Source organism: Apodemus sylvaticus, chromosome 2 (assembly GCF_947179515.1).
Source record: "Apodemus sylvaticus chromosome 2, mApoSyl1.1, whole genome shotgun sequence".
Classification (NCBI taxonomy): Eukaryota; Metazoa; Chordata; class Mammalia; order Rodentia; family Muridae; genus Apodemus; species Apodemus sylvaticus.
In genome coordinates, this window is record NC_067473.1 from 67,005,294 (window position 1) to 67,077,382 (window position 72,089).

A 72,089-nucleotide genomic window follows, 5' to 3' on the forward strand; every position below is an offset into this window, starting at 1 on the left:
GCACTCCCCTCAGACAGACCTGTACCTGCAGCAAGAGATATGACGCTTGTTCCAGGAGGGAGGAGCGGCAAGGAAGAGGAGGGCAGAGGGCAGAGGGCAGAAAAAAAATCAGAAGAAAATTACAATTGGGAGATGGAAAATTTTGATTATGATTTTCAATGTAAGCAAGAAGATTAATTTCAGGAGATGTGACTCATGTTGATTTCTACCCCGTTTTTCCTCCAAAAGACTATGAAAACACACACTTGGAAGATTTTAGTGACGTTATGATAGTTAGGTGACTTTGATTCTTATTCATGGAGGACAAAGTCCAAAAGTTAACTGAAAGAAGAAAATGAATTTTTACTTTTAGGAGGTACCACCATTGGTAAGCATCATAAGAATATAATTTGAGCTCTTACTCTCTTGTCTCTCTCTCTCTCTTACCCCTTGCCCTCTTGGGCTCTCCTCTCTCCCCATTCCTCCCCACATGTGGTCATGGCTGGCCTCTACTTCTCGACTCTCTTCCTCTCTCTGCCTTTCTCTGCCTCTACTACCCCTTAACTCTCCTCCCCATGCCCTGAATAAACTCTATAATAATGATAATAATAATGATAATAAAAATGAAGAACATAATTTGGCTATTTGTGTGTATGTGTGTGTGTGTGTGTGTGTGTGTGTGTGTGTGAGTGTGTGTGTGTGTGTGTGTGTGTAGCCCTCACTCCAGTTGCTGCTGCCTTTTCCCATTTTCCCCCAGAGATTTTTGTCAAAATTACATTTGCATCTGTTCCAAGCAGTCAGATATTTGTACCAGATCTATTTTGAAAAATCAAAACAAAAGGGAAAAAAAAACAAAACCTCTGAGAACCTTGATTCTTGCTCTCACCCTCTTTCCCTTCCCCCTTTTTAGAAGAAGCTGTTTGAATGTTTTATAACCTGTGTGGATATGCATATGTGTGTGTATGTGTGTGTATGTATGTACATGTGTAGGTGCATCTGTGTGTGGGTGTGCATTTGTGTGTATGTAAATTACATACTTGTGCTATTTTTGATTTTTCAGTTATGAGCAAGCTTTCCACTGCAGAAAATGAAACTAGTTTTTCTTCACCTCCAGTCGACTCTTCCTATATCCCACTACTCACCATAGTTCTAATGCTTTTAAAATATGTATGCAATGTTGAGCTCTGACAGTAGAAATGCTCTTTATATTGAAAACATGTATTAAACTAGGACTCCTTCTCTCTTTCTGTACACAATGTTTTCCAGCTTAACAATTGATTGTGTTTCACTCTTAAACCCGTGTCATTGGTGTAAATCTTTCTCAACAATTGTGTATGCACTAGTGTTCTGGTTGGTTTTTATTGCCAGCTTGACAGAATAAGAGACAAAGGGAAGAAAGTCTCAACTGAGCTATTTCTCAGATTAGACTGGCCCATGGCCATGTGTGCAGGGAATTGTCTTGGCTATGTACTGATGTGGGAGGGCCTATCCTGCTGTGAGCATTGCCACCTGTGGGCTGGTGGTCCCAGGTTTTGTAAGGCAAGGGGCTGAGCATGAGCCAGAGGAGAACTAGCCTGTCAGGAGTGTTCATCCATGGTTTCAGCTTGAGTTCCTGTTCTGACTTTCCTTGGCAATGAACTCAAAATGTGCACTGAAATAAACCCTTTCCTCCTTAAGTTACTCTTGGTCAGAGTGTTTCATCACGGCAACAGGGGAAAAGAAAAAAACTAGAATAAGCAGGAACAACAGAATTTTATTTGCCTGGGATCATTCTCCCAGAACCTCTTGGTCTGCTCCAGCATGGATTTGTCATACTCAACACCCTCCTCCCTCCCTTCTTTCCCTCCCTCCCTCTCTCTCTCTCCCTCCTTCCCTCCCTCCCTGCCTCCCTTAGCATCAACCTTTTCCTCTGTCTCATCCCCATGGTGTCTAAGATGGTCCCTATCTTAGAGCATGAGTTGCTTACCCACATTTTCCTTTTCATTAGGAGATGCTCTAACATTGGAGAATATGTTCTCTACTGGCTCTCAGGAAAAGTGGACATAGAATAAACTTTTTCTTGATTTTAATTTTTACCTTCCCATAAAGCACAATGGATTTTGTCAGAGTATTTTCATATATGTATAATTTGCATGCCAGTATACTATATATTTTTGATCTTCTTCCTTCCTTTCTGTCCTTCTCCATCCCTGCTTTCCTTCTCAATTGTTCCCTTTCTACCTTCATGTCTCTTGAACTTCAGCTGTCTGTTTCTTCCCCATTCCCTCTAGATTCTCCCTCTAGATCTCTTCAATCTCTTTTCAGTTTTTTTGCACACACACACACACACACACACACACACACACACACACACTCACACACATACCACATGAGTCTAGAATCTCTTTATGAGAGAAATCATGCAGTATTTGCCTTTGTGAGGCTGTCTCTTTCAAACGATTTTCAATTGCATCCATTTTTCATCAACCTTACTGATTTCATTATCACTACAGCTGAGTGATTGCATTTTGTGTATTTACCTTGTATGAACTTCTTTCTTTGAGAATTTTTCTGGAAAGCCTGTAAAGGTGCTCCTTGACCTGCATGTGGCCTCATCCCAGGAAGGCCATTGTCAGCGGAGAACAGTGTTAGTCAAAAGTGTGGTTAAAGCATCTAACCCAAGCAGTAACACAGCTTGACAGCCCAGCAAGCTGCAGAGGATTGGATGCTCCCCTGGAAACTGCATTGTTGCCTATGAACTGCCCAGCATCTTAATAGCATATCATCAGCCTGGGAAAAGCTTAACACATAAAATGCGGAAGTATGATTTTAACCAAATTTGCATAGCTTTTGCATGCATAGATGTGATGTCAGAAAAATAGTGGGTTTAACCTTGTAAAGTCAGGAATAATTTACCTTTGCACTGAGTAGGGTAGAAAGTTCTAGGCTAGTGCTAATTTTCCTTCAATAGGAAAACAGATTTCTTCATCTAATTGAACTGTTTTAAGTATGTTCCCTTGCTTGTATAGTGCCTCTCAGAGAACCTCCTTACTTCTGCAGAGAGTACACCTAAATCCTTTCCTAGGATAAGGGGTGGGTGGTAGCTCTAGTTATGCAAAATGGGGGAATGATCTGGGAATTAAGAGTTCTTTCCTCTGCACTCCTTTCCTTCTTTCTTTTCTGCCATTTTGAGGGTCAAACTGTGGGCCTTATGCATGCCAGGCCAAAGCTTTGCTTCTGAGCCCAGCTGGTGCAATCCTCATCCTACACTTACTCTACACTTTCCTCCAGTGGTGGCCAGTGCAGTTTTCCCCAAGTTCAGGTCAGGTTCATGACCTGACTGACTCTCCCTGATGCTCATGAAGGATTCAGTCCTCAAGGAGAGGCCGTGTCTTTGACTGCTTGTCCGTCTACCTTTTAGCTTTCTGAGTGTTTTGTTTTCCATTCTCTTTGTCATCATGACATGATGCCCTTAAATAATTGATAACAACCTTTGTGCTGCTATTTTAGAAGAGTTTTGAGAAATGAATCAATGAACAATAAAGTCCCAGGTTCTATCTGTCTTCATCCATTGGGTTGAATTTTGGTCAAGGACAATAGTTTGGGATTTGTTCTTTGCAGGGGAGTGAAGTCCTGATTTTACAATCTCCTGTGGGAAGTCAGGATATAAAATAATTATCAAGAGATCAGCTCTGTTGGATGAGAACTCCAAGTTTTTCTTTCTCTATTTCTTCCTAGTCGTGGCCCATAAGAACACCCTGGAAACTGTAGTCTGCAAACCACTGAGTCAGAGGCTCTGAACATTGTTCCATATACATGACATTAAGAGAGGAGCATTGATTTCCTCCTTTAAAGCTTCCTGGTATTGTTCCTGCTTATTTAAATGGTGTAAGAAAGTGAGAAAGAGGGCTCAGGAGATGGCTCATAGGTTAAGAGTCTATACTGCCCTCGCAGAAGACCTGAGTTTGTGTCCCATCACCCATGCTGGGCAGCTTACAACTGTCTGTGACTTCAGTTCCAGATACCTTTGACCTACTTAGTGTGCACACTCTCACCTTCAATGTACAATGAGTTAAAAACACTTAAAAAATAAAGATTAAAAACAAAATGCAAAGGTACCATTTTAATGATTAAAATAAAATTGTAGGAAGAATTTCTTTACATGATAATGTTGAAATTGTAAAAATAACCTGAAGGTTCTATTTTTCAGTGGAAAGCAAAGTGTAGAGATTTATTTGAGTATTAATAATATTAGCCATCTTTAGATATTTGTGTGTGTGTGTGCTGTGTTAGGATTTTTGATAAATAAAAACTGCTGTCTTTTGCTTGTTTAGTGATTTATTTTTATGTATATGTCCTTGTACGTGGATGTCAACATGCGTGTAGGTGCTCACAGAGGCCAGGAGAGAGAATGTCCGATCCCCTGCAGCTGGACTTATGAACAGTTGTGAGCAAGGAATCGAACTCTGTTCCTCTGCAAGAGCACTAGTCACTTTAACCTCTGAGTCATGTCTCTGGCCCTATTCTTTCTGTGAGACAGGATTCCATCGTATAAATAGTATGAGCGGGCTTTGCACTTGGAACCCTCCTTCCTCTTGGCTGCTGGGATTAGAGCCTGAAGTCCACATTTGCATATATATTTTGGTGAATGTGGTTAAGGGAATTTTTCAAATTTATTCTCAGAGAGCTAAAATTTTATTTTATAGTGGCATTTTATCAGAATCAACATTACAACCTTAAATTATTTACCTAAAGAGAGTGATGAAAAGTTTGCAGGGCCTGACAGAGATATTCAGAATATTTTTAAGGAAGACAGTTCTTAACTTTATATGTGGTTTGGCCTAAACTGTATATGTGGTTTAGACATTAAAAGAGTATTTCTTTCTTGGTCCCCCCTTTCCAGGTACAGCTACCTGCAGAAATCATGTAAGAATATGGAAGTGTTTATTCACTCACCACAGAGCATATGAAGGTCCCACAGGAGAATGATCTAAAAGATTAGGAAAGCTTGTCACATGTAGCGCATTTTTATATGTCTCAAAGATGACACAGTGCTTTACAAGTAATAAGGAAAAAGCAAAACAAAATGAAAAATTAATGAACAGAAATGAACCAACAGAAACCAGATAGTTAAAAAGAAGGAAATATGGATAGCTTTTTACAGAATTTTCCATCTGGAACCTGAGATCCTACTGGGATTTATTTGACACTAGCCCTCTCATAGAGGACCCAGGCATCATCCTGTAAAACATAACCAACTGTGTCACAGAAAAGAAGTTATTAGTTTACCTGGAGGCACCAGACACCTTTAGGGGAGAGAAACAGCACTTAAAGATATATGAGAAGATTTGATGTTTTGATTACTGTTCTACATTTGAAGGACTGCTGAAAACAGCTAAGCTGGTGGGGCTGCTTACACTGCCACTTGCTTGTAGACTGTGAATGTGGTGGATCTCTGAGACTTGTCAGGTGAACCACTGTGACACAGAGCAGGTGTTTGGAGAATCCTCCTAATCCTCTTTCTCCTCTTCTTCCTCTTTGCTTTCCTGAGACTAACTCTGTAGCCCAAGTTGGCCTCAAATTCACTACATATAATGATGCTCTTACCTCCAGTTCCCACGTGCTGGGATTGCAGGCAAGTACCACCATGTGCAGCTGCTAAGGACTGAACTCAGCACATAAGGTGAGCATTCAACCAACTGAGCTGCATCCTGGATCCGAGTTCAGCTTTCTCATGGAAGGGAATTGAGACACGAGATTGTGTAGCTGTCAACTGAAGAGAAGGTAAAGTCTTGGGGAAAAGCGACTGCTTCTGGCCAGGGATGAGCTTTGGTGGTAGAACAAATAGCTTGGAAGATGCCTGTGAGCACACAACGTACACTTGGTTGCACATGGTTACAACAGGGCATGTGTGTCATGGCCTCAACTTGCTTGATGATGACATCAGGAAGTTGGCTGCTGGCCCAGGAATTTTGAGAAGAGCCAAAACATTGTGAAATGCTCAGAGGCTGCTCACTGCTGCTATCTTCAAGGAGAAGCAGAGGAAAGCCTGCAGAGGGCTCGGCCTAGACCCTGGAGCCGCCTGCTGAGTCAATCCATTTGGCTTATTGTTCATTTAATAACTTTGTGCAAGTTTACTAAAAGACAAGGCAATTCTCCACTCGAATGCTGTTCTTCTGTATGTCTTTTCCCTGTAGTTTCCACTATATATATCTGTAAATGCTTGTACCAGTTTTCATCTCTCTTTGATATTTCCTCTCACTTGTGTCATCCTGACTGGGGAGTGGGGACGGGAATGTCATATAAAGTCAGCAGCGAGGCCATTTTCTGTGAGCCATCCTAGTAGACCGTGACTTTAAGATTCTGGGCATCTCAAGAGGGAATTGCTGCTTTGACTTTGCCCAGCATCTCCGCCTTATGCTTTCTCTTCACTCCCCTTCCCCCTTTTCCTTGGTGTTTCTCCCGCTGTTCACGCGCATAGGTTCTTTCCGTTTTTTCACGTGGTGGCTGTGGTTAGAACCTTCCACTCCTCCTTGAGTTGGGCTGGCTGATCTGGACAGGCTTACGTTGTGTGGTTAGTGGTGAAGGCAAGATGTAACCTGTGTGACATAAATCACCTGGTGAAGGGCAAGCCTTCTGGCAGGCTGGTTATTATGATCTTAGGCATTGTTGTAGAATGGGACTCACTCCACGGGAGGAAGGCAGCTTCTTGTGGGCCCAGATTTGTCTTGAGCTCGCCCCGATGGGGTTTGGATTCTCAGCCCCTGCTGTGATGCACACTCTGGGCCACTTTTCCTCCTCTGTTGTCTGTTCCTCCCCATTGCTTCTCATCTCCTCTTTTATTTTCTCAGAGCCATTTCAGGAACAAATACATTTTGTTTTTCAAAATGTCAATGTTATGATGCGAATAGATAGCATATCTGAGCACAGTACATGAGGGAAGTTTATATTTTAGCTAGAGATTATGCTTCGGAGTCTGATATGAAGTTTGGAAGGTCAGTGGGTAGGGAGATTGTCTAAGCCTTGGTCATACCCCCATGCCACTGACCTAGTGGGTAAATGTCAATATAGTGTCAAAAGGGCACTTAATGAAATATTTACTCAGAGCATAATGGTCCTGGGTAGGTTCTGTTTTATAAAAGGAAATATGAATAGCACATCTTTTAATAAGATCTTTTAGATGGGGGCGGGAGAGATGTCTCAGTGTTTAGGAACATTGACTGCTCTTGCAGAGGTCCTGAGTTCAATTCCCAGCAACCATATGGTGGCTCACAACCATCTGTAATGACATTCTAATGTAATCTAATGCCCTCTTCTGGGGTGTCTGAAGAAAGCTACACTGTACTCATATAAATAAAATAAATGTTAACAAAAAAAAAAGAAGTACTTTAGAAGGAAATAGTATACCGAAGCAATGTGTTAGGCAGTCAAGACATGGCCGCTAGTGTGTTAGTGATGTGCCTTTTATAGGATTAACCACTGTTTTCTGCCTAGATTTGAAGCTTGCTGTGCAGGAGGGATTTCTTGCCTGCTCCTGTGAACCTGGACAGCAGTCCATGGCTGGGGAGGTCACAGACTCTATCAGGGAATATCTGACTGCTTTCTGAATATTCGTGCTTTATACCCAGATTTGTGCTGCTCTCAACATAAGGCAAAGACATTTCTTTTGGAAGCGGCTTTAATTAACGCAGAGACTTTAACACCAAAGGGCCGAGGATAAAAGACTGTGTGAGGCTCAGCTCTAAACTGGGCATTTACATCTCCCCTCCCGACCCACGGCTCAGAGGGAACATCCTGGAGGAAGTGATGGAAAGAATATAAGGGCTGGATGTGGAGGACCGAGGTCTCTGGGAAAGCTTAGTAAAACAAGGATGGGATTGTAGGAGAAGTGTGGCCAAACTTGTGGATTCAAGGGCATTGCTTGGTTCTTGCAGCTATTTCTCTTTTACTTTTTCCGCTGGTTATCAGGAGCCATATCATAGTATGATCAAAACACATTGTACTAATTTATGACATTCTAAACAACAACAACAACAACAACAAAAAGCAAAAAAAAGGGAAGCCGCTCAACATTTCAACATGGATGGGGGAGGGGCTTATGAAGCCCCACCCCTTACCGAGGGGCTGGTTTCATCTGAAAGATGTTGGGGGATGAAGAATCATTGTTCTTAATGTATGTATGTGAGTGTGTGTGTGTGTGTGTGTGTGTGAGTGAATGTTTGTGTGTAAGTACGTGTGTGAATGTGTGTGTATGTGAATGTGTGTATTTAAGTATATGTGTGTGAATGTGTGTGTAAGTGTGTGTGTGTGTGTGTGTGTGTGTAGGTGGCCTGTACTCTATTGGGTGGCCCTATATCCAGGCATATCCAGGCAATGCTAATTGGCTGCAGTAGGTTACTAAAAATAGGAGATATGAAGAGGGAGGATGTATATGTGGGTGCTGAAGGAATGGAAGGGAGATTTATGGATATATATATATGTATGTATGATCAAAATACATTGTATATATGTGTGGAATTGTTAAAAATAAATAAAAACATTGTAAAGAAAAAGAAAGAGAGAGGGAGAAACTGTCTTCAAAATAGGGGTCTTCCCAAGCACTCCATAGTATCTCCTGCTAACATTTGCCTGCACCTGGCTGTGGCAGAGTAGGCAAATACAGGCTATACAAATTGGGACGGTGTCATTGAACTGGGAGTGCTTTACATGTCTAGGGAGACTAATTCTTATCATCCAAGTCCTAGGTACTGGAGTTTTGCTGCCAGGTGGTCTTTATGCATGAATCCAGGGGGAGAGTTTCAATGTTTTTGATCCCAATAGTGGTTTGGCTGTAGATTCTGTTTTTCCCTGTAGCCGTGTCTCAGCGCTCTGGAGCCTGTCTGAGCAGATCCTCCCTCAACAAGATGCCCTCCACACCCACATTGATCTTCATTATCATCTTTTACCTGCTGTCATTGGCCTCTATGTTGCAGAATGGCTTCATGATGATTGTGCTGGGCAGAGAGTGGATGAGGACTCGGGCACTGCCGGCAGCTGACATGATTGTGGCCTGCCTTGCTTCCTCCCGGTTCTGCTTACATGGGATATCCATCCTGACCAACCTCCTGGCCTCCTTTGATCTTTGTTACCAAGCAAACCTTGCTGGCATCCTCTGGGACTTCACTAACACTCTCATTTTTTGGCTTACTGCCTGGCTTGCCATCTTCTACTGTGTGAAGATCTCCTCTTTCTCCCATCCTGTCCTCTTTTGGCTCAAGTGGAGGATTTCCCAGTTAGTTCCCAGGCTGCTGCTGGTATCTCTCATCATAGGTGGCCTGTCAGCCGTCATTTCAGCCACTGGGAACATCATGGCCAATCAGATCATCAGCTCCCAAGGTTTCCATGGAAACTGCACTTTTGGTCACATGTCACTGGACTTCTATCGGCACTATTACCTCTCTCATGCTGTACTCATGTGGTCCACTCCTTTCTTCCTGTTTCTAGTGTCCATTATCTTGCTCATGTTCTCACTGTACCGGCATGTGGAGAAGATGAGGGGCCACAGGCCTGGGTCTTGGGATCCCCATATTCAGGCACATACCATGGCTCTGAAATCCCTTACTTTCTTCTTTATTTTCTATATATTTTCTTTCCTGGCCCTGGTAATTTCTAGTACAAAAAGTAAAACCATGCAGAATTACTGGTACTGGGCCAGAGAAGTCATCATCTACACAGGTATCTTTTTGAACTCCATCATCCTGGTGCTTAGCAACCCCAAGCTGAGAAAGGCACTGAAGATGAGATTTTAGGATATATATGCGCCTGATCATAAGCTTCAAAGGCCTTGGACCAAAGGCATCTCTACTCTCAAGTGATCAGCTGTGCCAAGTGAGCTCATTTTCTTCCTTTTAATTTCATCCATGTACCACATGTCCTTTTTCTAACTTTCTGTGTTCCTGTGGTCCCCTTTATTTATCTTGGTCTGAGCCCCAAATCACCAAGGTGTTTCTTAGCCAAAGACCTTAGTTCCTTGGAGGCTCCAGTGACTCTCTGTGAAGGCAACACAAATTATATTCTTTAAGCCTCATTTCTGTCTGTATTCCATTTATGAAGACACATGACCATTATCAGTGGTTTTGGGGGCATGGATTACTGCAGCCCCCCACCTTGTACCCCAGCTGTTCTCCTCAGCTAAGTCCTGACTCTTTTCAGTAGCTTTCTTCTACCTTTCTCTTTTTTCCTCCTCTTTCTTTCTTTCTTTCTTTCTTTCTTTCTTTCTTTCTTTCTTTCTTTCTTTCTTTCTTTCTTTCTTTCTTTCTTTCTTTCTTTCACCAATCTTCACCACCCTTATAATGTGTACCCTGACTAAAGCTGATTCTACTACAAGGCCTCTTTCAGATTGATCTAGGAAACTGAGGGCAGGAAGAACTTGTGCTACTATAGATCTTGCCCACAACTTCATGTCCAATGGATGAAAGTGATGTGCAAAGATTTTTAGGTTTTGGCCAATGAAGACAGATGGAAAACAAAGGAAATTCTTAGATTTTGTTTTGTTTTGTGGTTGTGCTGGATATCTAGCCCAGGGTACTGCCCTTGCTAGATGAGGACTTTAAGATGGAACTATATCCTAGTACCTTGGGTTTTTGAGATAAATTCTTATAAAGCTCAGGCTGGTCAGAATCTTCCTGCCTCAGCCTTCTGAACACGTTGATTATAGGCAAAGGCTAAACTACACAGTAACTGTTAATTTTGATAGTCTTCATCCTCCTGTCTGTGCTTGCTCAGGGTATTTCCTGGATGCTGTTCCTCATGTTCGCCTTCTCCAGACTGGAACTTGTGAAAAGTGATATATTGCAAATGCAAAGGAAAATGTGGCAATTATAATGCCCATTAATTTTTATCTTAAATTACCATCTTTTTTTTGTGTGTGTTTACTATGTACATAACACAATAATGAAGCAGGGCAAGAATATGTTTAATAAATACGCAATGACTGTCTGTGTCTTCACTGGTTTAGGCTCTGTATAAGAATATCATAAGCCGTGTGACTATTTCTCATGGGGATAGAATGTTTGGTGCCAGCATGGTTGGGCTCTGGTGATTGCCTTCTTTCTAGTTGCAGTCATTTATCTGTACACTCATATAGCAGAGGAGAATCTAGGATTCTTTTATAGCCCAACTTTTTAACTAGAGACTTCATCATGACCCTACATGAATCCCTGATGGAACGTCTGTGTGCGTGCATGTGTGGATGTCCACAAAGGCCAGGAGGCTACAGTTATCGGCTATGTGAAGCTGCTGATGTGGGTGATAAGAACCAAACTCAGGTTCTCTGAAAGAGTAGCAAGCACTAAGTAAGCTCTCCTCAACCATAACTCTGTCTTTCTGGTACAGATGATTGTGTTTTTATTGCCCTTACTCTTATGACATACAACATATACTTCATTCATTCCGAAGTTGCTGAACTACATGTGTGGGGAGAGAGGCCACATGATACAGCAGGCTTTCAGAAGACAGCTTTCAGAAAGATTCTCTCTTCCATCATATGGGTCGTGGGCATGGGACTCAGGTCGTTAGGCTTGTCAGCAAGTGCCTTTCCTTACTAAATTATGTCACTAACCCCTCTGAAGCTGTCTAAGCGTTCTTGGGATGAACAGGGCAATACATATCATTTAAAAAACAGCCCACAGGGCACTGTTTTCTTTTTGAATCTCTTCAATTCAAAGTACTGAGTTGAGCCTTTCTAGCTAGAACAGCTATTCTAGATTCCTATCAAGCTATTTTCATATTTACACTTATTAAAAAAGTATGAAAAACTGAAATTATTAGTTTTGTGTCAACCTGAAAGCTAAATCTAAAGAGGAGAAAGCAAAATGCTGCAAATGCAAGCAGTGATGAAAATCCCCATAGATTATGAGGCAGAAGAGATGACTCAGTGAGTAAGAGCATATACTGCTCTTGCGGAGGACCCAGGTTTGGTTCCTAGCACCTACACAGTAGCTCACAACCATCTGAAACTCCACTTCCAAGGCATCTGATGCCCTCTTCTGATCTTTATGGGCAGCAGACACGCACATGGCACATAATGCACAAAATAAAGTAAATATTAAAAATACACCATAAAACAATTATGCATTTAAATGAAGATGACTACTCATCTTTTAAATGAATTTAATTTACACATAATATATGCACAGTAGATGTTTGTGGTTTATGATTTCTGCTTGAAAGCACTTTTACAGCAACTAATTCCCTGTTAGAGCCCAATACCTTTCATAGCATTATTATCTAATAGGAGAGGCTTACAAATAGTTGTTAAATCAATTGAGGTTAATTATATATCTTTAATCACATGAGGCTTCAATGGTCTAGGAGGTAGAAGGAAGAGAGAAATTTTACATACTGCAAGGTCTGTGGCTGCCCAAATTCCAGAATTCAAAGACTCAAGTTTGCCTCATTTCTATAGGTTCAAGTAGAAAATGGTCAAAATTTAGCCAAAGAAACTAGGACCCAAAGAAGGAACCTGAAGTTTATCTGATACCTCCCCAAACCCCCGCAGCCAGGCTGGTGGTCAGCGCTAAGGTAACAGATTGTCAGTCATGCTTGGACTTTTCCATGATTGCTGGGGAGAAACTAAGACCTTCATACTTGTGTGGCAAGCACTTACTGAGCCATTTCTCTAGTCATAGTAATTGTTTTTAAAATTTTAAAATATTTCTGTGTGTGTGTGTGTGTGTGTGTGTGTATGTGTGTGTGTGTGTGTGTATGTGTGTGTCTGTTTCTATGCTCTCAAAAAGGTGTTCATGTAGAGGCCTGAGGGCAACTTTGTGGAGTTGGTCCTTTGTGTGGTTTCCAGGGAAGGAAGTCAAATCTTCAGGCTTGTTGGCAAGTGTTTGAGCCACTGTGCCATTTAGAGGCCCCCATGACTTTAAAGAAAGAGGGATCTAGCTGGAATCCATAGTTGCTAAGGTTGAAGCAGATAGAAATGCTAATTATGTTGCTAACTATGGTGCGAGAGGCTGTTCTTGGCATTAGTGTAGCTCTTCCTCTTCTGCTGTGCCTTAACTGTGATTTACATGTCGGTCTTCATCTGTAAAGAGATACAAGAAAACCGCTTCTGTTATCCACGAAGTGCATCTGATTTCTTCACGCAGCCAAATCCAGACTTCAAGAAAAGTCTGTGCATTAGAACAAATACTTTCCATATTATAGAGGTGGGCATGAGAAAACAGAGGTTCTTCCTGGCATGCTCAAATGCTCACAGCAAGGGGGTGGGACTTGGGTTGAAGCCAGGCTCTTGGCCAAGGCTCTCATTGCCTATCCCATTGGTTTCTAGCTATCTTGGTGAGATGCCATGGCAAAACTCACTGCTAACCAAATATCATCTATATTTTTGTTTGAAATTCTCTCCTCCATTTTATGTAATCGGTTCTTCTGCTCTAGTGTGTTATGCTGAATCCTTAACTGATTAGAACTTGAGCTAAACTTCCTCAGGAGGGGTTTGGTTCTGTTTCTGTCTCTCTGTCAAAGGGATGTTCTTATTGTTCCTCTTTCATAGGATTTCTGTCAGAACTAAATATTTTGAGGGGACCCAGAACAATGTCTAGAACCTAACAATCACTTCTCACCCCCACCATGGACATGAGCTCTGATATTCAGTAGGGTGCATGCTCTGTGGATTTCATTACCATGCAGCCCCAGGTGTGTGGTCTTAAGTAACAGTCTAGGGAAGCGTAACTGCCTATGTAAAAGACACCATATGCAAGGGCCTGATACATTATTCATACTGGTGTTGACAATGGGTAGGGGATAGCAAATAGGGCAGGCAAATTCACAGGCATGCAGGGGGAGACTTTGGAAACTTAGCCTTGGCAATATTTGCATCTGTTCTGAAGAGAAGAAACCTTTCTATCCTTCTCAGAAAGCCTATATCCTCAACTCTGGCGTTACCTCTCTACTTAGAGCTCGTGGAGAGACAAACACATTGGAGAGACTTCTTAGAGCAACAAACCACCCTTCATGGGATTCATCATGTCCACAGGAGAAATGAGCACAGGCCATACAGTTCTGGGATGTCAGACTACTGATAAGACAGTTATCACTCTATTTATCATTTTAATCCTTCTGTGCCTGGTGGCAGTGGTAGGCAATGGATTTATCATTATAACATTGGGCATGAAATGGTTGCTTCGGAGAACACTGTCAGCTCATAATAAGTTACTGATCAGTTTAGCAGCCTCTCGCTTCTGTCTCCAATGTGTGGTGATAGGTAAGAATATTTATGTTTTCTTGAATCCAACAAGCTTCCCGTACAACCCTGTAATGCAGCTCTTAAATTTAATGTGGGACTTCTTGACTGCTGCAACCATCTGGTTCTGCTCCTTGCTAGGTTTTTTCTATTGTGTGAAAATTGCAACCTTAACCCATTCTGTCTTTGTCTGGCTAAAGTACAGGTTGCCTGGGTGGGTACCGTGGATGTTGCTCAGTGCTGTGGGGATGTCGAGCTTAACTAGTATCCTATGTTTCATAGGCAATTATATGATATATCAGAACTATGCAAGGAGTGGCCATCAACCTTGGAATGCCACTGGGAATAGCTTAAGACATTCATTTGAGAAATTCTACTTCCTTTCTATAAAAATAATTATGTGGACAATTCCTACTGTTATCTTTAGTGTCTTCATGAGTTTGCTCCTTGTATCTTTGGTAAGACACATGAGGAAGACTTTCTTGGCCCTTTCAGAGCTTCGGGATGTTTGGGCACAGGCCCACTTCAAAGCTCTTCTTCCTCTGCTCTCCTTCATCGTCCTTTTTATCTCCTGTTTTCTGACACTAGTACTCAGTTCTGCCAGCAGCACACCGTATCAGGAATTCAGGTATTGGATGTGGCAGGTGGTGATTCATCTGTGTTCAGTGATACACCCCATTGTTATACTCTTCAGCAACCCTGTGTTGAGAGTGGTGATGAAGAGGGGCTGCTGCTGAAGCTATGGAGCAACCTGAATGGCAATTGATGCTAAGCCTTGGACTATGGAACAGAAGTCCGAGAGCAAAGGACGCAGTCGCTTTCATTTATTCTTTTTGTTGTTATATTTGATATCGGTTCCAACTTTCTTACATGATATATGAATAACATTAGTGCATACGATTCAAGGTGGGCTCCAAGATCCTGAAAATGAGCTAGTGTCACCATGTTATCTGGGAGACTTGATGTCATCAAAGGACCTGAAAGCTATGACATTCCCGTGATATATGTATCCCTTGGATATTAAAATTAGTGGCTGGGAACTGGATGAAGAGACCCTGACACACCACATGATAGTTCCTGTACTGAGTGAGGCTGGTGAAGATGTTTAGAACTTCCTTTTGCCTCTGGATGCATCCTGTGGACCACCCTTTCCTTACCACTACTTCTCAGAACTTTAGCCATTTGCCATGGAGGTTTCTTTCTGCCTTCAGAGACAATGTTAAGACACTCCCTGATTTGAATTCAGTAGACAGACCTCAGGGTGTAGTTTGTATTTGGGTACAGCAGTATGTGCCATCCTGAATGCTTATATTCTCAAATTACCTTCTGAGACCCATCTGAACGCCCAGGGTCTTGGATCTGTTTGTTGTTGAAATTCTCTACAATGGCCTGGTTTGTGACTCTTTTCTATAAATGTCAAGGTTGTGGGTCATATTTGCCTTTTGTATTGATACAGAAATGTACTGAAGTTTTTGATATGGGCAAGATCTCCTTTATTGTTCAGAAACATATGTTTTAGAGCAGAAAGACTCTTGGTTTGATGAGGGACTGCACACTGCATCTCTGCTTTTAATTCCTTTCAAGTCTTCACTACAGTCAGTCCTCCACTGAGCAGGTCAAACTGACATCTCTCAATTTCAGGTCCCGTTAGCATCCCTCAGACAGCATTACTTTCTGTTCGTGAGAGGAGCTCCTCTCAGTTCCTCTGCGTTAGAAGATAAATCTCTGCTTTTGGGTTTTCCAGACTAACATTGTGCACCTAGCCACATTTCTCCTTCCCAGTCCTTCAACTAAGACAACACACAAAGTTTCAGCCAGTCCTTCTTTATTATTCTTTTCTTCAACAAATACTCTTCTAACACTTCCTTTCTGATAAACAAAACCATCCCTTCCCATAACTTCCCCATGACGGGGCATCTGCCAATCAGCCCTTTGCCAAGCATCCTCTGTGGTCTTTCATGGTGTGCCTCTGTTACTCACTTTGAAGTGTGTTTCTATAAGGACGCGTGGTTGCCTATTCATCTCATATTATCTCAGCCCTCACCCTCCTATAGGTTTTGGTATATGACTCTCTTGATAGCAAATGGTTTCTTAAGAAAGTTGACTTTTTTTTTTTTTAAAGAAAAGTTCTAAGTAATCTTTGTAAAGGGTTAAAACAAGATTGTAAATATGGTTAGCTTGTTATTATCTAGGCCCTTTATTTTCTGAAATCCAATCAATCCTTCTCCCTACAGCTGTCACCACTCCCACAACTTCATGTTTGCCCCCAGGCAGAGAATTACCACATTCTAAGCCTGTATTTTCTCCCACTTGCTGAACATTATTGCCTGACACTTCACTAGCACTTCATACATAACAAAGTTAGAGTTCTTCTTCCTCTGTTCTGTGTCCTTTTCTTATTTCTCTGCTAGCTTCTTCCATTGTCTTGGTGCCTTTATTAAGCTACCAGATTTTTTGGGGAAAGTCAGGCTTCTGACTTTTCATTCCCCATTTGCTCTCTGAACAAAACCAGTATAAGGACAGCATTGTTGACATGCTGATGTGGGTCCACCTCGTTCCATCTCTAGGTGAAGAACTACAAGTGGTTAATGAGTACTGAGAGAGGGAGACTCAGTTGTCTCCAGGGATGACAACTGTGTAATCCTAAAGTGTCAGTCCCGGACATGTACACATATGAGCAAAACTGAATGGACTGTAAGTTTAATATATAAACATGTGGTGTGTGTGTGTGTGTGTGTGTGTGTGTGTGTGTGTATGTGTGTGTGTATGTGTGTGTGCACATGTGCATAAGCATGCATACATACACAGAAATAACTAAGGAAAAGATCAAGAAATTGGGATTGGGGACAAAGGTAGAATTGGAGGTAAAAGATGAAGGGACAGGAGTGAAGTAATTGCATTGTTCACAGCCTTTTCTAGTTTTATGTTGGTTTGATTCAAACTAGAGTCATCTGAGTCATCAATTTTTTCAATTGAGAAATGCCTCTCTAATACCTGGTTGTACCCAGGCCTACAGGGCACTTTCTTAATTAGTGAGAGGGCCTGACCCATTATGAATGGTTCCATCCCTGGGTTCCCGGTCCTAGGTTCAATAAGAAAACATGCTGAGTAAGCAATGAGGAGCCAGCCAGTAAGCAGCAATCTTCCTCCATCATCAGGTCCTGCCTCCAGCACCCACCCCCCCTTGAAGTCCTGTCCGGACTTCCTTCATTGCAAATCAGTGATATGAACATGTAAGCAAAATAAACTTTTTCTTCCTCTAGTTGTTTTAGGTCATGCTATTTCATACCAGCAATAGTAAGACACTCATTTGTGAAGATTTCAAAAGATAAAAAGGTAAAACTCTTAAAGAAAACAGAATCCTCCTGTGATCCCAAGCTGCACAAGGCAGTCCACCCATGGAATAATGGAGAATGAGCCCAAGATGAAACTGGTGAGGTTATCAGTGAAACCAGTTCCTGAAGTGGGAAATGATTAAGTCTTAAAAGGAAAAGTGTAAGCAAAAGGGAAAAGGAGCAGTTGGGGCGTAGGTTTACCAGGTAAAAGTCCTTGCTTCAAAGGCATGAAGAGCTGAGTTCAAATTCCCTGTACCCACATAAGAATTTAGGTGTGGCCTCTTCTGTTTCTGTGGCCCCAGTACCCTGTAGGGCCAGATAAGGACTTGCTGGGGCTTGCTAGCTGCCATCTTAAGCCCAGGTTCAGTGAGAGAACTGTCCCATGGGAGTAAGATGGAGAGCAATAGAGTGGGACACCTGACACCCCTTCCATCTTCTGTGAGCACATACACATGTGAAAACACACACACACACACACACACACACACACACACACACACACACTCATTGTTTTCCTATTAGCTCCATAGCACCATTAATATATATATATATATACCCCCATATATATATATATGGGATATATATGTATATATATATATATCCCTAACCCTAATATGGTATGATATTAAATTATATATATATATGATATATGTATATATATGATATAACATATATATATTAAATTGCTACTTGGTGGACTTAAGAAATAGCTCATCAGTATTTAAGCTATTAATAAGTTATCTTAAAATTCCTTCACATACACACTTTCAAAAGATTTATTTATGTGTTGGAGTGTTTTGCCTTCATGTATGTGTGTACCATGTGTGTACAGTGCCTGCAGATGCCAGAAGATGGCATAAGACCCTCCCTCAGAGAACTGGAGTTTCAAACAATTTTGAGTTGCCATGTAGGTTCTGGGAATCAAATCTGTGTCCTCTTCAAGAGCAGCAAGGGCTCTTAACATTGAGCCATCTCTCCAGAATGCTATATACTTTTTTGAGGTAGGGTCTCATGGAGCTCAGCTAGGCAGACCTGACACTCCCTCCGTTATCTCTGAGCTGAAAATAACCTCTTGTCTTTACCTCCAAATGCTGAATTTTTCTTGTATTGCAAACTGGAAAGTTGTTAAGAAACATTGATTAAAAAGAAATAATACAATACATGGCTTCTTAGATTGTTTCCAGTATCTGTGTTTATAATTGTGTATGAACTGAAATGTTTCTCAATACGGCCAATAAATTATCAATTATGAAAGGAAACAACGTAGCCTCAGGCATTTTATTATTGCAACACTAACTGGACTAAGATGACTACCATTGCCAAAGTAATCTCTGGAAGGCATAGCTCTGATCTATTTCAAGAATACCTAACCATATCTTAGTACCTATCAGACAAAACCCAGACCTTTGAACTTGACATTCAAGTACCTCTACAGTCTGGTAAAGCTTCCAAGAGAATCCTGTGTTTCAATGGATTTGGATTGTCATTATGATGAGTGAACCTGACGTTTCCTCTCTGATGCTGTCTTGTATTCCTTATCACATGTGCCTGTCAGAATCCTATTCATCACTTTGCACTTTTCTTTGACTTTTAAAGGTTGGCCCACCTGCTTCTTCCCCAACTGAAGCCTTTTTGGATGCTCCACAAGCTTTGATCTTTCCCACTTTTGAGGATACCTAAGTTGGTATTCCCCAGTTGTGACCTGAATTCTACCTCATGGCCCTGCTATTTGTTTGCTGTGTCCTCCCAAGGAGATATTAACTTCTTGAAGGAATGGGTGATTCATGCTCTAGTATGTGTACTCCGCAGTGCTTATAAGCACTTGTTACCTTAAACAGATGGACTACTGCACCAAAAAACTAGGTATGACACACATACGTATGCCTGCACACTTGTATGGGGGCTGTCGGTGACTCAATGCCTAGGTTTAAACTATAACCCTTTTATTAAGTCACTGGCTTGCTTTCTAAACCTTTGTTTAATTTTCTATTTGAAGTGCATACTGTAGAGGAATAATAAATGTAGAAGCGAGAGTGAACATACCATTTTCTGATGTCTTTCCATCCTTCTTTATTATATATTAGGTGTTGCTAAGCAACTGTGCACCATAGGGCTATTAGGTACTTCATATCACATCTACATGAGAAACCAGTTCTTGCCTTTGTTACTGACCCAGACTTTTGCAAAGTGCCCTACTTTAGCTTTTCTTTGTTTCTTTTAGTTTTCCCATCATTAGCTAAGAGAAACTCAGAATCCAAATGACCTCCTCACAGGGACAAGTTCCTATAAAGCTTGAACATATAGGAAAATACACAGAATCAAAGTTTATTGCATTTAAGGATGCCTAATGATAATTTATTATCATCAACTTTTGTTCACAGACCAATTTTTGCACATATTATACTGGTAACATTAATCATGCTCACTTACTATATAGTGTAAGCTTACTGAGTATATAGTTTGTATAAGACATAATATTAACTTAGATCTTTTATATGCTTGAATATTTGTTCGTTTATTTATTTATTTGAATGGCTTGCCTAAATGTATGTAAAGTCCAGAAAAAGGCACCAGATTCCCTGGAAATGGACTTAGAGATGATTGTGAGCTATCAGGTAGGTGCTGTGAAGAGGACCCAGGTCCTCCTCAAGATCAACAAGAGCTTTAAACCACTGGACCATCTCTCCAGTCCCTACACACTTGACTTTTAAATGTCATAACAAAGTGGAAATTGCAACCTACAGGTATTAGTGTTATGGATAGTCAGTAGTAAAAATGGAACTATTTACTGCTATCACACAACAGTGCTGACTGGAGATGTGACTCAATTAGAGTAATACGTGCTATGCATAAGGATTTGAGTTTGATTTTTTTTGAGGACTGAATGGCCATCACTATCAGTACATAAGTGAAAAACCTTGAAAAGCAAAGCATTGTAAGCCCTGGGAAAAAGAACTGTTTAACAGAACATCAGCAAATTAATGTTCCAACCTGGAAGAACAAAAATGAAGTCATTTTAGTATAACTTCAAAGTATATGATATTTAATATAAATGTTGCCTAAAAATTTAAATGATTTAATTTGTTCCTTATATTTTATTCTATAAAATAATATCTCTGAATTTAAGGAGCCTAATGTGACTTGTAATCCTCAGGAGCCTGAGGCAGTAGGCTGCTATTAGCTAAAGGACAACCTGGGTTCTATAGTGAGTTCCGCGTCAGCCTGGGCTACAGTGAGATACTGTTTGAAGATAACAAAGCAACAAATCAATAAATAAAAAGAATTGAACAATTTAAGGAAATGTTTCTATACATTCCCCATTGCATTGATGCTGCTACACAGTCTGCATAAATTCTGCTTTCTTAAGACAAAGACCAGAAATGTCAATCATAATGAAAATGTTTTCAGGACAGTCATTACTACAGCTTACTTATGAATAAAAACTAAGAAAATTTGTGTGATCATTGCCAAATATCCTAGAATACTTGAAAAACTTTTAATACTAATTTTTGATAAACACAATACATTTAGTAATATAAACATATTTATATTATCTAAAAACTCTCAGCATGTTTATTGAATCTAGAGACAGTCTTAAAAGTTCAAAAAGATATAAGAATGACCATAACTGCTACAGTTTTCATTTTAGAAAATTCCTATATTAGAGAAAGAAATTAGGTAATAGGCAATAGAAATATGAAGGAGAAAATTTAAAAATATTTATTTATTTGTTTATTTATTTTATGCATGTGAGTGTTTTGCCCGTGTATATATGGGTCCATCACATGGATGGTTGGTGCTCAAGAGGTCAGAAGGTCATCAGATTTCCTGTAAGTGGAGTTAAAGATGGCTATGAATTACCATGTAGGTGTGGAGGACTAAAACCAGGTGTTCTTAGCTGCTGAGCCATCTTTCCAGCCCAGAAAAAAATTGTGCAATTATGTATATAAAATTGCATAAATATATATGGACAAAGTCATATGGGCAAAAACATATGGACAAAGTCAAAGATTATCATCAAAGTTGAATGAAACCTAGAGGCAGATTGAAACTAGACAGGCTCTTTCCTATCTTATAAGATATTGTATAGTTTCACTATTTAAAATATATGCGTAAATATAAACCCATAGCAAAGTCAGTCCAGGACAGAAAATCTATATAAAAATAGTAGTTTAGTGTAAGTTCAGTGTGGCCTAAACTACAATTTCAAATCAGAGAAATTGTCACTGATATTTTGAAAACAAGATAGCTCTCTGAAAAGAAATATTACCTTCCTTATCTCAAACTGTAAACAGGATAAACTCCAAATGTATCAGAGATTTTATCATCAGAAATGACACATGGTTGCCAGATGAAAATGGGACAGCAAACATATTTGAAAAGCCAGGGGTGTGGAATGCCTCTTAAATTCACAGAAGAAATGTAGTAAGGCTGGAGACATGGCCCAGCAATTAAGAACACTAGCTGATCTTCTAAAGGACCCCAATTCAATTCCCAGGACCCACATGGCGGCTCACTTCTGTCTTTAATTCCAGTTCCATGGGATCTGACAGTCTCACACAGACATACATTCAGGCAGAAAAACAATGTATATAAAGTAATAAATAAATAAACAAATCATTAAAAATATTTGTATGGCAAACTGTATACAAAACATCAAGTTGGGAGAATCTCTTTCATCTGTATTATAAAAACAATAGCCTTCAATCTTTAGTATATAAACAGGTCTTAGAAGTAAAAGGAAAATAAAAATAAGAAAAAAGAGATCAAAGAATGGATATGAAATTCACAGAAAGAAACAAAAGAAATATTTATTATATGGGAAATGGAAACTTAAGATTGTAGTCATACGACTTAAAAACTGTCAAACATCATAAACATTCACCAGATTTTCTTTTGCTAAGTTGTCAAGGAAACACTGCTTGTATACATTGCTGATGAGTGTATAAATTGGTCCGATATGTACAGAGGGTAATTTGGCAAGAAGAAATTACACCCTTTGATTCAGCAGTCCTTCTTGGGAATTTGGTGTGGAGAACGCCTCTTCATATAGTTCATACCTCGCCCTCTCAGACCTGCTGTGACTGGAATTAGCAATGAAAGGAGGTGGGGCCTGGTTGTTAGCAGGCTTGCCAGGGCTTTGTAAGGAGTCCATTGTAGGATCTGTAGAGAAAGAGTGGTCTGTCTTCTAGGATTGGCAGGAAGAGCTGACTCTGGTGCTTAAGGAAACCTGGTACAGCATCCAGGTCTATAGTGCTAGTTTTATTGGAATACACTCATGTATGTCCATCTCAGCTTTCTGGATCCTGTTATGCCCAGATTGGTGTCCTGAGTTTTTCAGAGCATTAACATAACACCAAAACTCAGCCATTCACTGTGTGGATTCATGTTTTGTGTCTCAGAAATCTCAGATTTACAATCACATGTGAAAAGAGATTTTTTTTTCAGTATGACAGACATAGAAGCTTTTTGGCCCTTTATCTGGATTTTGTACTGGACTTTAGAAGCCCTACATGAATTGTTTTCTCTTTGGCTCATTTACTAATACAGTCAGAGTCACAACCTTGCCATCCATCTATCCTAAGAGCACAAGAGTGACTTGCATAGGCTGTAGATGTACTGGTTTTGAGCTGACTTTAAGGGGTTGGTAGGCTGCTTCCCTTAAAATAGGAGAAGACACCCTCAAGTAACAGCCATTCATTTTTGCACACTATCATAGAACACACAGGATCAGGAAGTTCCTGGGAGTGATCTTGCTGAGCATTATTTTCAAGAAATCCACACAGAGAATCTATGCCTCCCATCCATGTAGCTCTAGAGTGTGTGGGCATGGAAGTCTTGCTTTCCAAGAACAATGACACCCAGAAAGTGACACAAAAAGAGTCTTAAACATTTTACGGCTTCCACCTAGTTATTTTATGGTTTGGGTCCCAGAAGGCCAGGAGGTAAGGAAAAAGATGCCTTTTGGTAGGAATAATTGGCCAAGGTCATCATGTGGAAAAAGGGCTATGAGGAATATGTACCACATTTATGGTACCATGGAGTCATCTCTTGGGACTTTTGATGCTGTATCTATTCTCCATGGGCAAGCACAATTGACATTGCTTATAGAAGAATCTAATTAAACTCTTGGATCTCTGAGAGATAAACATCCGAGAATGGCTTATACTAGTTTTGGTCTTATATCCAACATCATAGTAGATGTCCATAGCTGGTTTCACTAAAACCCTCTTTGTTTCTGTAGAAATTCCAGCAAGCCAGAGTTGTGGGAGAAGCTATGAGGAGATGGAGTGAACCCATTGTGTCAGTCAAAACTGAACAGTACTAGGGGTAGGTTATCCTTTGAGCATCCTCTTCCTTTCCTAGGGGCCTACTCAAAGTTGATGCACTCATCATCTCCAGTTCACTGCTGGACTTTGCGGTTGAGTTGTGAGAGGTGCTTTATCCAAAGGAGTTGTCGAGGAGATTTTCCCATACACTTCTTTGTGAGGAACTTGTGTAATGTCTATCTGATGCAGGATAATATTAGTACAGTTTCTACATTTTTGGGTGAGACAAGCTTTGTGGATCAGTCTATACCAAACAGCATCAAAGAGAATGCTTGTTGATTATGTGATCACCTTGAATATTGTTTAGCATCTTTCAGAGTCCTATGCCTCATACTTTTCTGTGGTTTTCATTTGAAAGTAACTCTTTCATAAATTAGCTGTTCAAGCATCTCCATCTTATGCTTTGTATCTGAAAATGGAGCTAAGTGGTTCAGTTTTCATGAGGAATGTCTTTGATACACATGTGAATATCTCTTCTTTACATATCCATATGACTTCCTTCAAACATATATCAAAATCAACATCCTTGCTATCCTATGAATCTATTCCGTAAAATAATTCTTTCACTGTTTTCTGTTTGTTAGCTCTGTGTTGGTATATAGTTCTTCATCCTTCAGCTACTTTGGACAAAAATCTTTTGAAGTCAATATTGAATCACTCAGCAACTGGAGGGCCACATCATTCTACCTAGAGCTAAACCATTTGTAGCTGAACACTTCAAGGTTGTGGTTCTGTAAGAAGTCAAATTGCTCCTGCCACATTCTGAAATCAGATTGTGTGACAAAGGTTTGAAAACAAGTGCTCACAATCAAGAGTGTCTGAAATTCTACTGTAATTCACTATTTTCATGGTTATGGTCTGGTGCAAGCCACTGTTATTACATGGCTGTATTGCTACAGTTGCCTCCTAACTGGTTCTGCAACTCCTAGTGTTCTTTTGCCTTCTGTTTGTTTTCAACACAATAGTCAGTAGAAACTATTAAAAATACAAATTGTATCATGTCATAGCTCTTTCACAACTCTGTTTGCTTTCCACCTCAAGAGGAAAGCTCAAGTCTGAGGGCAAAAGGAAATGCTTAAGTCTGAAGCCATCTTCTTGTAGCCAGCCATCTTCTCAGATTTTGTAGAAGAATATTTTTAATCTGTTCTTTGACAGTTTCATGCATGTGTACACTGTCTTGAGCACATTTAACCCAAATCCTCTTCATACTTTTCTTGACTGTTTGGCTTCCTTGATGTTCCTTGACTACATCAGGTATGTTTTCTTCCTTGCTTTTGGTGTTTGAAATGTTCTCCTGTAGATATTGGCCTAACTTGCAGTACATTTCTTCCAGACATTTTCAGTGTCTCCTTCTCTAAACTGCAGTCCTCCACACTGCCTAGCCCAATTTTTCATACAACTATCACTATCTATTGTATTTATTTGTATTGTCTACTGTTTATTCCCTCACTATCCTATAAATTCCACAAGGATGAAGATTTGTGACTGTCTTGTCTTCTACTGATACATGGTAGATACTCAATATACATTAGTTGAATATATGCATAAATATAGAAAATGAGACTAATTTTATTCACACAAACATTTTTTCTATATCACTGAGAATGACTATTAGAAGCTGGATCATCAACTGACATTATCTTATATATTCAGAAATGTGATTTTTTTTGCTGGTTCCCTCATACAACACCTAACTCTTAAAAATGTCTACAGCCATTTATAAATGTTGATAACATCATTATACATATTACACATTTTAATAAGAATGTATTGGGCCTGGGGAGACAGCTCAGCCGTTCAAGTGCTTGTGTGTGCAGAGCCCTGTGCTCAATTCTTAGCATTGCATGAACGACATGATGCTATATGTCTGTAACTCCCACACTTAGAAGGTGGAGGCAGGAGATCCAGAAGTTCAAGATTATTCTGGGCTTTATAATAAGTTCAAAGTAAATATGAGATATATGAGATCCTTTATAAAAAATACCAGTTGAATTAACTAAAAAAGAATTTATCAAACATCTAGATATGGTGATCTAGATACACATCTGTCTACTGAGAGCAATGGGTACCTGCAGGCAGGGTGCTAACATTCAAGAAACATTCCATGCTGTTTTCTTCCTGTATGCATAAACTAGTTACAGGAATACAAAACAATGAAGAACTAAAGAGACCATAGGTCAGGTTCTAATAGTGTTTATTACTGAGAGAATTCTAAAATGGAAATAGTCCAGTATAGCTATTGTGTAGCATAGTCTATTTATAATATGTTGCATTAAATTTTGTTTGTAAATTCTAATACTGTATCTTGGAGAATTTCCATCCCTTTTTTATGATAATTTATCTGGTTTGACATTTCCTAATGCCATCATGATCTTTTTTGCCTCAAAATTAATGGTTTGCCTCACCGGCTCCTCTTGTGTGAGTCATTCAGGTGAAAACAGGCATTCTGCAGAAGAAGAAAGCCATGTGAGTGGGTCCCTGAGTCGGAGAAGAACTGTGCAACAAGCTGAGCCTTTGAAGTCAGGTCAAAATGGTGAGGCAGAGAGCGAACAGGATGTGTCTTCTGCTACTTCTCCTGGGGTTGCCTTCAGTCATAGGCTTGTAATGAAGCATATTTTTAATGGTCTAGATGGCTGGTCTTAGTGACAGATAAAAGACTTGACAGTGGGTTTTTAGCAGTGAGTGGCTTGAATGTGGTTTTGAACTTCAGTAAGCTAAGCTGACTGATAAAACTTTCACCTACAAATAAGACTTATTCTGTTTGATAATGAGGGAGTCAAGGTCAAGGATGCAGGAACTGTGGTGGTGGCCAGTTCTTTCTTTCTTTCTTTCTTTCTTTCTTTCTTTCTTTCTTTCTTTCTTTCTTTCTTTCTTTCTTTCTTTCTTTCTTTCTTTCTTTCTTCTCTCTCTCTCTCTCTCTCTCTCTCTCTCTCTCTCTCTCTCTCTCTCTCTCTCTTAAAATTTTCTATATTCTTAGTTTACATTCTGGAAGTTTTCCCCTTTCCGGGTTCCCCCCACCCCATCGGTCTCATAAGCTCTCTTCCCTCAGCCCATTTCCCAATCACCTCCTTCCCATTTCTCTGTCTGGGTACTCCCCTTGAGGACATGGGCACAGGGGAAAAGTTCCTGAACAGAACACCAATAGCTTACACTCTAAGATCACGAATTGACAAATGGGACCTCATAAAATTATAAAGTTTCTGTAAGGCAAAGGACACTGTCAAAAGGACAAAATGTCAACCAACAGATTGGGAAAGGATATTCATCAACCTTAAATCTGACAGAGGGCTAATATCTAGTATATGTAATATATACAAAGAACTCAAGAAGGTAGACCCCAGAGAAACAAATAACCCTATTAAAAAGTGGGGTACAGATCTAAACAAAGAATTTTCACATGAAGAACTTCAGATGGCTGAGAAGCACCTTAAGACATGTTCAACATCATTAATCATTAGGGAAATGCAAATCAAAACAACCCTGAGATTTCACCTTACACCAGTCAGAATGGCTAAGGTTAAAAACTCAGGAGACAGCAGGTGTTGGAGAGGATGTGGAGAAAGAGGAACACTCCTCCACTGCTGGTGGGATTGCAAGATGGTACAACCACTTTGGAAATCAGTTGGCGGTTCCTCAGAAATCTGGGCATGACACTTCCAGAGGACCCTGCTTTACCTCTCCTGGGCATATACCCAGAGGATTCCCCGGCATGCAATAAGGACACATGCTCCACTGTGTTCATAGCAGCCTTATTTATAATAGCCAGAAGCTGGAAAGAACCCAGATGTCCCTCAATGGAGGAATGGATACAGAAGATGTGGTATATTTACACAATGGAATACTACTCAGCAATTAAAAACAATGAATTCATGAAATTCTTAGGCAAATGGTTGGAGCTGGAAAATATCATCCTATGTGAGGTAACCCAATCACAAAAGAATACACATGGAATGCAATCACTGATAAGTGAATATTAATTAGCCCAGAAGCTCTGAATTCTCAAGATACAATTAGCATATCAAATGATTCCCAAGAAGAAGGAAAGAAAGAGCAATTCTTTAATTCATCTGGAATAACAAAAAACCCAGGATAGCTAAAACTATTCTCAACAGTAAAAGAACTTCTGGGGGACTCAGTATCCCATACCTCAAATATTACTACAGAGCAATTGTGTTAAAAACTGCATGGTATTGGTACAGTGACAGGAAAGTGGATCAATGGAATAGGATTGAAGACCCAGAAATGAACACACACACCTATGGTCACTTGATCTTTGACAAAGGAGCTGAAAACATCCAGTGGAGAAAAGATAGCCTTTTCAACAAATGGTGCTGGTTCAATTGGAGGTCAGCATGCAGAAGAACTCGAATTGATCCATTCTTATCTCCTTGTACTAAGCTCAAATACAAGTGGATCAAGGACCTCCACATAAAACCTGACACTCTGAAACTAATAAAGAAACTGGCCAGTTATTTCTAAGTACTTTAATTTTTGTTTCTTGTCCTGTGAATGAAATGGTTTTTATAAGTGATTGAATAAACCAGTTAAGTTAGAGTATTTACACACTATCACTAATCACTCTATTTTGCATAAGGTGATGGTTAAAAAATGCAAAATTGTTTTTGTGCTAATAGATTATTGTACCTTTTGTATCAGAGTGAAAACAGGCTCCCTCTCTGTCTCTCTATCTCTGTCTTTCTCATCTGTGTGCATGTTGTCACGTGTGGCACATGTTTATGTGCGTGTGGAGGTCAGAGTCTTATGTTTAATGTCTTCCTTGATCACTGATCTCCTTATATTGAGTCACAGTTTCTTACTTGAACCCAGAGATGACTGATTCATGTAGTTTAATTGCCCAGTTTGGTTGGGGGGATCCCCTATCTCCACTTCCCCAGCGGTAGGATTGCAGGAAGGTCTGCACATCTGCGTGGCACTTATGCAAGTTCAGGAATTTGGATTCAGATCTTCATACTTGTATGACAAAGTACTACACTAAGGCATCTTGGCAGTTCAAGTGAGGGAGAGATCACTTTCTGTCTCCAGGGATAAAGGATTTAGAACTAAAATTTGAGGTTTGTGGCTCTCTGTTCTGCTAACAAACCCTTTGGATTATTATGACTTGGGTCACCTTAAAAGCAGGTTCCACCTAATCCTGATGCAGAAAGACCATATTATATACAACACCACTGCAGTCTCATTAGCAATGGACTATGGATATGATGGAGGTCTCACAATATAAAGAAACTAAAAATCTCATAGAAACATTGTAACACAAAAATTACTCACGTGTCTGTGGGGATGCTGGTATAAACACACCTGGTACATTGCTAGTCATAGAAGTAATCAGCACAATTATTTAAACATGTAATACTTGCTAATGAAAAACCAGTGACTATGCTATTTTATGTTGTTGCCATGCTATATGCTTTACTGTTACTTTAGAGTGTACTCCTGACTATAAGCTGGAAACTTACAGTAACACAGTATGCCCACACCACTGCCATCCCCTCCCCCAGCCTCACACATCTTCATTTGCCATACTTCCTGATTGCATCAGGAGACTATGGGGAGTGATCGCCTGCACCATGCAGATTTGGGTGAGTGTTCTCTGGGAGGTGAATGAGGGATGAAATTGCCAAGTGAGTCATTTCTCAGAAAATCTCCCTGTTGTTAAGCAATGCATGACTGTACCATCCCTAATGGGAAGTTTCAAAGAGAAAGAGAAATAGGCAGTTTAAAGATTTATAGTTAGAAGTCTGGATTCCTAACCTCTCTTTAGTATACTGAAGGAATCTTTAAGAATCTGGGGAAAGAGCTGACTTTCTCAAGTTATATCCAGTGCCTTGTGTGGGGGTGAATCTGTAACATTCCTTATGGTCGCTGAGTTGTTAATCTATTATTGTGATTATTATAATTGCTCTCAAAAAGTCATCCTCAGCTTTCTGAACTGAGACGAAACTTCAGGGTCTCAACAGAAAAGATTGTTTTGTATATGCACATGTGTATGTACACCTGTGCATGTTTATACACACATATATACATGTATGATTATATGTTTATGTGTATGTGTATATGTATGTGTCAGAAAGTCCCACTATTCAACCCATGTTGGTCTTAAACTTGGGATCTGCCTGTCTCTATTTCTTGCATGCTGGTATTATAGGCAATCATGCCATAGAGTTACTTTTCTTCTTATATTTCTAAATTACTCTTCCACTTTATTTATTTAAATTTTACTACACTTACTTATTTTGTGTTTATGCAGAGGCCACCAGGGTGCATATCAGACAATTTTCAAGAGTTAGTTTTCTTCTCCCACTGTATTGGTCCAGCGGATTAAACTCAGATCATCAGACTTGGCAGCGGCAGTCATTACCTGCTGAGCCATCTTATTGGCTTCTTATACTTTTCCTTGTGGGTCAGGATCTTACTGTGTAGCCCAGGCTGACCTACAACTATTGATCGTCCAGCCTTAATCTCTGAAGTAAAACATCTTTACATTGGAGTCATATGCACAGATACCTTAGTAGTATATGGAATATACTCAGAAGTATGTAAAGAAAATGATGAAGATGAAAATATGGCTATCGCCTAGCAAGATGAGGGCTTCTCTGCTTCTGCTGTCATAACTTTATCAGAGGATTTACCAAGCCAGATTCCAGATTACTAGATACTAAAAGCATCTGCTCCAAAAGATATGCTCACAGATCAAGATTTTCTCAAAAAGGAAGAGCAGCCAACTCTCAGCCACAGGATAGCTATTCTTTTGTGTTGCTATGTGGAAGTAGAAGAAAACCATCCTTGTCCATTTGGAGAATGATGTGTTTATTGTAGGACCCAAAGCCACGACTATATTGCAGAATGTATTCAAATGAATCAGATTTTACACTGTATTCAGCAAACATTCTTTGTGCAAATCCCTTTGAGAAAGAGAAGGTGAATGGCGATGCATACTTTTAAAGGAAGGATTGAGAGTCACAGTGAGTAGAATTATGTGTAGGCATTGCTGGTATACAAACATATGCATATAGTTTTAAAATATAATATGTAATAAGTTCTTAGCAAATTTTTAAACCGAAGCTGTGAGGACGGTCACATTGCAGAGTACCTAGGATGTAAGGACTACAAAGTCCTTCAGATGTGGGAGATCTTGGACACTGCTTTGTGGAGCACTTCAAGATTCTGGAAAGTTCCCAAGGTGGTATATGTCTGCACATGCTTCCGAGTCCTGCTTTTCTCTAGCAGGCACCTATGGGTAGCTATGGTTGTCTCATATCAAAAGGGCCCCAAAGTCACTGCGTTTGGGGCACATGGTCCTTGCCCTGACATCAATAGCATTTATTCCTAGGTAAATCTGATTGAAACCTTGAGATGTTTCCCTTACTTCTCCATTCACATTTGCTTGCTTATTTTAAACATTGGGTGGCAGCCTTAACGTTTCCCATAAAGCACACAATCTGGAAGGTCCACTGGCTTCCCAATGAGAAAACTGCTCCTGCCATCTTCCCTCCAGCCTGGGTCAGCCCTGGGGCCACTGGTTTTGACCCACATTGTTAGTCCCTATTGCTTTTGTCCTTGTTTTTGAAGCTGTCATCCTTCAAGGAGTACCTTATTTCCCCTCTGTTTTCCTGATCACCCTGGTAGCAAAACAATCAGTCATGATGTAACCCAGAGAAGTAAAGTTGCCAAACCTCTAAGAGGCCTCCTCACTTCAGACTCCATTTGAAATCTGAATGGCTTTTATGAACTTAGGGAATCCTGTAGAGCCAGAACCAGAGAATTCGTAAGAGGATAGTTAGGGTCACTGGTCACAGTCAGATGTCAACCCAATCTGTCACTCCTAAAGCACAAACAGAGTGAGGCACTCATATGTTCTACAGGCAATGCTTTCAGCAGTCTCAGGGTCTATCTCCCACATCCACAAGCAGAAATTTGCAAAGGGGAAGAGGGAGACAGGGGCATTCAGTCTTTGTTAAATACATGAGACTTGCACTATTCCTACTGCTATGAGAAAATACGGAACACTGAGTAACTGATAGACAACAGACATTTATTTTATTGCCACTGTGGATGCTGAGAAGTCTGAGGGTAAAGTTCTGAGTTCCTCTTTTGAGGAGAGCTTATCTCATTGCTGATTCTTCTGCTTCATGTCATCTTCATAAGATGGAAAATGGAAAAGGATAATCCCTTAACTTAATAAATTCCTCAAAGTTTCGGTGCTATTATACTGGTAATGAAATTTAATATAAATTTTGAATGACAAGTAATGGTCACAGCAACATCACAAATTGTTTAACAATTTAAAAAACGTTGATGTCCTCTTTTGATAATATGATCATGGCAGAAAATTTGAAAAGTTGAATGCTATAAGGATGTTTTAAAATCTCTATGGATCCCTAGAGATAATTACAGTTAGCACTCACTACTCCTTCTAGATATCCCTCAATCAATGGATAAGGAAAATGTGGTAAATTTACATAATGGAGTATGTAACTCAACTGTTAACGAAATGACACCGACAGAAGACACTAAGGGGCCTGCCCTCAGTGTGGCCTGCCTGAAGCGGGAACCTCTACAACATGCAAGAATGTGGTGAAGAAATGGAAGAGAAAGAAAAGCAGAAGGGTTTGAGAGCTATGAGGAAAGGCAGAACTGAGTTCTTTGCCTTGCCACCTGAGGCCATAGTGAAGTCCTGTCCCAAGCTGCTGTTGAGGGCCATGTCTGGGCTCATGGTCATGCAGCAATAGGGGTCTGTGTTGATGTCTATGACTTGTATTATCACCAAAGGCATGAGGATGCCCCTGGTCTGGGCTGCCACCTGGGACCATGTTGATGTCCAAGGGCTGTGCAGAGCTTGTCCTGCACGTAGGAAAGTGGGCCCTACACTTTGCCCAGGCAGTGCAATGGAGCTGACACTGCTGGTGAATGCACAGGTGAGCTGGCCCAAGGGCCCAAGGGCAGGAAATAGACCCTGGCCCTTACCTAGCATTGGGTGAGTTAGCCTGCGCAGTGCTGGAGAGCTCTTCTTGGTGGTGTGGGTATGGAAAAATTCGCAGACTGACCAATTCAGCTATGACACAGGCCCAGGTCCAGATCTCTAAGTTGGCCCACCCCAACATCTACCCCAACTGTGAATTGCTGGATCACATGAAGGGGCAGGTCCTGCAGATCCAAAGCTGCAGGATCTCCATGACACAGGGCAACAACAGGACATCTGAGAGGAGTCCTAGTGAGGATCCAGTATTGATAGTGTAGAAGAAGCCAGAGGCCTCAAACCAGTCCAATGAGTCATTACAATGGACATTTGTAAGTAATGTGTGGGCAAAAGGTTATACTGTGTGTCATATTGTTACAGACACACTGCAGATTGTACAATGAGACTTTTAATGCCAATTTTTTTTATTTTCTTTTTGGGGGGGAGGTTGCAAGAGCAAAGGGTGGATATGAAGGGTTGGGAAATGACTGGGATTGGGGTGTATGATATGAAATTCACAAAGAACCAGTAAAAAGTTATACAAAATGATATCATGAAATTTGTAAGCAAATGGATGAAACTAGAAAACAATCATCCTGAGTGAGTAAGGTAATTAAGATCCAGAAAGACAAATATGATCCGTGCCTTGTCCAGTCATCATCAGAGAGGTTTCCTCTGGCAGCAGATGGGAGTGGATATGGAAACCCACAGCCAGACATTATGCAGACAGAGTCTAAATTGGAGATCGCCATTGGTCCCTTCCCCTCCAAGCTTGGTGAATCCAGTGGAAGAGCAGTTGGAAAGATTGTAGCAGTCAGAGGTGATGGGAGGACACTAGGAAAACACAGCCATAGAATCAAGCAAGTGGGGCATGCATGGGCCACAGACTGATGTAGGAAGCGTGGGACCTGGAGGAGTCCACACTAGGTCCTCTGTATATGAATTTTTTTCTTTTCTTTCTTTTTTTTTCTTTTTTGTGGGACTCTAACCGTGGGAGCATGTGTGTCTTTAACACATTGAAACTCATTTTCTCCTATTCGGTTGCCTTGTTCAACCTCAGTGTGAGGGCTTTTCCTTTGGCTTATTGTATTTTGTTTTGTTGTGTTGGCTTTTTGTCTCTTACAGGGGCTAGTCTTTTCTAAAGGGAGATGGAGGACGAGTGGATCTGGGGAAGAGGGGAGATGGTGAGGGAAGCTGGGAGGAGTGGAGGAAGGGAAAACTGTGGTTGGGATTTATTAGTTAGAGAGGAATCTATTTTCAATAAAAAAGAAAATTTAAATCTCTCAGGATCCCTAGAGATGACAGCTAACAGTGAACAACCCGACTCTTTCTAGACACTTCTCACTGTGAGTTGTGCTAGTCTATTTGTCTTCTACAAAATGTAGTTCCAATATATCAGCCATATAAACATAATTTTACAAAATTGTCAAAATACACTTATATTCTTGCAACATGCTGTGACTTTCTTTTTGTCTGCTGTGACAGCCACAAGAAGGCCCTCCTTTGACTATGAAAAGAGAGATTGAAATATAAAAATAAGTGAGATAATAAAAAATATCAAGCAACGAATAGCAAGCACTGCATTCTTTCCATTCCACAGGAGATATCATCTGTTTTGACAGATGGCAGAGTTCAGGACACAGAAACGCCAGGAAGTATGCTATAACACAATGAAAGCACCCATATTATGCTACAGAGTAAAATTATTTGCTTAAACCAGTCACTAATATAATTTTGCTTTTACATCAGCACAAAACTGTAAATGGAACCAGGGTGAAATAAACACAGTGGTGCTTCTGAACTATCCCTTCACGGTGCCACTGACCCTTCACTGTACCCAGAGGAGCAGCCAGAATGGACACAGATTTCAGGCAAGAGCTTAACCATTTTTGCTCATTGTTAGAACCTACCATGTGAGGGTTGTTGTAGAAATCCAAAAGAAAATCGGTAGACTGATCCTTCCTGTATACTCAGCCCTGGCTTCTCTGTAACATCATGCCCCAAGCAGTGTATGTTCATGTAGGTTGACAACACTTATGATTTATTTGACAATGCTACAGATGCATGCTTTATTTATTTTCTGAGACAGGCTCAGGCACTGTATTAGTTGGCTGTCACTTTGAGCAATCTTATTATAAACGTTTTCTTTTACATAGTTTTGTATCATTTCAGTAGTATCTGTCTGGTCTGTCTATTATACATAAAGTGAAGTATATTTGATGATTTTGACATAATGGACTGAGTTTAGGATTATAATAGAAAAAAAATCCAAATCTAATTAGAAGATCTTCATTTAGTGAGTTTGAAGAAGTCATGTATATTCTTTTTTTAATGCTTAGTTATTTTTATTGGATATTTTATTTATTTACATTTCAAATGTTAGCCCCTTTCCAGATTCCCCTCCAGAAACCCCCTGTAGCATCCCCCCTACTGCTTCTATGAGAGTGTACCCCAACCCAACAACTCACTCCCATCACCCCACTCTCAAATTCCCCTACACTGGGGCATCGAGCCTTCACTAAAACAAGGGCCTCCTCTGCTACATGTGTGACTGGAGCTATGGGTCCCTCGATGTGTACTCCTTGGTTGGTGGTTTAAACCCTGGTAGCTCTGGTTGGTTGATATTGTTGTTCTTCCTATGGGGTTGCAAACCCCTTCAACTCTTTTAGTCCTTTCTCTAACTCCTCCATTGGGAACTCCATGATCAGTTCAAAGGTTGGCTGTGAACATCCACCTCTGTATATGTCAGGCTCTGTCAGAGCCTCTCAGGAGACAGCTATATCAGGCTCCTGTCAGCATGCACTTCTTAGCATTCACAATAGTGTCTGGGTTTGGTGTCTGTATATGGGATGAATCCCCAGGTGGGGGCAGTCTCTGGATGGCCTTTCCTTCAGTCTCTGCTCTACACTTTGTCTCCATATTTGCTCCTGTATTTTGTTATCACTTCCCAGAAGAACCAAAGCACCCACATTGTGGTTTTCCTTCTTGAGCTTCATGTGGTCTGTGAATTGTATCTTGGGTATTCTGAGCTTATGGGCTAATATCCACTTATCAGTGAATGCATACTATGTGTGTTCTTTTGTGATTGGGTTATGTCACTCAGGATGATATTTTCTAGTTCCATTCATTTGCCTAAGAATTTTATGAAATCATTGATTTTAATTGCTGAGTAGTGCTTCATTGTGTAAATGTACCACATTTTCTGTATCCATTCCTCTGTTGAAGGACATCTGGGTTGTTTGCAGCTTCTGGCTGTTATAAACAAGGCTGTTATGAACACAGTGGAGCATGTGTCCTTGTTATATGTTGGAAAATCTTTTAGGTATATGCCCAGGAGTGGTATGGCTGGGCCCTCAGTTAATACTATTTCCAGTTTTCTGAGGAACCGCCAGACTGATTTTCAGAGTGGTTGTAGCAGTTTGCAATCCCATGAACAATGGAGGAGTGTCCTTTTATTTTTTTCAGACTTAATGCATTTATTTGTCTTGTATAAAAACCCCTATGTGGTAGCCACAGCTGGACCCGGGGTCCTCTGAACAGAGACTCTGGTGTGGGTTTTCACAAGATGATCAGTGGATTCCTGATAAGGAGACTTGGTGAACACAGTCTCTTTCCAGAGGTTGGGGGTCAGGTAGCTGTAGGTCTTGGCATCAAAGGTGGCCTTGGCAAAGTTGCCCAGGGTGGCAGTGCAGCCCCCGGCTGACGTGTAGCAGTCATCTATACCTGCCATCATCAGGAGCTTCTTGGGCACAGGAGCAGAGCCAATGCCAGTGCCTCTGGGGGCAGGGATGAGACATACCAGCACAGAGCCACAGCGGCCTGTCACCTTACACGGAACCGTGTGGGGCTTGCCAATCTTGTTTCCCCAGTAGCCTCTCCGCACAGGGACGATGGAGAGCTTGGCCAAGATGATGGCCCCTTGGATGGCAGTGGTGACCTCCTTGGAGCATTTAACACCAAGACCAACATGACCATTGTAGTCCCCAATAGCGACGATTGCCTTGAACCTGGTCCTCTGGCCAGCCCGAGTCTGCTTCTGCACTGGCATTATTTTCAGAACCTCATCCTTTAGGGATGTGCCCAGGAAAAAGTCAATGATCTCAGACTCTTTAATGGGCAGGGAGAACAGGTAGATCTCCTCCAAAGACTTGATCTTCACGTCCTTAACCAGGCGACCAGGCTTGGTGACAGGGATCCACACATTGTCTTCAGCTTTACCTCCACGAGCCCCGCGGCCTCGACCATAGCCATGGCCTTGACCACGGCCCCTGCCCCTAAGACCACTGCTGAATCTTCCGCGGAAGCCACCCCCCATCCTCCCCTCCTCTGGGCCCTCCCACTGCACCTGTGTCATCTGCTATTTGGTGTTTTCCTGAAGAAGAAGAAGCAGGAGTGTCCTTCTTTTTCCCCATCCTCATCAGCATCTGATACCACTTGAGTTTTTGTTTATATATATATATATGTTATCTTAGCCATTCTGACTGGTGTAAGGTGGAATTTCAGGGGTATTTTGATTTGTATTTCTCTGATGACTAAGATGATGAACATTTCTTTAGTTGTTTCTCAGCCATTCAAGTTTCCTCAGTTGAGAATTCTTTGTTTAGCTCTGTACCCAACTTTTAATAGGGTTATTTGATTGTATAGAGTCAAATTTCTTCAGTTCTTTGTATATATTGGATATTTGTCCTCTATTGGATGTAGGATTAGTAAAGATATTTTCCCAATCTGTTGTTTGCCATTTTGTTCTATTGACAGTGTCCTTTGACTTAAAGAAGCTTTGCAATTTTATGAGCACTTGGTGAGGTACCATTTGTCAATTCTTGATTTTAGAGCATAAGCCATTGGTGTTCATTTAGGAAATTTTCCCTTGTGCCCATGTATTTGAGGCTCTTACCCAGTTTCCCTTCTATTAGATTCAGTGTATCTGGTTTTATGTGAAGATACTTAATCCATTTGGACTTGAGCTTTGTCCAAGGAGATAAGAATGGGTTGATTTGCATTCTTCTATGCTGACCACCTGTTGAATCAACACCATTTGTTGTAAATGCTGTCTCTCCCCCCCCCCCCCCACACACACTGGATGTTTTTAGCTCCTTTGTCAAAGATCAAGTGACCATAGGTGTGTGGGTCCATTTCTGGGTCTTCAATTCTCTTCTATTGATTTTCCTGAATGTCTCTGTACCAATACCATGCAGTTTTCACCACGATTGTGCTGTAGTACAGTTTGAGGTCAGGAATGGTGATTTCCCCAGAAATTCTTTTATTGTTGAGAACAGTTTTAGGTATCCTGGGTTTTTTGTTATTCTAAATAAATTTGCAAATTGCTCTCTAACTCTATGAAGAATTGATTTGGAATTTGATGGGGATTGCATTGAATCTGTAGATTGCTTTCTGCAAGATGGCCATTTTTACTATGTTAATCCTGCCAATCCATGAGCATAGGAGATCTTTCCATATTCTGAGATCTTTTTTCAATTTCTTTCTTCACAGACTTAAAGTTCTTGTCATATAGATCTTTCACTTGCTTGGTTAGTCACATCAAGGTATTTTATATTATTTGTGACTATTGTGAAGGGTATCGTTTCCTTAATTTCTTTCTCAGCCTTTTTATCCTTTGAGTAGAGGAAGACCATTGATTTGTTTGAGTTAATTTTATTTCCAGCCACTTTGCTGAAATAGTTCATCAGATTTAGGAGTTCTCTGGTGGAATTTTTGGTGTCACTTAAGTATACAATCATATCATCTACAAATAGTGATATTTTGACTTCTTCCTTTATAATTTGTATCCCTTTAACTTCATTTTGTTGTCTAATTGCTCTGACCAGGATTTTGAGTACTATATTTAATAAGGAGAGAGTAATGAGCCTTGTCTAGTCCCTGCTTTCAGTGGGATTGTTTCAAGTTTCTCTCCATTTAGTTTGATGTTGGCTATTGGTTTGCTGTATGTCACTTTTACTGTGTTTAGGAATGGGCCTTGAATTCCTGATCTTTCTAAGACTTGTGCCATGCAGGGGTGTTGAATTTTGTCAAATGCTCTCTCATCATCTAAAGAGATGATCATGTGGTTTTTTTCTTTGATTTTGTTTCTATAGTGGATTACATTGATGGCTTTCTGTATATTCAACCATCCCTCCATTTCTGTGATAAAAACTACTTGATAATGATGGATGATTGTTTTGCTGTGTTCTTGGATTTGGTTTCCAAGAATTTTATTGAGTATTTTTGCATTGATATTCATAAGGAAAATTGGTCTCAAGTTTTCTTTCTTTGTTGGATCTTTGTGTGGTTGAGATATAAGTGCAATTGTGGCTTCATAGAATGAATTGGGTAGTGTTCCTTCTGTTTCTATTTTGTGAAATAGTTTGAAGAGAATTGGGATTAGGTTTTCTTTGAAGGTCTGATAGAATTCTGCACTACCCCTATCTGGTCCTGGGCTTTTTTGGTTGGGAGACTTTTAATGACTGCTTCTATTTCTTTAGGTTTTATGTGTTTAGATGGTTTATCTGATGCTGATTTAACTTTGGTACCTAGTATCATATGTCTATAAAATTGTCCATTTTCTCCAGATTCTCCAGTTGTGTTGAGTATAGGCTTTTGTAGTAGGATCTGATGATTTTTGGACTTTTCTCAGTTTCTTTTGTTATGTCTCCATTTTCAGTTCTGATTTTGTTAATTTGGATACTGTCTCTGTGCCCTCTGGTTAGTCTGGCAAAGGGTTTATTTTGTTGATTTTCTCAAAGAACTAGCTCCTGATTTTGTTAATTCTTTGTATAGTTCTTTTTGTTTCTACTTGGATGACTTCAGCTCTGTGTTTGGTTATTTCCTGCTGCCTTCTCCTCTTGGGTATATTTGCTTCTTTTTGATCTAGAGTGTTTAGGTGTGCTGTCAAGCTTCTAGTGTATGCTCCCTCTAGTTTCTTTTTGGAGGCATTTAGAGCTATGAATTTTCCTCTTAGCACTGCTTGAATTATGTCCCATAAGTTTTGGTATAATGTGCCTTCATTTTCACTAAATTCTAAAAAAGCCTTTAATTTCTTTATTTTTTTTCCTTGACTAAGTTATCATTGAGTATAGTGTTGTTCATTTTCCACGTGTATATGGGCTTTCCATTGTATTTGTTTTTATTGAAGACCAGCCTTAGTCCGAGGTGTTTCAGTAGGATGCATGGGATTATTTCAGTCTTCTTGTATCTGTTGAGGCCTGTTCTGTAAACAAATATATGGTCAGTTTTGGAGAAAGTACCATGAGGTGCTGAGAAGAAGGTATATTTTTTTGTTTAGCATAAAATGTTCTATAGATATCTGTTAAATACATTTTGTTCATAACTTCTGTTAGTTTCACTGTTAGTTTCACTATCTAGTTTGTGTTTCCATGATGTGCCCATTTCTGAGAGTGGGGTGTTGAAATTTCCTACTATTATTATTGTGTGAGGTGCAATGTGTGCTTTGAGCTTTAGGAAAGTTTCTTTTATGGATGTGGGTGCCCTTGCGTTTGGAGCATAGATGTTCAGAATTGAGAGTTCATCTTGGTAGATTTTCCCTTTGATGAACACTTCCTACGAAATGTCTTTCCTTATCTTTTTTGTTTTCCAACCTTTTACTCTGAGATAGTGTCTGTCTTTGTCACTGAGGTGCAATTCCTGTATGTAGCAAAATGCTGGGGCCTGTTTATGGATCCAGTCCAATAGTCTATGTCTTCTTATTAGGGAAATTGATGTTAAGAAATATTAAGGAAAAGTGATTGTTGCTTCTTGTTATTTTTGTTTTTAGAGATGGAATTAACGTTTCTTTTGGGTTTGTTGGAAGTAGATTACTTTCTTGCTTTTTCTTGTGTTTGAGCTTTCCATTTATTATCCTTGTTTCCATGGTTTGTGGAAAGATAGTGTGAAATTTTTTTTTTTGTCATAGAATATCTTGTCTTCTCCATCTGTGGTAATTGAGAGTTTTTCTGGATATAGCAGCCTGGGCTGGCATTTGTGTTCTCTTATGGTCTGTATGACATTTGTATTGACATCTTCTGGTTTTTATACTCTCTGGTGAGAAGTCTGGTTAATTCTGATAGGTCTGCTTTTGTATGTTGCTTGACCATTTTCCCTTACTGCTTTTAATATTCTTTCTTTGTTTTGTGCATTTTGTGTTTTTATTATTATGTGATGGGAGGAATTTCTTTTCTAGTCTAGTCTATTTGCAGTTCTGTAGGTTTCTTGTGTTTTCATTGGCACATCTTTTATTATGTTAGGGAAGCTTTCTTCTATAATTTTTTGAAGATATTTATTGGCCCTTATGTTTGAGATTCTTTGATCTTTTCTATATCTATTATCCCTAGCTTGGGTCTTCTCATTGTGTCTTGGATTCTCTGCATGTTTCGGGTTAGGAACTTTTTGCATTTTGCATTTCTGTGGACTGTTGTGTCAATGTTTTCTATGGTGTCTTCTTTCTTTCTTTCTTTCTTTCTTTCTTTCTTTCTTTCTTTCTTTCTTTCTTTCTTTCTTTCTTTCTTTCTTTCTTCCTTCCTTCCTTCCTTTCCTTCCTTCCTTCCTTCCTTCCTTCCTTCCTTCCTTCCTTCCTTCCTTCCTTCCTTCCTTCCTTTCCTTTCCTTTCCTTCCTTCCTTCCTTCCTTCCTTCCTTCCTTCCTTCCTTCCTTCTTCCTTCCTTCCTTCCTTCCTTCCTTTCCTTCCTTCCTTCCTTCCTTCCTTCCTTCCTTCCTTCCTTCCTTCCTTCCTTCCTTTCCTTCCTTCCTTCCTTCCTTCCTTCCTTCCTTTCCTTTCCTTTCCTTCCTTCCTTCCTTCCTTCCTTCCTTCCTTCCTTTCTTCCTCCCTCCCTCCCTCCCTCCCTCCCTCCCTCCTTCCCTCCTTCCTTCCTTCCTTCCTTTCCTCCTTCCTTCCTTCCTTCCTTCCTTCCTTCCTTCCTTCCTTCCTTCCTTCCTTCCTTCCTTCCTTCCTTCCTTCCTTCCTTCCTTCCTTCCTTCCTTTCTTTCTTTCTTTCTTTCTTTCTTTCTTTCTTTCTTTCTTTCTTTCTTTCTTTCTTTCTTTCTTTCTTTCTTTCTTTCTTTCTTTCTAAGACAGGGTTTCTCTGTGTTCCTGGCTGTCCTAGAACTCACTCTGTAGACCAAGCTGGTCTCGACCTCAGAAATCTGCCTGCCTCTGCCTCCCAAGTCCTGGGATTAAAGGTGTGCACCACCACCCGCCCGGCTCTATGGTATCTTCTGCACCTGAGATTCTCTCTTCTATCCCTTGTATTCTATTGGTGATGCTTGCATCTATGACTCCTGATCTCTTTTCTAGATTTTCTATCTCATGGTAGACTCCCTTTTTTGATTTCTTAATTGTTTCTCCTTCAATTCTTACATTCTGGATGGTTTTGTCCAATTCCTTCACCTGTTTGGTTGTGCTTTCCTGTAATTTTTTAAGGGACTTTTGTGTTTTCTCTTTGAGTCTTTTAGCTGTTTATCTGTGTTCTCCTGTATTTCTTTAAGGGAGCTATTTATGTCCTTCTTAAAGTCCTCTATTATCATCATAAGAAGTGATTTTAAATCTGAGTCTTGCTTTTCAAGTGTGATGAAGTATCCAGGTCTTGCTATGGTGGAAGAACTGGGTTCTGATGATGCTAAGTAACCTTGGTTTTTGTTGCTTATGTTCTTGCACTTGCCTCTAGCCATCTGGTTATCTCTAGTGCTACCTGTCCTCACTGTCTCTGACTGGAGCCTGTTCCTCCTGTTATCTTGGTTGTGTCAGAACTCTTCAGAGTCCAGCTGTCTCTGTGATCTTGTGATCCTGAGATCCTGAGATCCTGGGTGTAAGAGCTCCTAGGAGTCCAGCTTTCTCTGCGTGTTGTGGCATTGGGTGCAGTGTTAGTGCCCAAGGTCTGCTCAGGACACTAGCTCAGACCTGAAGGAGGTGCATATTCTTTGAACACACACACACACACACACACACACACACACACATATACACACACACACATATACACACACACACATATACACACACATACACACACACACACACACACACACACACACACACACGCGCGCGCACACGCACAGGCACACACGCACACGCACAGGCACACACACACACATACACACAGACTCACACACACAACTATTCTTGTGCTGATTCCTATCTCATTATGTGTTTTGGGAATAAACTTTGACAATGGAGATTAACTGCTTATCACTTTACACATTTCATAACTGTTATTAAAATCCAAAGGAAGGTGATATTTTCCAGTCAAAATATGCTGGTGCCAGTAGCCTTTCTAAACATTTGGATAAATACATTTGCAGAATTACCTTAAATTCTTATTTAAATTTTGGAGATTAACACAGAGATGAGTAATATGATCTTTCTAGTCCTATTAACACTGGTCAATGGTCTGCATTGTTGGCTTCAGAGAACTTGCTAAAGAGATGGAATATGTTTACTTTTGCTATGAAATAAATGACAAGTTCCATGGTTTGAACAGGGCCCATTTATCAGCTCATGTTTCTGTAGGCCGGAACTGTGTGTTCTGCATGGTCAGAAACACTGCTTATCTTCCTGGCTTGATTTTGATTCTAATCTGGGTCTGGACATTCTCTTCCTGCCTCACTGATGACTAAGAATTCATTTCATTTCTCAGCTGTATGATTGAAGACTTCATTTTAAAATTAATCTTAATTTTTTTTTTGCAGATTCTTAGTTGTACATATGTAACAATATCATATTACCTCATTAACCTTCTCTTATGAACCTCCCTTTCCTGGAGACTCCCTCCTTTACCCTACTGGGCCTCCTCCTATTTTCACATTTTATGTATGTGGTCATAGTTGTTTGTGATCACAGTGGCTATATCACATTTAGAGACTATCCTTTTATACTATTCCTCCCCACCCTCTGGTCTTTCTTTACCTTTCTCCATGATGTCCCTTGCTTTTTGGTAGAGTAAATGGCATATTTAGGGTTGAGAACTTAGCAGTCCCTTATTCTCAGCACTCTCCATTGATGAGTTGTGAGTCTCTATTGTGAGTCTCTGTTTGATGACTACCCATTGGCAAGTGGGATGAAACCTTTATTTATGCTAGTTCTTGTCTGCCTAAAAGCCACTCGTTCCTTCTGCATGGCCATTATGGACAGAGACTGTTGCATATTTGATTTACTTCAGGATAGACTGAGTACGATTTTCTGGCTTCCTCTTTTCATCTACTAGGAAAAAAAATACTTCTTTAAATGTATAAATGACTTAGGTCAGCTGTGCATTATTGATAGAGCACCTCTATCTTGGCTTAAACCACTCTTACTGGACAGTCTGTGTAATATCCCATCCCTGAATGATGATGGGGCATCATGATGGCATTCTTGAGGAGATCTGGTGGATTTAGGGTGATATGGGCATAGGGAGCATCCTTAAATCCACATAGAATGGGGAAAGGGTTGACAGCAAAATGGGATGTGGAAAGTTCAGAGCTGAGAGATTTGGGTGTGTATTAACAGTAGGCAATGTCACAGTGATCTATTTGAAAAATTAATTGTATCTATTCCTACAAATATGGTCCCATGATGTTTGAAGTGCCTAAGATACTGGAACTAGTCTAGACTTGAGAAACATGATGTACATGAACTGCAGTTAGTAATTAATACTTTATAACAGTGAAAACATCCACTGCTGACTTCTGTGTTTATTGCCAATTTATCTGTCTTTTCTATTCAAACGTATTAATGAATATATTCTTTGGCAAATATGTATGACAGATTCTGCTCATATTGATCCTTTCACACTCTCTGATTTTCATTCCATCTCATCTCTTTTTCCTTCCATTCCTACCAACTTTCCATCCCTACTTTCTTTTCTTATTTTCTATGACTGTCTTTTTGAGTACAAATTTCTTTTTGTGCAGATTTGGGTACAGATTTGTACTTGTAAATATTTTCTATCATGTGGTTATATTTCAGGTTATAATGGCAAAAATATTTTTAGGTTTAAGTCCAGTTTCTTTTTCTCTTTAGACATTTATAATTCAGTGTTATCTCTAAGAATACTTTGTTTTACCCAGATCATGAAGAAATGCTCTTATGGTTTCTTCTAATAATTTTATAGCTGTAATTTTTTCATTTAGAGCCATGATCCATTTTGAGTTTTTGGAACCATCTTAGCTTCATTTTTGAAACTAATTGAGTTTTTATGAAAATGAAAATATTAATATGTTTAAAGCAGTTCCAATAGGGCAGGAAGAGGCATAGCAATCACAAGTATAAATTTGTAGTTATTATTTTTATCTTTTACTTATTATCTATTGTTTTTGTCTCCAAAGAGACTATCAATAAGCCTGATCTATTGTCTCAAAGACATGTGATGCAATCATTTTGTAGAATAGATGGCTAACAAGCAGGTCTTTTCTGACGAAACAGTCCATGGCTAAGGCTCTGAGCAGACACTATCCTTAACAGTGATGATTTTATTGTATTTGACTTATTTGGAAGCTGAGGGTTACTCAAACCTTAGGACATGTTAGCCACATGTTCTTTCGAGATATCATCTCAGAGAGCATGGCCTATAATCTCTGGGTGCAGATCATCATGGGACCTAGCATAGAAATCTTTTGGTATATCTTCTACTGCAACAATGTCACCCCACCTTTCTATGTCCGCTTTGTTTTGTTCTCAGCGTAAGCTCAGGATGGAGGAAGTTCTCTAATATTAGTTTCAGCTCAGTTGGATCCTGGGGATTTCAACTACTAAAAGCTGAAGGTATACTGCTTACTCCAGCCCCCTTTACAGTTTCTACCAACATTCTTTGCCCAGATGATCTCATCCAGTTTAATAGCTTTAAATACCATGCAAGTGTTGAGTCTCCAAACCTGTTACTCTGGCCTTTGCTGCTCACTGAGATCCAGACTTCCATTTCAATTGTCTAGCTCATGTCTCAACTTACATATCCAACAGGCATCTCAAGAGCTACATGACCAAAACAGATTTCCACCCACAGACATATTCTTCCATTCCTCCTTATCGCAGAAAAAGAATTGGTGAAAGTCTCTTCAGTGACTAAAGTTAAAACTTTAGAATTGATGCTATATTTTTCCAATTTCTTAGTTCTGTGCATCAGAATATTTATATCAGCTCTACTTTCATAATACACCAACATCTTACCTTACCCTAGTGTTTCTCCCCTTGGGTTTCTACATGAGGTAAAGCGCTGATCTGCTTGTACATCCCAGAGCATTTCTACTGACTGTTTTTCCCACTCTAACCTACCCTAGTTCTGTTAGTTAGATAGTGTCCAGGGGATCTACTTAAAAAGATAAATTTGAGCAGTCATTCCTTATTTTAAACCCTCAAATGAATTTCAGTTGTACTAAAATACTATCCAAATTTCTTCCGAGGACCAACATAATTTTATGGATGCTGCTTTTTAGTTATATGATACTAAATATTGATATTTCTATGAGGTGAAAATGCTTGGTTTCATGAGATCCCCTTGTTTGGCCCTTCCATACTTTAAAAGCACATGCACAAAACTCATAAAAACACTTCTGAAGCTCTTTAATAAAACAAACAAACAAACAAACAAACAAACAAACAAGCAAACAAAGTAGACCTGAAATGCCGAGATGGTTATGGAGGGAATATTTTGTACAGGTTAAATAACTGAAGAAACACAGTAGAGTTTCATCTTGTAGTTTACGGAGAGAGTCAAGGAATTCTTTTCTTTTACCTCAAAACTTGTGGGGATCAGGAGGTTCCATCATGATGTCAATGAAACTTAATATGTTATGCCTTCATTTGGGAGTCATAACAGATTTGGTGTCTTGCTTTGTCAGAAGGACATAGAGGGTGTGCTGGTTAGTTTTTGTTAACTCAAAACAAGCCAGGGTCATCTGGAAAGAGAAAACTTCAACTAAGAAAATGAGTCTATAACATTGGCCTACAGTCAAGGTCTCAGTGAAGTTTCTTGATCAATGATTGATGTGGGTGGGCCCACCTCATGGAGACTGATACTACCCTCAGGTAAGTGGTCCCGAATAGCATAAGAAAGCAGACTGAGCAAACTATAGTAAGCAAGCCAGTAAGCAGAACTCCTTCATGGTCTCTTCTTCACTTTCTGCCTTGAGTTTTTGCACTCACTTTTCTCAGTGGTGGATTTTTAACCTGTAAGCCAAATATAGCACTTTCTCCCCAAGTTGCTTTCTTTGGTCGTGCTTATGACAGGACTAGGAACCCAAACTAAGACGTAGGGTAAGATGGTTGCCTAGATTTTGGAGTACACAGATATAAGTTTACAGAGATATATTCAACTAAACTGAACATAAGATTGGCTTGTGGGAAAATCTATAGAGTATTTTCTTAATGATTAATGTGCATGGGCTCATACTTGTAGTCAGGTATACCTAATGTGGTCATGACAGCTTTCTCAATAAATTATGCTGGGAAAACTGGATACCCACATACAGAAAGGTCCAACAGGAAATCTTCCAAAGTGGGAAAGAAACCCAGGAAGAAATGCGTAAATCATTTTCCAGATCTGGGAAGCACAAAGTCAGATTCTGTATTGGTATCAGTTGGTTTTTCTGGTTCCTTCTCTATTGTCCCTTAGTATCAGTCAATCTCAGAGGAGCTGAAGTTGCTGCTACCTTGGTACCTAGAATTTAAATATTGGGATGATGGTTCCAAGTCTGCTTTATTACTTGAGGTGACCTTCTGATACACTATGTGATCAGAATGAAAAGACAACCTGTACATTGTGCTGTAAATCATATTCTCTCTTGGAATCAAGGTTAAAATAATAGAGAGGATGAATATAGTTACAATTAGATGAGATTACAAGAAAGAACATTGGTAAAGAACAAGGCTCTGCTTTCCTGGCCCTCTCAGTTTATACCTACTGTCCTGAGAAAATTTCACCCAATCCTCCCCTTATCTCCAGTAAGTACAAATAGCAACTTTTACTTTCTAGCAATCTCCAGGAACATTCTTTTATTTTCTTCAATGAACAAATAAATATTTGTTGCTTGCTTATTGTCACTAACATTCTATAGGACTTTATTTTCCTTAAAACCTCAGATCAACGTGGCTGCTCAACTGCTATAGTCTCAGCAACCAGAATCATGGAAGCAAGTAAAAGTCCTTATAAATACTGTGTACGTGTGAGGGATATAGCTTAGCATTGAATGCTTCCCTAGCATATGCGTGGTTCTAGGTTGAGGTCCCTGAATCACCCCATCTATAAATATTTTATTTAGTAGATAAATAGATGAAAAGCAATATAAGAAATGTGATATAAATAAGAAAGCATATATAGATGACTTCAGTGGAATTGCTTTTTTTTGTTGTAGATTACTAATTTTCAACAGGGGTAGTATGACCAATGGCTCCAGGTTCTGCATTGATGGATTTGACTAATAGCAACTGAAAAACACAACAAATACTGTTCCTGTAATGAGCATATAAAGACTCTTTTCTTGTCATTATTATCTAAAAAAAATCTAGCACTCTGCTGACACAGTATGTACATGGAACTATGTATTTTAAGCAATGTAGAAATGCTCATAGCATACTGATCTGTGCAAGTGATATTATGCTGTGGGGACAACAGTTTTCAGATTATTAGTTGGACTCATTTTCTAAGGTGACTCTTTCATAATAAAATCCTATTCTAGGCTTTGAAACAGAGGTAAAAATCTAGGATGGCTACACAGAAAGGGCGCATTTAATGTGTGTGACCTTTGCCAGCGACTATGACAGCTCAGGGCAGGAGAAAGGTTGCTGGCACCAATGGAGAGTGGACACTCATCCCTTCATGGCCTTCATTGCTTATTATAGCAGGCTTTAACCATCAGAGGTACCTGACGCTCTCTCCACTGAGGTTTCCTGCAGTTTGCCCAAACCCCAATCACAGCTGATGAAGGTGTCCAGGATTCTGTAGACCCTCTGTCCTGGGGCCAAAGACATTATATCATGTGGAGCTGGAGCCAAGATTGTCCTCCCCATAACTAGAATATAATGTCCCATCTAACCTGTGACTTCATACCTTCATAAGGCTCATATCTTAAAATTTTGTTTTTGTTTTTGACACAGGGTCTTGTGTAGCTCAAGCTGACTTTGAACTTACTGTCCAGCTTTGGGTGATTATGAATCCTCCCGAATCTACCTCTAAAGTGCTGGGATAACAGGTATTAGTCACGATGTCTGGCTTGGTTTTTTCATTGCTCATTTTTGTTTGGTTTCCTTGAAACTTGAGCTTGTAGAATCCGTGAAAGATAATTGCTTCTTTGCAGAATTCACACCCAAGATTATATGAACATAAAAAATATAAAAGAAATATAGCATTAAAGGAAGTATAATAATGTTTCAGAAACCATTTCAAAGGAATGTATAAAATATGGTACTGAAAACCAGACATACAGATAATGAGACACAGCGGAGAGATCAGACTCAAGTTTACACATCTGTGGTCAACTGAATTTTGTGTAGAATTCCAAGAATATGCAGTGTGGAAAAGATGGTTTCCTCAATAAATGATGCTGGGGAAAGTAGGGGAAACTATATATCCATAGGTAGAAAAGTGAAGCCAGACCCTGTGTTTCATGATACAAAAACTTGCTTAAAATAGGTCGAACACTCAAGCCTAAAATCTTAAATCATAAAGTTATAAGAAGGCTATAAGAAGTGAAGACAAGTGAACACTTTCTGACATCGATATGAGCACTGAGCTTTGTGATATCATACAGAAAATACAGAGAAGGAAAATTAAAAGAGAGAAAAAGGGTTATATTAGACTAAAAAGCCCATGTACAGCAAAGGAAGCAATCAGTACAGAGGTAAAGATAGTTATTCCTTTAGGCATACAAATGTTACACACAAAGTTATTTGGGACAAGGAAAATCAAAGAAATACAAAACAGAAGGAAGACAGTAAAATTCCAGTAACCAGCCCAAAAGAATGCAAACAACGTGGTACTGTGATAAAGCCGGATATACAGGCCAATGAGACACAACAGAGAGCTCAGACTCAACTTTACACACACGCAGGCAACTGAACTTTGACTTGGGTGCCAAGAATATGCAGTGTGGGAAGAATGGTTTCTTCACTAAGAAAGAAGAAAATCGTAAGGGAATTACACAGCTCAATAGCAAAATCATCCCCAAACAACCTAGTTTAAATGTGAGCAAAGGATCTGAGATGAGGATAGTTTTCAAAAGCAGCATACAAACAGACAAGAAATGTATGAAATGCGCTCAGCACCATCAACTTCAGAGAAATGCAAATTCAAACCACAAAGAAGCATTACCTCACACCTGTTAGTGCTTACCAAAAGGAGATAAACGTTGGGGAGGAGGCAGAGAAAACAAGTTCCTGTATGCACTGGTTGAAATGTAAATTGTTACAGGCCGTTTGGGAAATAATATAGATATTTATGAGAGACAGAGACAGAGACAGAGAGTGACAGACAGAGAGTGACAGACAGAGAGAGACAGTGAGAGAGAGAGAGAGAGAGAGAGAGAGAGAGAGAGAGAGAGAGAGAGAGAGAGAGGAAGAAAGAGAGAGAACAACTAATTTATTATTTAACAGTCCCATTCCTGGGTGTATGCTATGTCTTAGTTTCTCTTCTGTCACTCTAACAAAATACCTTAGGTTGAGTAATTTCTAAAGAGAATAGTTTATTCTTCTTCAGAGTTTAGAAGCTTAGGATTATGGCACTGGTGTTTGCTGAGCTTCTGGGGAAGGAAGGTGTCATGTGAGTTAAGTGGGTGTATGCAGAAGACAGTCCCACATCAAAAGGCCAGGGAGACACTGAAATCACTTTAGTTGTTCAAGGAAGTCAATCCAGTCCTACAAGAGAGAATATGAAAAAAAAAAATCTCTTAATGAACTCTCACCTCTGAAAGTTCTCAACACATTTTTTATATGGCCACGCCAGAACCAGTATTCAGCATGAGTTTTGGTGTGGACCAAGAATATTCAAACCAGAACAGCAAATACCCGAAGGAAGTGAAGTCATAAATCAGAGATACCAGCATTTTGATGTCCATTGCAATATTAGCTACAGTAGCCAAGACATGGAGGGAACCTAGGAAAGTATTAATATGTAAATGAGTGAAGAAAACATGATATATAACATTATAAAATATTATTCAGCCTTAAATAATGACATAGTGTTATATGAAGCAACACAAATGAATATTATGTTCTAGAAAACATTAATCTAAGCCAAGAACTCTAAACATAGAAAGACAAACATTGAAGGACTTCACTTGTGGGACCTAAAGTAACCAAAATAAGCCAGAATCACAGTGATGTTGCCAGGGATCTAGGACAAGGAGATGACTGGAAAGATGTTCATGTAGTACAAAAATTCAGCTAAGCTAAACGAGTCAGTCCTGGAGGCTGAATATACAGCTGGGTGACAGCACCTAGTTATACCAGAGTATATACTTGGAATTTGCTGAATGAGTAGATCTTATGTGTGCTTGTCACACATAAAAGTAATTGAAAAAGTAACTCTCTGAAATGACAGACATGTTGAAATGGTTTTGCTTTTAAACCTGGTCTGGTAGGGGTCCCTTTAATGATGTTTGTGCTAGTAGACATGGGACTCTCATGTGCCTTTGTGGTAGAAAAATCTAAGGTGGCCTTCATGAATACCAACCCAGACTTTTGTGACTTTGTGATCCCTCACTTTTCAAGTTGATAAGAGCTGTGACTTGATTCTAGTCACAGGAGTCCAACGTGTTCTGTATCCTGTAACAGTGCTATGTATTTCTAGGCACTAACACAGCAAAGGATTGGTTGACATTCCTAGGATTGTGTTCTTTCTATCTTGCTCATACCTCCCTCTGCTGGTCTAATGAAGCAAGTCAGTGGCCATATTTAAATATGGCTACATGGGAAATATTGATGAAAGCCTAAGTGTGTTCCAACAAATATCCAGTAGGAAACCTAGTCACTCAGACCTACAGCCAGCAGAAAACACATACTTTCACTGGAAAAAGATCAGTTTAGATGATTATAAATTATTTATTCCATAGAAGCCATAGAAGATTTAAGTAGAGATTTGGGTAGAAAGATAGACCTAGGTGTTAACTTAGAAGAAGTTCATGAGTAGGGGTAGATGTATCTCAGGGAAACCCAGCTAAGAAAGACTTCTTTAGTGTCACGATTTTCCCTAGGTATCTTCTTGTGCTAGTTATCTATGCATCTATGTATTTACATATGTACCTACCTACCTACCTACCTACCTACCTACACACCTACCTACCTACCCACCTACCTACCCACCTACCTACTTACCCACCTACCTACCCACCTACCTACCTACCCACCCACCCACCTACCCACCTACCTACCTACCCACCTACCTACCTACCTACCCACCTACCTACCCATCTACCCACCTACCTACCTACCTACCCACCTACCTACCTACCCACCTACCTACCTACCTACCCACCTAATTACCTACCTACCTACCCACCTACCTACCTACCTACCCACCTACCTACTTTCCTACCCACCTACCCACCTACCTACCTACCCACCTACCCACCTACCTACCTACCTACCCAGCTACCCAGCTACCCACCTACCCACCTACCTACCTACCCACATACCCACCTACCTACCTACTCACCTACCTACCTACCTACCCACCTACCCACCTACCTACCCATCTAGCTACCTACCTACCTACACACCTACCTACCCACCTACCTACCTACCTACACACCTACCGACCTACCTGTCTATACCTAATAGGAAGAGACAAGTGGTCACATAGTCCAATGATGGAGTAAGAATGATGCAACTTAGTAACCCAAACTAAAACCCCTTCCCCACTGATGCTATTGCAAGCATGGCAGCATGTAGGCAAAATCAGAGAAGGCAAATCATGAGCAGCTGCTGCCCCATGGTACCTGAGCCCAGGAAATATTTGCATCCTATCTGAGCCACAAGCACACCTTTTATCTATTGTCTGAGCATCTTTCACATTGAAGTTTTGGCTGACATGCAGAATCCAACCATTTATCTCCCATCTCCAGAAGGGAGTGTGAGGGACTGTGGTATAGGGGCAGGGAGAAGGCCAGGAACCCAGGCAACCAGTGGCGACAGGAGGAGGAGGAGCTGAAATGCTTCCAACACTATCAGTTTTCTTCATGTTGATCTTTGTTCTGCTCTCTTTTCTGGGGATCCTGGCCAACGGCTTCATTGTGCTGATACTGAGCAGGGAATGGACACGGCGCGGTAGGCTGCTCCCCTCGGACATGATTCTCTTCAGTTTGGGCACCTCCCGATTCTTTCAGCAGTGTGTCGGGCTGGTGAACAGTTTCTACTACTTCCTCCACCTGGTCGAGTACTCCAGGAGCCTCGCCAGACAGCTCATCAGTCTTCACTGCGACTTCCTGAACTCAGCCACTTTCTGGTTTGGCACCTGGCTCAGCGTCCTGTTCTGTATCAAGATTGCTAACTTCTCCCATCCTGCCTTCCTGTGGCTGAAGTGGAGATTCCCAGCATTGGTGCCCTGGCTCTTGCTGGGCTCTATCTTGGTGTCCTTTATTGTAACTCTGCTGTTCTTTTGGGGAAACCACACTGTATATCAGGCATTCTTAAGGAGAAAGTTTTCTGGGAACATAACCTTTAAGGAGTGGAACAGAAGGCTGGAAATAGATTATTTTATGCCTCTGAAGCTTGTCTCCATGTCAATTCCTTGCTCTCTTTTTCTGGTCTCAATTTTGCTGTTGATCAATTCTCTCAGAAGGCATTCGCAAAGAATGCAGCACAATGCCCACAGCTTGCAAGACCCCAACGTCCAGGCTCACAGCAGAGCCCTGAAGTCACTCATCTCATTCCTGGTTCTTTATGCGCTGTCCTTTGTGTCCATGGTTATTGATGCTACAGTCTTCATCTCCTCAGATAACGTGCTGTATTGGCCCTGGCAAATTATACTTTACTCGTGCATGTCTGTACATCCATTTATCCTCATCACCAATAATCTCAGGTTCCGAGGAACCTTCAGGCAGCTACTCCTGCTGGCCAGGGGATTCTGGGTGGCCTAGAAGGCTTGGTTTCTTTATCTAGACCCTTTGAAGAGACTCAGGGGAGGGCAACTTCCCTTGGAAGTGAGCTCATCTATGTGGAAATGTCTTTGTAGGCCGACATGGAGTCATTCTGTGGGAAAGGGGAGAAGAAAATACAGGGATTCCGAGTGTTCTTCCTTACCTTTGGATGTTATGAAAGTGGAGATTCTGAATTCTGGACCAGTATTGATCTGAAGTGCAAAGTACAATATGTCCTGTTTCTTTCATGTCTGTTTTCCTTTTGTTACTGATTAGTTCTTTAGGAAACAGTCTTGATCAACTGGATCATTTCATCTTGGCTGGATACTGGGGAGGTAAAAGAAGTTTGTGTCACTGCTGCATTGGGGTGGGAAGCAAGTAGCACTCAGTGTGTGAACCCCAAAGAACAGCTGGCTGTGGGTGTGGGGCTGGGGCAAGGAGTCCTGAGCACTCTTCACTGTATGGAGAGTATTTGTCTCTTGCCAAATTTGAAAACTTTGACTTTAGTTTTGTGAAGATTGCTGGGAAAATTCCTAATGCTACTCTGTATCATTTCTCAACAATGGTTTCCTTTTCCTGCCTTTAGCTTTCTCCTCTCTGCAGCTTCCTTTGATCATTATTCCTAAATAAAAATAAATAAATAAATAAATAAAAGACCAATCCTCATTTTCCTAACTGTCTTTGGGAACTTTTTTACTTCCTTAGGCCACACACTACAAAGCCACTTCTTCACTGAATAAACATGATCTTTCATTCAGAAAAAAGACTTAAGAATCTCACTTACTAAAAAGAAAAAGAATCTCATTTATTTTATTTCCAAATTCCATCTTTAAAAAGAAAAATCACAGTATTAATTGTTCTAAATATTGTTTTTAAAGATAACTTAGTCTAAGAATTATACAAATGTTTTGAAAGGTAAATTTGGAGAAAAAATGTGATTAGACATTAGACAATGGGTGTTTGTGAGACAGAACATAAAGCTCTTGGAAGTCCCTGCCAGCTCCTTGCTCCTGTGTCAGTAGGGCCTCTCTGAATCCCACAGCCTCTTATGCCCCTTTGTAGCCTTTCTTCAGAGCTTTCTCTCTCTCTGGAATTATAGGGAAAGAGAGCTTTTGCTAAAAGGCATCAATTTGTACATTTCAGAGGCCAGTTTACAACTGGTTTTCTGATAGAGTTTGAACTCTCCCTGGAGATTAAAAGCAGTTGCCCTGTTGGCTAGGGTATATGTAGCTAAGTGAACTTGGGCTTGTGGACCTTAGTGTTGGAGAAAGTGGTTCTATATATTAAATTTAAACATTTTTCATACATAATACATTGAAATGTTAAGAGTTCAAACTGTATTGATGAGTATATATGGACAATCTCCTTTCTACTTATCGTCTTTGAAGACACTTTTTTAAAATTAGTTTTATGTTTGTGCTCCTAGAAATATTTTATTCTGTAGTAAAACCTGCCCCAAGAACCAGTCCATTGACTTACAAACCAGTAACTCTAGACTCCTAACCAAATGTGTTGTTAACTATGCTGTGCCTGTGCTTTCCTATGCAAATAGTTGTGCAATATGTGTGTTGCTCAGTTCTTTGCTCTCTTCATTTCACAGTGTATCTCAGAGATGCTTGAGTGGACACACACTGAGCTGCTGCTTCTCCTCCTCCTCCTCTTCCTCCTCCTCCTTCTTCTTCCTCTTCTTCCTCTTCTCCTGCTCCTCTTCCTCCTTTTCCTCCAATTCCTCCTCCTCTTCTTTTCTTCCTCCTCCCCTTCCCCTTCTCGTTCTCCTTCCCCTCCTCCTTCTGCTTTTTTTAAATATAATGGAGCATGATTTAGTCACGTGACTGTGGTTGTCTGGGTTATTTTTTTATCTTTTGGTATTATGACAATATAGGGACTGAGAATCTAGGTCATCAAGTAAGAGGGCTTGCTCAGCAAGCATGAGGACCTAAATTTGAATTCTCAGCAACACCATTAAAAAGCTGGGCATGGCCCTGTATGCTGCAACCATGCCCATGGTGCTGGGGAGAAGAGGTCAGTAGATCTTCAAAGGCTGCTGGGCAAAGGGGAGAACTTCTGGTTTAGTGAGAGACCCTATCTCAAGCCTGAAGAAGTGAAACAGGAAGGCATACAATGTCTTGCTCTGGCTTTTATATGTAAATACATGTGTGTATACAGTGTGTGTAACTGCATACTCAAGTGCATGTATCACATATATATTCCACAAGAAATGTGCACTTAGTATGCTTGCATGTGTTCACATTCTATGAGATGTGCTTAGTCAAATGACATGCAACTATCTACTTTTGATAACATTGTCTTCTCTAGGTTTTCAACAACTGATGTTCTCATGAGCAAACTGGATATTTTTACACCTTTTTTGATCAACCTCTTAGGTTAAAATAACCGATATGTATTATATGTTTATACTTTATATGACTCATTATGATAGAATTGTCATTATCTTACATGTTTTGAAACATTTTTGTTTTGTTTTCAATTTGGTCTTTGACCTTTTTCTTGTTGATTGCTGGAGATCTTGTGGAGAAATCAGATCTTCTTTGACATAGTAAATGCTCACAGTAGGGACTCCCTAAATCCTGGGGTTTAATTTTTTTCTTGATTTTAGTCATAACTTTAAAACTCACTTGCAGGAATGATGATTCATAGGAAATTACATACACAATTTTGAGTGTTTTAACTTTTAAAAATGAAGGTCTTTGAGCATGCCTTTAATCTCAGCACTTGGCAAGCAGAGACAGGTGGATATAAACTTGAGACCAGCCTGATCTATAGATGGAGTTTCAGTATAGCTGAGACTACACAGACAAACCCTGTCTCAAAAAAGCAAAAGAAACAAAATAAAACAAGAACAGAAATATACAGAACTTCAATGTTACTGGAAAAGCATAATCCTAAGTATAATTAATCCTCTGTGTCTCAGTTTCCTGGTATGTTAAATGGGGTGGCTATTTTCTAATAGTGGTAATGTGTGCACAATGTACTCATGACACATAAATAGTACTCATCATAATTTTAAAATAGTTATAATAACTCATAATTAATGCTGTTATTATTTTCTGTATCTGTGTTGGTATGAGGAAGACAGAGTATGGAAAGGACATTAAAGATTTTCTCTAACTCTGATCTTTGTCCCCAGTTTTCCATTTCTTTCCTTGTTAAACAGGGGAACCCTGTGTGTGAGACATGAGGAAACCTCTTATGGCAGGTAGAAAACCGCAGGAGAGAGATTCTGATACTATTGCATGCTTAGAATTCACTAGGGGCTGTTTGTGGGTGTGGTTCTAATAGAAAAACCTCACCCATGTAGTATTTTAATGTCAGTCAATGGAGGCAGAAAAAAAAGATCTAAGAGACATTTTATTCTTTTGAAGGGAAATTGTAAGAAAATCAAGAGCTTTCAAATACGGCTATTTCTTCAAACCTTTTTCTGAAATCAGATTGTAGCAATGAGAAATCAGGTGTTTGGGTGGATTCTGGACCAGGATTGCCATATCCACTGTCCTTTCATGTCTATGGTATGCAGTGTTTTGGTGTTATTAATGTCTTTTTACAGCCTTCATCTCACCAGCAGCAAATATCACACTTCAAGGGTAAAGAGTTTCCTTCTTTTCCTTTCCTTTCCTTTCCTTTCCTTTCCTTTCCTTTCCTTTCCTTTCCTTTCCTTTCCTTTCCTTTCCTTTCCTTGCCTTGCCTTGCCTTGCCTTGCCTTGCCTTGCCTTGCCTTGCCTTGCCTTGCCTTGCCTTGCCTTGCCTTGCCTTGCCTTGCCTTGCCTTGCCTTGCCTTGCCTTGCCTTGCCTTGCCTTGCCTTGCCTTGCCTTGCCTTGCCTTTTCTTTCCTTTTCTTTCTTTCCAGAGTCTTACTATGTAGCCCTGGCTTGCTTGGAATTCACTTCATAGCTAAGGCTGCCCTTGAGTTCAGAGATCTATCTGCCTCTGCATCTAGGGTGCTGGGATTAAAGCACCCAACACTGATAAAGATTCTATAAAATAGAAAGCATGTTCGTACAGAATCAATTCAGTTAACACTTTTGAATATGCATGTAAAGACAATGCCTGTGCCAGAGGTCAACACAGTGGACTCACAGGTGCAGCCTCCTCCTCAGGGAATCAGCAGTCTTGTGGGAGTCAGGAATTACGTGTCTGATGAGTAATCATATTGTTACACAGTTGAAAAAGTGCCTGGAAGGGAAAGCACACGGTTTATCAGTGCATACAGCAGGGAAAACATGGCTTTATATGGTAGACATTTCAGGATGAAATTGTCATCAAGAATCAGCTCCCTAATGAGGTGATAAGTGTGCATGGGATCTACATTTGGGAATACAGTTCCAGGAGTAGACACACCCTGAAGTCTGACAGTAGCTCTAGCTAAGATCTCCTGCTCTCTGCAGTGAGATTCCAAGTAGGGGGCTATTTGAAATGGAAAGTGCTGAATGAGGAGATTTTATTCAGGACAGAAGTTTAGGTTTATGTTATCTTGGGGAAGCCCTGTTTGTGGGTTAATCAGGCTTGTCAAGAATGGTCAATTGCTTTATTTTTTTGTCTCTTAAGAAATTCTGTAAATATGTCCCTATTGCTGCCTCCTCACTGTGCTTTAGGAGACTGGATTTTGCCCTAGGGCTATTATATATTGACTTATTTTTTTTTATTATAATGGTCTGAACTGTTTTCCAGGTTGAGAACTGGTGACAATTCCAACTCCTGTGTGGATCAGTATCAGAAAAGCAAGCCCCAAATACCAGCTTCACATGGGTGGGGCTTGCCTAGTCAGGAGTTACCTTTCTGAAGCATGGTATGAGGTCAGATGTGGTTGCTGTCACAGAGGACAGGGAATTCTCTTTATTTTTGCTGAGCTTTGAGAGTGTTGCCCAGATGCCATGATGTCTTCACATATTAACAAAACAAAACAAAATCTGAAACTGCAAAATAGAAGACACTTTGTAGATACTTGTATATTTTCTTTCTCCCCTAAAGCCCTATGAAATTTTGAAATCCACTTCAATTAATGGAAGTTGAATTATAAATGTTGTTTCCTTCATTCCTTCCCTCTAAGCATGGCATAGAGACTTGTTGAAGTCACGGAAGAAAATGCATCATCTTTTCTGTGCTTATCAGTAGAACAGAGGAATACAGCTTTTAGTTACTGTGGTACATGTGCTTCTCCAGTATCCAAAACTCTGCAATGTGGTCATTGCCTATAATGCAAATTCCTTGGCTTTATTTTCTAAGATCTACTGTTTATACTCCTCTGCAGCCCCAGTTCCTCCCCATAACTCTCAGAATAATATCTTTGCCAAACTGGTTTACTCACCTTTCAACAGCTCCTTCCTGGTCTCTGCTTCCTCACCTGGGTCATGCCATAGGAACAGCCCATCTTCCTCTACTTAGTCATCTACTGCAAAATGTCCATTTCCAAGACTCACCCTGTTTTTCTTTTCTTTTAATTTCATTTCAAACCACAAGGATCTCTTAACTCTCTAATGAAACTACATTAACTTTTAAAGTTTTCTGTCTGTTGTTTGGCCATTAACTGATACTATAAAACAGTATTTTTTTTCCAAGCTGCAGGATTATGTTGGAACTTGGTTTTATTTATTTATGTTGACATTAATCTCTTATCTCTCCACAAGCTCTCCAGGCAGTGGGAGGACCTGTTTCTTGTTGCACCTAACACTGGGTGCTGCATTCACTGGAGTTGGATGTGTTATTTGTTTCTAAGACTCATGTGGTATTCCAGATCCTGGGATTCATGCAACACACATGAGGAGGAAGATTGTGGTGAGAGTGGTGATGACAGGAGTGAGAGTTAGACACAGAAACATAATTTTTAAGTGTAGAATTTGATTGAATGGTTGATTGATTGTAGATGGAGAACTTGATATTTAGGGCCATGATGAAAATGACTAAGGCAATTATCCTGATGTTCACTGAGTCCGCAAATATGTGCATTAAGTTTCTGGATGGCATAAACTGCTTCTGAATATTATTGGGCAAAGGGTAGAATTATAAAAAAGATTCCAAGGTACATGTCATTATTATTCAGACTTTCCAAATGAGTATGCCCCCACCCCCCACCACTTCTTAGTGCAGTTGCACTTTTTATGGCCACACTACAGGCTGTATTATCCCAGGATCAGTCTTTTCTATTCTTGAGGTTCTTTTATACTTGAGTTTTCTACTCTACAGTTCAGCTCAATTGGCAGCACCACTATTCTATTGCTCTGTGTGACAACTTGGTTATGTTTGCCTGCCCCCACTCCCCCACCCCGTGTGTGTGTGTGTGTGTGCGCGCGCGCTGTACTTTAGGCCAAAGGAAGAAGGGCATGAGAAGAGGGAGTTGAGGGTACAGGAGGAGGGTGAGCAGGGCCAGGAGGGTCAGCAGGTAGTTGACTCTAAAAAGAACAAAGAGTTCAGCCTGTCCCTAAAGAGCTGCATTAGAGTGAGCTTCTGACCCAGCTTATATCATTACCCTCATAGAGTGGGTAGGTCAGCTTCTTTGGGGAATTAAGGAAATCTAGTTAGAGTTCATAGTCTGAGACTGAGAAAAGGACCTTGAAGAGAACTCTGAACATGAGAACATGTTTTTCACTAGATTCTAAGCTACTTGAAGTCATGGATCTTCTCTGAATTTTTAAATGCAAACATTCCTAATGTGTGCTTTCCAGTACAATTTTTGTTGAGTACCTGAATAAACTCATCTAAGTTGTCTTTGAGGGTTGTTTTCTTTCTCGTGTGTGTGTGTGTGTGTGTGTGTGTGTGTGTGTATTTTGTATGTCCAAGAGCCACAATATGTGTGTGTGCCAGGGGTGGTGAGTCAGGACAAAGGCAGCGGCAGCAGAGGCAGAGGCAGAGGCAGAGGCAGAGGCAGAGGCAGAGGCAGAGGCAGAGGCAGAGGCAGAGGCAGAGGTCCTTTCCTGTTCCTCCATAATTCAGGTTAGGTCAATGTCAATAGAAAATCTCTCATTTGGGTCCCAGTGATTAATCAGGCTTAATCTTCTCCTAATAAGATCAGGGTCAAATATAGGACATTATATCAATTACAATTATATCTGTGTTTTGAAATTTTGCTGTCTCCTTGGAGGAATGTTGGCATTTGTTTGACTGTCAAATTGATTAATAAAAGACAAATGTGCATATCACATTCAATGACAGCATTTGGAAGCCGACAGTGCCCACAGATGACGTCAGCAAGGGAGCGCCTCTCAGATCTTTTGGCTTTGCTGTGGGTAAACTCTCTGTTACAGCAGAGGCATGTTTGCCTTCCAAACATCCTATTGTTTTATGCGCTGCTTTTTTTAAGCAAAAAAGAAAAAAAAAGACTGATCTCTTCTCTCTCTCTCTCTCTCTCTCTCTCTCTCTCTCTCTCTCTCTCTCTCTCTCCTCTATGAGTGATCTTTTACTTTGTTTGTAGCATGTCCCACTAGCTCACATTTGCAGGATTCCTACTCCCCCCTTCTGTTAGAACTGCAGGTTGAACCTAGGGCATTCTATAAGCTCTGCCACTCAACCTGGGCTCTAGCTGTAGGTCATTTCAGTATTCACCTCCTACTGTTTACTAATTTGATTGAAGGAGCACAAATGACTATTGCGAGAATAAGGAGAGACAACAGAGACATAGAGAGGACTCTGCCTGCTAGATAGCCCACCCTGGTTCCTATAATTTGAGGTTTGAAAAGCAACAAAATCCTCTAAAAGTCAGGAGTTGCCTGAGTACTATACAGTCATAGACTGAAGCTCCGTGTTGGATTCAGCCTTTTAACTGCAGTCTTGCTCTCTCTGTGTGTATCTCTGTCTTCTCCCCTCCCTCTCTCTCTCTCTGCAGTGGTTGAGGAGCAGCTTCCTCTGTAGCGTTGGCTGGCCAGGAACTCACTTTGTAGACTGGGCTGACATCAAAATTACACTGATCCTTCCAGCTCTACATTCAAAGTGCTGGGACTGCCTGTGAAGACCACCATACTTGCAAATTTTGATTTATTTTGAGATACGGTTTTTGATAAGGGAATATGTTTTGAGATCAATTTAGAGGGGGAAAATCATGATTCTTCATTCATGCTATCTGAGTTTAAATGATTTATGAGGAATCATGAGAAACTAATCTGGTATCTTAGCTTTTGTATAGCTGTAGTTGCTATGGGACTGTTTCACATGTACTGTTCTGGAATATCCTAGATCAGGTGAGAACTAGTGAGTATCAAATGAGATAAGGCATGAAAGAGTTGTTCATGAACCTCAGAATATATAATGAAAACGATTAGCTTTACAGTTAGGAGGGATGTAAGGGGAGGTAGTGCTACTAATGTCTAGTTCCCTAATTGGTTCTTGATTTGTCAATAAAGAAGCCCAGGAGTCAATTGTTGGGCCAAAGGTACAGGTGGGACTTCCTGGTTCCAAGAGGAAAAGGAGCCACAGGGAGGGAGAAAGGAAACTTTTCTGCTGAGCTTTGAAGGAAAAAGGATACAGCAAACATGTAAGGCCTCAGGGAGGGCTGGGGCCTGCGGCTTCTGCTATGGGCGCATGGCCAAGGATGTGAAGGAGAGATGGAGATACTAAATTGTTAAGGGCATGTATTACCAGGCAGGAAATATTTGTGCCCAGAAATTGTGCCTAGTGGGCAAATTGTAAAGTAACAGCGCTATCTATGTGTCTTTTGTCCATGGATTCAATGGTCTCTGGGAGTGGGCTAATAATGCAACCCCTCCTGGAGCAAAGGAAGCTGGGTAAGGGCTGGTGGCAGCTGATTCCTGAGCTAAGCCTGGTGGAACAAAGACTCAGAAAGGGCTCTGCAGCTGCAGTCCGGGCACAGGCTCTAATAGAATTTTGTTTTTAACACTATGTGCTACAGAGGGATGGTTTATAGAATCCAGTGAAATAAAGGAAATATTTAACCCAAGTCTTTCTAATATGGTTAAGAGATGGGATCAGACATTGGTGGAGGTGATGGGAGATCAGATGGGCTCTACCCTCCACCTGCTCACTTCCTCCTGATAGTTGCTCTGTGGCTGAGTTCCCTGTTTGGTGGTTGAGACTAGAAACTGGCTTTGCATACCACCAGCTGTTGAGTTTCTGAGCCCAGCACCTGGGGCCCATGTTAGCTGAGGCTTTAAAGGTCTCTCTCTCTCTCTCTCTCTCTCTCTCTCTCTCTCTCTCTCTCTCTCTCTCTCTCATCAGCAAAGCCAGTACCAAGCTTTGGTTGACCATGTCCATACCGAGTGCCAAGAATACCCACTGCCATTCTCATACACTCAACCTTACTGTTTGTCTCAAAATGCAGCTGAGGATCAGAAAGTAGATGTGATGGGTTCGAGGTTACCTTCTAGATTTCAGCAGGGACATTTAAATAGATCTGGACCAACAATGCCCTGTTTCTTCTGAGAATACCAACTGTGTTGTCACTCCTGGGGCAGGACTGGTGGGTCTCAGTGTCTCATGGGAGGCGTCAGAGGGTTTGACATGGGATTGGAAGGATGTCTGGAAAAGCTTAGTGATTGGTATGTTCTTCCTCTGAGGCTGGTTGAGTTCCTACATTGTCAATACGTTATATAGGAAAATGGCTTAAAATTTGTTTAGAATGAACAGTGGACTGTGGGTAAATTTGCCAATCATATGACCTCTTTTCAGTTTTATTTGAAAAAGGGAACCATCCATTCTATAGTTAGAATGAAAGTAAGAGTCCCCCCCCCATCTTGCAGCTGTAAGTAAAATTGTAGAGGAGTATCTTCACAAAGTTTATTATTCTAAGTCTTTTTTTTTTTTTTTGGTTTCCTTTGACTTGTAATGACCTAATTTAGAAACATAGCACATCTCCCCCTTTATTTTCTTCTCCTCTGGTTTCTAAACAGAGACTGCTATATGATATAAAACTAAAATATCAACGTATAGTGAAGCTCTTAAAAATGTCTACATGGTAATGAATGATAGGACATTGCAATGTGGGATATGGATGTGATGGTGGATCATGAGCACATCCGAGGAATTTGAGGGAGGGGGGAGTTTTAAAAGCAAAACGTGATTCTATTTTTTAAATAAACACTTACTGGCTATAAGGACTCTTGGTACTGATGTGTACACTGCTTATTGCTAGGAAACAAATTAATACTGACGACTGACCATTGGCTGAGATGACTTGCAAGGTTGTAGCTAAGACTATCTGGTTTGGGATAGGGTGTCCTTAGATATGTGGCTTTAACTGCAAGATTGTACTTTTGGTTGCATGCACTGTTATGAAATTTTTCACTAAATATGCACAAGGCCTCCTTTGTTGGTGATGTTGTAATTGTATTACAGGGTCTCACATGACTGTTTTGCCTTTGACAGTTTCCGCAGCAGAGTTGGTGAGCTGACAGGATTAATGAAGACCATATAGAAAAGACACTTCTTCAGGTCCCCTCCCTCACAGATGTAGTCAGAGAAGTGAAAGAACTATGCTAAGAAAGAAGAACAATGATCTTAGAAATGCCCCAACACTTGCTGGTGTCCATCTTGATATCCCCAAGAATGTTTCTCAGGAGTTCCTTGTGTTAAGATCTTATTCTGAAAGAAATGCTAACATTTTTATAAAAATATTCTATTATTTGTATCTCATGTGTATGAATGTTTGCCTGTATGTGTGTATTTTTTCCTATGTGTTTGCCTGGTGCCTGCAGAGGCCAGATGAGGGCATCAGATTCTTTGGAACTAGAGTTACAGACTGTTGTTTGATGTCATGTGGGGTCTGGGAACTGAACCCTGGTACTCTGTAAGAAACGCAAACACTGCTGAGATGTCTCTCTAGGCCTCAGTGCTATCAAGTTCTAAAGAACCTGTATTCAGGGTTTTTTTTTTTTTGTTAGTTTGTTGTTGTTGTTTGTTTGTTCAGTTTTTCTGAGAAAGTAGTATTTTCCTTTTAACATAATATTTCTATTGATTTCTTTTTCTGGGGAAATTTCACATCATGTACTCTAACCATACTCAATTCCCAGTCCTCCATAACATCCCCACTACCCTCATGACACCCCAAAAAATTAAAAGAAAAAAAACAGGTCAAATTTGTGTTATCTATATACTCAGTGGAGCATGGTCAGACTGTCAGTGTCCTGCCTATAAAATCCAGGGATGTGTGTGGACTCATGAGCCTCTCTTTCTTTTGAGATAATGTTGATGGCTCCACTCCTGTGAAGGTTCAGGTAACACAGCCTCTGTGAGTTCACGAGCACAATGAGTGTGGGATGCCTGGAAGACAATGTTCCACCATACTCCATTCCTTCTTCTGGGTTATACATCCCTACTCCTAGTTCTTCTGCCCTAACCCAAAGCTTCTTCAGTGTTTCCTGAGCCTTGGAAGACGTGCTATAGGGGCCCCTTTTAGGAATGAACATTCAATTATTTTCAGCACTATAACTGGTTATAAGTCTCTGCAGTAACTGATACCCACTGAGGGGAAACAGGTCCTTTGACTGAACTTGGCAGCCATACTAATCTGTACACTTCTAATAATTAGAAGACAATTCAATGTCTACAACATGCTTAGCAAAACTAAAGCCACCTTCCAGTTCTATAACCTCCCCAGCCAAAGGCTTTGACTAGATTAAGAATATTAGGTAAGAAGTCCTTCTTGCGGATTGGACTTCAGATGAATTCCGAAAGTATTTGATTACTGCCATGACTGTTATGCCACTATTGTACTGGTGGACTTATCTTGCCTAGAAGATCAGTAGGGTAGTAACATGCTGGTTCCATAGCTGAGTAGGACTGTGGATGACTTCCTACCCCCAGCAGCCTGTAAAATGCCTTCTAGTACCATACAAGCTAGTCGCCGGGAAGGAAACTTACAGCTCAACTTCAGCTTGAATTTCTCTATGTCTTACAATCAAACAGTGCATTATCATCAGCAATAGGATCTTGCTATCTTGTTCTGGTGGGCAAACAAGAGGAGTGAACAATAGTATTTTTTTTCAGGGGCCTTTTAGACCTCCCTGACCAAATACTCCAGCTCAACTCTGGCACAGGGATTTATTTCATAACCCATAACTTTATCAATGTATTCAGGCCCCATTCACAGTCTTAAATATTATTTTTAATTTTTTTTATAAAGTAGGAGGCTTTTTAAATGGCTCTCTCAGAGGTTCTTAGTCTTGTTTAATCTCCTATCTAGTTTCTTTTTTTCTTCTGTGTCCATGACTCTCTGTCCCATCTTGAACATTTTCATCCCCAGTAATTTTTACCTTTTGTATTTTAGTCTGTACCTAACATTGATAGCTTCAGATACACAGTGAGATAAGGGTTGAGGTACATTACTCATCCTGTGTATAACATATCAGAATCTGGTCAATCCATTCAAAAATATAAATTCATTATGTTATATGATGATTTTCAAACTATTTCAATTTCTTTTTTTTGCTTTTCTTTTGGTAAATCAAACAAATGTAGCTTATTATTCAATTTCTTGTGGGGATTTCCAAATATCTTTCTGGAATTGCTATCTAATTGAATTATTTTGTATTTAGAATATCTACTCTGCATTGTTTCATTCCCTTAGGGGATTTTGAGACTTGTTTTATGGCCAAGCCTATTGTGAATCCTGATCAATGCTCTTTAAGAAGCACACATGTCCTATGTCCTACCTGTGTATTGGAGGGCCTTGTCCTTAAGTGTCACTCAGGGACACTGCAGCATTGTTTCCGTATCTGTGTCCTTACTGATTCTGATATCTCATTCATTTATTAAGGGGCAACTGTTGACTTGGTATTGGTTATTTTCTTGTAGTTCTCGTTGTTTTTCTTTCGTGTTGAACTTCTGTTACTTACCTTTATACATTGAAGAGAATCAAGTAGTGCTTATGCTGCTGACCACTTAGTGAAATTATAACTTTAAATATTTATTTTCTATTCTAAAAGTGCCATTGAGCTTCTTCCATTTCTGTGTCTGTTAGTTGACTGAATTATTTCAGGGGAGGTCATATTTTCCTTCTTTCCAAAGTCAAAGGCCTGGTAATTTTTATCTGATGCTTAGTATCAAGCATTTAAAGAAATTGCATAATTGTTTTTTCAGTATTCTTTTAATTCATATTTTTTCTGGCACTCACTCATTTGTAAGTTAGTTTAAACTTTTTATGGTTTTTCAATGAATGCAAGAAAGATTATTTTAGAGATAATTTTCCCTCAACGTTTATGTCTTAGCTTCTTTCCATGCTTGTGGCATACTCTGTGTATTCAATAATTCCTCCTCATTCTAGCTGAGGAGTGCTGAAATGAATCTCTCCTTCATGTGAAGTATAGATTTTGTTTGTTTTATAAATCTTTGGCAATTTCTTTTCTCAAAATTTCTTTTTTCCCAGTCTTGTTGGGGCTTGCTCTTCAATAAATCAAAGCAAATTAATGTTTGATCAAAGACACAAATCCTGATTTCTAGAACCTCTCTATGTTTCTTATCCCAACCTAAAGCTCTTTTATTCTATTTACAATTCTTAAATTCTAGCATCTAAGTCATTATCTGAGCTAGCCTCCTAGGTTCTGTTCACATTACCCTCCTAATGCCATACTCTGAATGTCATCTACTTGTAGGAAGTCTCATTTTTGATATAATCCTCCATTCTTTTTTCTTTTTTTCTATATTCTTTGTTTACATTCCAAATAATTTCCCCTTTCCTGGTTCCCCCTCCCCATAAGTCCCATAAGCCCTCTTCCCTCTGCCTGTTCCACAATCAACCCCCTCCAATTCTCTATTCTGATAATCTCCTACATTGCTCCATCAAGCCTTTCCATGACCAGAGCTCCCTTCTTCCTTCCTCTTGGGAATCATTTGATATGTGAATTGTGTCTTGGGTATTCAGAGCTTCTGGGCTAATATTCACTTATCAGTGACTGCATTTTATGTGTGTTCTTTTGTGATTAAGTTACCTCACTTAGGATGATATTTTCCAGTTTCAACCATTTGCCTAAGAATTTCATGAATTCATTGTTTTTAATTGCTGAGTAGTATTTCATTGTGCAAATATACCACATTTTCTATATCCATTCCTCCATTGAGGGACATCTGGGTTCTTTCTAGTTTCTGCCTATTATAAATAAGGCTGCTATGAACATAGTGGAGCATGTGTCCTTATTGCAGGCCAGGAAATCCTTTTGGTATATGCCCAGGAGTGGTATAACAGGGTCCTCTGGAAGTGTCATGCCCAGTTTCTTTTTTCTTTTCTTTTTTCTCTTATCTTCCTTTCTTCTTCTTTCTTTCTTTCTTTCTTTCTTTCTTTCTTTCTTTCTTTCTTTCTTTCTTTCTTTCTTTCTTTCTTTCTTTCTTTCTTTCTTTCTTTTTTTGGTTTTTCGAGACAGGGTTTCTCTGTGTGGTTCTGGCTGTTCTGGAACTCACTCTGTAGACCAGACTGGCCTCTAATTCAGAAATCCACCTGCCTCTGCCTTCCAAGTGCTGGGATTACAGCCGTGCACCACCACGCCAGGCTCATGCCCAGTTTTTTGAGGAACCACCAGATGATTTCCAGAGTGGTTGTACCAGCTTGCAATCCCACCAGCAGTGGAGGAGTGTTCCTCTTCTCCACATCCTCGCCATTACCTGCTGTCTCCTGAGTTTGTAATCTTAGCCATTCTGACTGGTGTGAGGTGAAATCTCAGGGTTGTTTTGATTTGCATTTCCCTAGTGATTAATAATGTTGAACATTTCTTAAGGTGCTTCTCAGCCATTTGAAATTAGTCAGGTGAAAATTTTTGCTTATCTCTGTACCCCATTTTTTAATAGGGTTATTTGGCTCTTTAGAGTCTAACTTCTTGAGTTCTTTGTATATATTGGATATTAGCCCTCTGTTGGATGTAGGGTTGGTGAAGATCTTTTCCCAATTTGTTGGTTACTGTCTTGTCCTTTTGACAGTGTCCTTTGTCTTACAGAAACTTTGCAATTTTATGAGGTCCCACTTGTCAATTCTTGATCTTATAGCATAAGCTATTGGTGTTCCGTTCAGGAAATTTTACCCTGTGCCCATGCACTCAAGGGTCTTCCCCAGTTTCTTTTTTATTAGTTTCAGTGCGTCTGGTTTTATGTGGAGGTCCTTGATCCATTTGGAGTTGAACTTAGTACAAGAAGATAAGAATGGATCAATTTGCATTCTTCTGCATGCTGACCTCCAGTTGAACTAGCACCATTTGTTGAAAAGGCTATCTTTTTTTTCCCCCCCACTGGATGGTTTTAGTTCCTTTGTAGAAGATCAAGTAGCCATAGGAGTGTTCATTTCTGGATCTTCAATCCTATTCCATTGATCTACCTGCCTGTCTCTGTACCAATACCATGCAGTTTTTAACACTATTGCTCTGTAGTATTGCTTGAGGTCGGGGATACTGATTCCCCCAGAAGTTCTTTTACTGTTGAGAATAGTTTTAGCTATCCTGCATTTTTTTGTTACTCCAGATGAATTTGAGAATTGCTCTTTCTAACTCTATGAAGAACTGAGTTGGGATTTTGATGGGAATTGCATTGAATCTCTAGATTGCTTTTGGCAAGATGGCCATTTTTACTATATTAATCGTGCTAATCCATAAGCATGGAAGACTTCCATTTTCTGAGGTCTTCTTTGATTTCCTTCTTCAGAGACCTGAATTTCTTGTCATACAGATCTTTCACTTGTTTGGGTAGAGTCATACCAAGATACCTTTTATTGTTTGTGGCTATTGTGAAGTGTGTCATTTTCCTAATTTCTTTCTCAGTCTGCTTATCCTTTGAGTATAGGAAGACTACTGATTTGTTTGAGTTGATTTTATAACCAGCCACTTTGCTGAAGTTGTTTATAAGCTGTAGGAGTTCTCTGGTGGAGTTTTTTGGGTCACTTAAGTATACTATCATATCATCTGCAAATAGTGATAGTTTGACTTCTTACTTTCCAATTTGTATACCTTTGACCTCCTTATGTTGTCTAATTGCTCTAGATAGAACTTCAAGTACTATATTGCAAAGACATGGAGAGAGGGGGCAGCCTTGTCTAGTCCCTGATTTTAGTGGGATTGCTTTAATCCCTCCATTTAGTGTGATGTTGTCTGACTTTTTATGAGGAAAGAATACTTGCCTTGCTATGTTCATTGGCTCAGCTCTGATTCTGTGTGCTGTGTCCATTTAATCAAGGATGACTTCTGAATATATCCTAAAAGTTTCAAAAACGAATATGCCTGTTGTATAGAAATCTTTAGTTTGAGGTTCTTATATTGTGATTCTCTGACCTGCCACTTGCCTCCCCAGCCCGTTGGAAATGGAAGGAAGGCAAGTGGAGCCCTTGGGACTTGCATGTGACCAAAGCTTATTTTCCAGGGCTATGAAGATCATGAGTATGACATTGGATCCTGGTATGTGTGAATTCCACACCCTGCTAAGTTGGGCTGCATCAAAATAGGAATTATATAACATCTATTCCTCTGACCTAAGGCCAATCTGAAAAGTTGGTAGCTTACCATTTATTTCTTCTTCTTTCTGTCTGACTTCTATATATTTGGAAATTTTAGCAATGAAAAAGTTCTTGACATAAATTTTATGCACATATAATTAGAGTAATCTTCCTTCCTAATATGTGTTTCTGCTGTGTTATTCTCCCTCATTTCATTTAAGAAAATGACTATATGTTATTTAAGTTTTTCGTAAGTTGGATCATTTGAAAGCCATATTACTAACTTTCTTTGAATTAAGGCGAGGGCCAAGAAAAAAAAAAAGCAAGAATGCCGGGTTAAAATAAAAGCTATCTTTTAACTCAAAAGAGCATAGTATATATCACAGATCCATATACTTGTACTCATGCACGTACACACATTTCATGTTCACCCACATATGTATACTTATATACATACCAAAAGGAGCTATATACCTCATCACACTTACATGTACATTATCAGGAACTATATACCCAAATTCCACTATACGGAGAGATGGCTTTTTTGCAAAATTGCTTGCTAATTCTTTGACTCAAGGCTTTTCATCAGAACTCGACTAAAGGCAGCCTTCACATCCTTGTTTCTCAGACTGTAGATGAGAGGATTCAGCATGGGAGTGACCACAGCATAGAAGACTACCACCACCTTGTCCTGCTCAGCAGAGGCTGTGGAGGTGGGCTCCATGTGTGTGAAAAGGGCCATCCCAAAAGCCATGGAGACCACAGTCAGGTGGGAGGCACAAGTACCAAAGGCTTTGTGGCGTCCCTGGGTAGAGTGGATTTTCAAGATAGCAGCCACGATATAGGTGTAAGACAGACAGACCAGGAAGCAGGGCACCAACAGTACCACCACACTAGAGGCCAGTATCACCACTTGGTTGAGGGTGATGTCCACACAGGCCAGCCTGACCAGTGCTAGTGTCTCACAGGCCACATGGTTGAGAACATTATGCCCACAGGTGGGAAGGCGCATGGTGACTGCTGTCTCCACAGCAGAATTAACTACACCCACAAACCAAGAGACACCTGCTAGACCCATGCAGAGCCTTGGGCTCATCACCACTGTGTACCGAAGTGGATCACAGACAGCCACATAACGGTCATAGGCCATGGCAGCCAGCAGCAGGAACTCAGTTCCTCCTAGGGCCAGGGTGAAGAAGTGCTGGGTCCCACACAGGGCAAACAAGATGGTCTTCTTCTCCATGAGGAAGTGTGCCAGCATCTGGGGGACCCCACTGGAGGTGTAGCAGATGTCCACCACTGACAGGTGACAGAGGAAGAAGTACATGGGCAGGTGGAGTCGTGGGTCCAGGGCAATCAGCAGGACAATGAGCCCATTGCCCAGCAGAGTCAGCAGGTAGGTGACCCCAAAGAGGACAAAGAGTCCAGCTTGGATGTGTTTGTCACTAGAAAGACCCATGAGTATAAACTCACTTACCCAAGTTGCATTGTCTCTCTTCATGGAGCAACTTGGACTCCTGGCCAGGAGTAGGGGAAGGAGAGGTCAGGGAGGGCAAGTAGAGGTGTCCATAGGTTATACACTGAGTCTTAGGCTAGGATTGCAACTGGACTTGGGACACAGCCTGGTGCTTTAATGCAGGTGATTAGGGAAGGACATATCCAAAAGAACAGAGAAGAGTTGGCCACTGACACAAATACATGAGATTCAGAGGAGTAAATTTCTTCATTGATCTCTTTTTCATTTCTAGGACTCTGTGTGTTGAGACAATATAGGGGGTAATCTGCTAATGCAGAAGGATAGAGAACAGAGGAGAATAATACAAGATTTAAAAATGAAACAAAGGAAAAAGAAAAATCCAGTAAGGAAAGCATTG

At 40.2% G+C, this 72,089-nt stretch overlaps 5 protein-coding genes across 6 annotated transcripts in view; 3 read left to right on the plus strand and 2 right to left on the minus strand.

Moving 5' to 3' along the window:
• The first annotated feature begins 8,861 nt into the window (after nt 1-8,861).
• Nucleotides 8,862-9,746, plus strand: LOC127677405 (taste receptor type 2 member 143). Its single transcript, XM_052172489.1, has one exon. It carries the CDS (start codon nt 8,862-8,864, stop codon nt 9,744-9,746), a length of 885 nt encoding a protein of 294 aa, XP_052028449.1.
• A 4,210-nt stretch (nt 9,747-13,956) lies between these two features.
• Tas2r60 (taste 2 receptor member 60) lies at nt 13,957-14,922 on the plus strand. The gene has a single exon (XM_052172490.1). It carries the CDS (start codon nt 13,957-13,959, stop codon nt 14,920-14,922), a length of 966 nt encoding a protein of 321 aa, XP_052028450.1.
• A 21,400-nt stretch (nt 14,923-36,322) lies between these two features.
• LOC127677907 (40S ribosomal protein S2-like) lies at nt 36,323-37,138 on the minus strand. The gene has a single exon (XM_052172849.1). The coding sequence runs from the start codon at nt 37,136-37,138 to the stop codon at nt 36,323-36,325; it is 816 nt and encodes a 271-aa protein (XP_052028809.1).
• A 15,787-nt stretch (nt 37,139-52,925) lies between these two features.
• LOC127677407 (taste receptor type 2 member 41) lies at nt 52,926-53,852 on the plus strand. Its single transcript, XM_052172491.1, has one exon. It carries the CDS (start codon nt 52,926-52,928, stop codon nt 53,850-53,852), a length of 927 nt encoding a protein of 308 aa, XP_052028451.1.
• A 16,922-nt stretch (nt 53,853-70,774) lies between these two features.
• LOC127677408 (olfactory receptor 2F1-like) overlaps nt 70,775-72,089 on the minus strand; it is a 6,736-nt gene continuing 5,421 nt past the window's right edge. Inside the window, exon 2 of one of the 2 annotated variants that reach the window (XM_052172492.1) lies at nt 70,775-71,708. In XM_052172492.1, the coding sequence (XP_052028452.1) occupies nt 70,775-71,708 (934 nt within the window). Of the gene's footprint in view, nt 71,717-72,089 lie in introns of those variants that run through there. The other variant, XM_052172493.1, reaches the window with a different exon arrangement.

Coding starts and splice junctions, on each gene's coding strand:
- LOC127677405 (XM_052172489.1), top strand. CDS start 8,862: ATGCCCTCCACACCCACATTGATCTTCATTATCATCTTTTACCTGCTG.
- Tas2r60 (XM_052172490.1), top strand. CDS start 13,957: ATGGGATTCATCATGTCCACAGGAGAAATGAGCACAGGCCATACAGTT.
- LOC127677907 (XM_052172849.1), bottom strand. CDS start 37,138: ATGGGGGGTGGCTTCCGCGGAAGATTCAGCAGTGGTCTTAGGGGCAGG.
- LOC127677407 (XM_052172491.1), top strand. CDS start 52,926: ATGCTTCCAACACTATCAGTTTTCTTCATGTTGATCTTTGTTCTGCTC.